This window comes from Aphidius gifuensis, linkage group LG2 (genome assembly GCF_014905175.1).
Source record: "Aphidius gifuensis isolate YNYX2018 linkage group LG2, ASM1490517v1, whole genome shotgun sequence".
Lineage (NCBI taxonomy): Eukaryota > Metazoa > Arthropoda > Insecta > Hymenoptera > Braconidae > Aphidius > Aphidius gifuensis.
This window is the reverse complement of record NC_057789.1, coordinates 2,221,768-2,282,715: the sequence shown is the minus strand read 5'-3', so window position 1 is coordinate 2,282,715 and position 60,948 is coordinate 2,221,768. Positions and strand designations below refer to the sequence as shown.

General features: G+C 23.6%; 1 protein-coding gene across 5 annotated transcripts; it reads right to left on the bottom strand.

The window, feature by feature from the left end:
- Positions 1-421: 421 nt before the first annotated feature.
- On the bottom strand, positions 422-29,166 carry LOC122848255 (gastrula zinc finger protein XlCGF48.2-like). Of its 5 annotated transcripts, none has more exons than XM_044146210.1 (4): positions 29,046-29,166; positions 19,269-20,408; positions 19,070-19,177; positions 422-4,795 (listed from the first exon to the last, which is right to left on the bottom strand). In XM_044146210.1, exons 2-4 carry the CDS (start codon positions 20,382-20,384, stop codon positions 3,719-3,721), a joined length of 2,301 nt encoding a protein of 766 aa, XP_044002145.1. In that variant the 5' UTR covers positions 20,385-20,408; positions 29,046-29,166; the 3' UTR covers positions 422-3,718. The 5 variants fall into 5 exon arrangements, with proteins under 5 accessions (XP_044002145.1, XP_044002149.1, XP_044002147.1 ...); XM_044146214.1 differs by having other exon boundaries at positions 19,085-19,177; XM_044146212.1 differs by having other exon boundaries at positions 28,464-29,128.
- Between the last annotated feature and the right edge of the window lie 31,782 nt (positions 29,167-60,948).

Here is a 60,948-nt window from a genome sequence, read left to right as displayed (position 1 = left end):
AATTTCATCAATTTAAAATCAAATTTCCCTCAAAAAAAAAAAAGGATACGATAAATAATATGGTACTATTAATAATTCCTTTATCGAGGTAATATTTATATTATTATTTTTTTTTGTACGTGTCTTGTGGTTTTTATTTTTTTAATGAAGCCAATTTTATTAATTAAACTATTTTATTTTATTTGTATTCAAAATAAATATATTAGTAATAATTCGCACGGTCCCTTTTATCGAGCAGTTAATCACGAGATTTTTAATTTTTATTTTTTCAAATTTATTAATACTAATTACACTTATAAATTGGCTATATCCTCGGGACGTCGATAAAACCAGTTAAAAACATACTTACTATACACAATATATAGATTATTTATTTTTGTATATCGTAATCATAACTAATATTAAATCGACAATTAATTAGTATTTTTTTTTTTTATATTCTTACACGTATATCACATCTGATCGTTCAGTCAAAATAGGAAGACCCTTGCCTCCGCCACACGCGACCTGCTTACATATTATAATTCTCCCTATTTTTTAAAATGGTTTCTTTCTGCTTGAGTGTATCTGTATTTTCTAAAATTTTCAATTCACATTTTATTTATTTTATTTTTTATTTTTTCAGTAGCTTCATATCCAAATTAATTGAAAAAACATTTTTTGAATTTTCAATTTAAAACTACTTGTTTGGTAGCAATGTCACTTTTTTTTTTTTCGTCAAAATTTAATTTTACAATTTATTTTATTCTAAATTCTAGACACTCAGTATTAGTAATTTTTTTTTTTCATTTTTTTATGTTATTTGGTTTTTTTTTTAGTATAGAAATTTTAAATCACCATCGAATATCGATATATGTATATAATAATAATAATAATAATACATTTAATATTTTTCTAAGAGTACAAATATAGGAACATTCATTAAATATATATTTATATTTTCTAATCTATGTAACTCTTATTATTAAAAAAATTTAAATAATATATATAAATATATTTTTATTATTTGGTGTTGTGTAGGTATCGTTTTGTTATTTTATTTATCATCGCGGTTTAAATGGCTGTAAAACTCCCAAGTGCCAAGTAAATAATATTTTTATTGTGACATTATTTTCTAGTTTAATTATTGTTAATTATTAATTTTTTTCTTTAATTAAATTTTAAAGATTATTGATTTTTTTTTAAAAAAAACATAATGGATTTTTTTTTTGGTCAGTAATTATTTGAAATTTGAATTTAAATATAAAATTAAATAACGCGGAAATATTAGACTATGTTTACTAATTTCTATGCAGAAAAACATGTAAATTTTTGTTAAATTAATTTTAATTTTTTTATGTGTGATAGAAATCCTGGGGTATTTAATTTCTGTCGACGTTTTTTCATATTATCGATCAGTTTTTTAAAAAATTTTTTTTTGTAATCACAAAAACAATTATTGAAATAATTAAAATTCTGTTGTAAATTTTTTTTCTTTTCCACAGCATTGCATATACCTGATACACAATTTTCATTTTTTTTTTTTCGGCACCAAGGAGTTTTTATTAATTTTATTTATTTAATTATCGCTGAGTTTATTAAAAATGTAATGAAAGAAAATTATGTTTTTTTTTTATTTAAATTCTTTTCAAGTCTAATGCACTTTTATCGTTGTGGTTTTTTTTTTAAATTTTTAAATTTAATCAATAGAAGGAAGCTGGAGAAATATACACAGAGAAAACGAGACGTACGAATAGAATTTTCATGTAAACACTGAAAAAGTTGAAAAGAAAAAAAGACTAAAATATTGATGAATTGCTTACATTTTTAAAAGGTAAAAATAATTCATCAATATTGATAATCTCTACTCTTTTTTCTATCAAAAATTATAATTAATTAGTCATCAAATAATAATGATTTTTAAATGTGTCTTAAATATTTTTACAATTAATTGTATAACATATTATTCGCCACAAAATCATTTGGATGGAAATATATATTTTTTTCTTTCAAAATTCATTTTTTTTCTTTCTATTACGGTATTATTATTTTCATACTCAGATTATTCTTTGGCATTGCTAAAACATTGGCAAACGACCCACTCAATTGGGACTTAAATAATTAATTAGCACCTTAAATCATTTTTTTTTAATTCACCAATAACTAGTATGCAAAAAAAAACATCAAAATAACCAATTACATTTATTTTATCAACAATTTAAAAATCCATTTATCAAATAAATATTTATTTTTCAAATTTCAATTCAATAATTGGCTATTTTGATATTTTTTTTTCAACTGTTATTTTATAATACGGTGATTAAAATTTATACACGGACAGAATTCAATGGACAAAATTAAAGCCACACTTATTTATGAGCTTTTACACTTATTATCATAATTATTAATATTAATATTAACTAATTTATATGCACACATATATAAATATTGTACATTTATTCCTCAACATTTTAACAAACCAAAAAGAAAAAAAAAATTATTAATTAATATTCATTATTTGCTTTCCATAGATTTTTTTTTTTTATTATTTATTTTTTTTTTTATTTTACGTAGTACGTGAGCGACAATGTGTGTGTGTATTTGTGTATTTTTTTTTTTTTTATAAATGAATGAGGAAAATAAAAATTTATTGCTATCCACGTTAAAGGATTTCGGGATTCAAAGGCACCGGCACACTCTACGGAAGGACGCATTGGATTGATTATTTATTAAACAAATAATCTTTTTTTTTTTTACTATTTTTATCTCTTCTTTCTTGGCATTATTTTTTATTAATTTATTTTTTTTTTTATGTGTCACACGTCCTTCCGTTTTATGCACACGTCGTTGCGTCCATATATTTGCAACTTATTTAACTTTTTAAATATCATTTTAAAACTCATTGAAATATTTATCTTACATGTAACTTTTGTAGAAAAGTTATTACTTTAAATAAACGTCACAATTATTACAGTGATTTTTTTTTTTATTTAACTTGTAGTTTAATTTCTCACTTTGTCGATAAAATTTAAGTGTTTTATTTTTCGTTTTTATTTTCGCGTGTAATTATATGTGAGATGATCCATCAAGATGACCAACTATGTCACCACCGGTAATATATTTAGCCACCGAAAAATCATTATTGAGCCTCCTATTATTTTTTCTGCATAAATTTTTGCACTTTGTTTTATCATTTTTAGATCATAGTACTTAATCGTTGTTCATATATTTTTTTTTAAAGAAGTTTGTTTGTTTTTTGGTATTTCTATCGAGAATTTCTTATCACAAGTTATTCATTTTCTGTACATCTATATATAGAGCATCGTATTCTAGGATTTTATTTAATTTTCCATAAATTTTCACTCACTTTTTCATTGCTCTGTTATTAATTATCATTTTTAATTTTTTTCTTGTGACCAAAGTCAGCTCAATTATTAAAAAAAAAATCATAAAAAATAAATCGTTTATCTTTAATTGACGTATAATAATATAATTTCCATATGAAAAAATTACATTTGGACTGTTTGAATAATTAATAACAAATCACATTATTTAGTTATATACTTATATCACAACGCAATAATTAAATAATTATTATTTCTAAGAAATATGGAAGCACACTGAATGCAAAAAAGTAATTATTCTTCAAAGAAAAACTAAATGGCAATTAAAAAAATATAAATATATTCAAATAAATGGAAAAAAAAAAAAACAAGTAAATTAAAATAAAAAATTGGATTTAACGTTGATGTATATGGGTAGTTAGATGTTTTGATAAATAATCAGCCCTTGCAAAACACTTACCGCACATTTCACAATGATATGGTCTTTCACCAGTATGAATACGTAAATGTCGTGTAAGATCACTCTTACCACCAAATGCACGACCACAAAATAAACAAACAAATGGTCTTTCACCAGTATGTTTACGTACATGAAGTTTTAAATTTTCTTTTGAACGTACACATTTACCACAAAATGGACATGCAAAACGACGTTCACGTTTTTCAGTATCATGATGAGCTTTAACAATACTCAATACACGTTCAGTTGTTATATTATTAATATCAGTATCAATATTATTTAATTGATCATTTGAATTAACATTATTTCTTCCAGTATGAAGATCAATAGCTTGTTCAGTAATATCTTGATTATTATCATGTTGTTCACTTGTTGTTTCTGAATTAACATCACCAGTTTCAGTTGAATCTTTAGCTATATCATCAACACCACCACCACCACTACCAATACCACTAACACCTGTTGCTGCTGGACTAGCAGCTTCACTACCAGTTTCTAATTGTGATGGTTCACCAGTACTTGATACTTGATCACTACGTTCAGCTCTTTCCGATAATATTGATATACCAGATGCTAAATTTTCTGGACCACGTTGTAGACGTTCAAGTGCATGATTTAATCTGTGTTTTTTAAATGATTTTAAATATCTAAATTGCATACCACAAACATCACATGTAAATAATTTATCTGCTGGAAGACGTGCACGATGATTTTGTTCACGATGTTTAACATATGCTGAACGATAACGATAACGTTGACCACATTGTTCACATGTAAATGGTTTTTCTTCTTTTGATTGTCCAGCGTGTTGTAATAGTGCATGTCTTTCTAATAACCATGCTGATGGAAATGTTGCTAGGCATACTGTGCAACGACGGGCTAATGATGCTAGTCCAGCTACACCGAGGCTACTACTTGATCCATGTTGGCCCAATAAAGGACTGCCTGTTGCACTTGCACGTTCAACAAGAGCTCCCCAACCTCCAGCATCAAGACCCAGTGCCAATGACATCTGAAAAATTTTAAAAGTTTAACTAGAGCATTCTCTTAATATTATTATTTACTTTTTTTTTTCTTTTGTTTTTAACAATTTTTATCTACAAGCAGATCTTTTTTTGTTTAAATATGCAAAACTTACCAATGATAATTAAATTTTCTTTTTTCAATCAAATATAGGAATTATAAGTAAATTATTATTAAAACTTTTGATAAGATGAATTTTTTTTTTGAGTTAATGTTAACACAAACAATTTTGTTATTTTTATTTCACAAATTTCAATTTTTTTTTTTGCAATTTTTACAACTATGATATGCATTTGTTCTTCTAAGAACCAAAATTAAAAATTAATAACAAATAATTCCACATGATAGTGTTGATTATTTAAAAAAAATAATTTTTTTTTTTTTTTGCTGCTGAAAGGTGGTACATGTTTGTGGCTAATTTAAGGACAAAGTTGTAAACATTTGTAGATTTTATTAATATTTTTAGTATTTTTTTTTAGAAACTTTTATTGTTTTGTAATTTTTTTTTAATGTTAGGGAAGTGTTTATAACTTTGTCCCAACTTTAAAAATTCAAGACGCGAAGGTGGGTGATGCAAATACTTTTAAAGCATTTTTTATTTATTATTTTATAACAATTTTTTTTTTCTTATAATTCCTGTTTATTCCTTTCTTTTTCATTTTTTATTTTACATATTATTATTTTTTTTTTTTTTGAGCTATAAGACAACATGTGTTAATTCCGGATTACCAATCTAACGATGTGAAAACGTGACAGATTTTTTTTTTTTTTGCTAGTGCATAATAATAAAACTACGAGTAAATAAATTTAATTTTTTTATAATTTTCTTTTGAATATACAGATTAAAATTTAAAATGAAAAAATAAGTTACTCAATATGTAAATCGAGTGAACTTCATCAGACGATTATTGACATTGTAAATTATTATAAATTATTTTTAAATTTTAAATAATTTTTTGTATATTATTTTCATGTAGCGTGTTTAATGCGGTATTTTTCAGCTCATTATTTCAGCTCACCTATCTAGGATCAAAAAGGTCGCATTGATTACAATCACACGACAATTTCAAATTCAATTCTTTTGTTATCCTCGTAAAAATATTGACCTTGTCTCGTTATTTAATTTTCATATTTTTTTTATTTTTTCATGTCATATCAGTTCACTCAAATTACATTCTTATTAAAATAATTTTTTAAATCTTTATTTATTATTTATGTTTTTTTCTATAATTTAATTAACAAGTTTATTTCTAAATTCTGTGATACACATCATTCCAATCAATAAACTCTATTGCTTTTTTTATTATTTGTTTCAAAACGATAAAAGCAAATAAATAAAATTTATTTATGAATAAAATAATAAATAAATAAATATATGATTGGCACAAAAGGAAATGGTTTATGTAGTCTTGAGGAGTGCAAAGTCATTGCATTATTTAATTCAACATTTATGAAAAAATATTTTGTTGTTAAAACACCGTGTTTATTTTTTATTTTGTTAAAAAATTTATTGCATCTTGATTTTTATTTTAATTATTATTATTATTTTTTTTTCATTCATGTACTTATGTTGTATAAGTACATATATTTATTACTTTTGTTTATTTATTTATTTTTATTATTATTAAATATTGTACAAATATTTTTTTTTTTTTATGTAAGTTGGTACAAATATTAATGTAGAAAAACATAATTTTTTTTTTTTTTTAAAAAAGCTTATTGATCGGTTTAAATTTAAAAAAATTAAAAAAAATTAAAAAAGAATTTTTTCTTCTTTTATAGATAATATTGTGGTTTAATTTTTTCGGCTTTTGAATTTCATAAAATTCAATTCGGATAATGGCAATTTAAATACAATAAAACAAAAATTTTTTAAAATTTTATTATTTATTATTATTATTGATTAATATTTATTTATTATTATTATTATTATGATTATTATTAACAATGTAATATACGTGTGTGTATATTTGTTCCATTTAATGCAGTTTGTTATTCAGAAAATTAAAAAAATAATTATTTATTTTTTTGTGATATTGTCTATCGATTGTTGACTAATGGAGTGAAAATAATTGATAATACAACTTGATAAAAATGATTTTAAATATTTTTTAAATATTTTTTAATGTTCAAGTAGTAACGGTCAGTATTTCGATTGTCTGACTAGTGGTATAGAAATGCCTGTTACTACTTGAACGAAGTCAGACAAGCACGAATTCGGCCGTTACTACTTAAACAGTCAGACAAGCAAAAAGTTTGGCCGTTACTACTTGATTTCGTATAGCTGTTTAAAAGACCATAAAATTTTCCAATTGTTGTTTACTAAAAAAAATAAGAAAATGTATTTTTTTATTTATATTTTTTCAATACTATTGACGCTTTCAATTGTGAAATAAAATAAGATTGTGTTAGAAATATCAAATGAGTTAAAAAAAAAAAAAAATACAGAGAATATTATTTTTATGGTATAGCACCAAGTATTTGCTGTGATAAAATTTAATTATTTTTTTTTTTAAATAAGAACTGGACATAACGAAACAGTTGAATTTTCCATAAATGTTTTTTTTTTTGTATTTATTTATATTTATTTTTAATTCATGATGGTAGTAGTTTAAGCTTGACGATTATATCCTCGATTTAAAATCTCAATGAATTTTTAAAACCATTTATACATTATATAAAAACATGAGATTATAATCTCAAAGTTAGTTTTATAAATGTCAAACAGTATACTCAATCTAGAAATTAAATTTTGTAAGGTTAAAAAATAATAATAGAAAAATTGAAAGAAAAAAAAAAAGGTAAAAGAGAAGAAAGAAATAAGGGTATATATTGCACAAGTTAACTAGGGTAGTAGTGTAGGGTAGCCACCCAAGACCAGCCATACACCAAAAGTGGGGGTATAAAAGGCGTTGACTCATATCCATAGGCGTAAAGTTCAATTGCGTAATAATAAAATAAATAAAATAAAAATAATAATAGTATAAAATGTCTGACCATTTTTTACATCATCATTTCTTTTTTCATACACTGTCAAGATAGTTCAAGTGAATAATAAAACAAGTGCATCTAAGCAATACTAAATTCCTCTAAAAATAAAATTTAAAAACCCATATAAAAATTGTAAATAACTTGTCAGAAATAATAATAATAAAAATCAAATGTCTGACCACACAGGATTATTGTCTGTTAATATTTTTGAAGTATAAATTTACTGGACTTGGCATATGAGTTTAAAAAAAAACGAAAAAAATAAAAAAAATTCTTTACATTGTGTTTATAAATACTGTAGCTAATAATAAAGTGAAAGAAAAATGAAAAAAAAAAGAGGAAAATTGAAGAGAAAGAGGTGTTGTTAAAAGATGAAATGAAAATAAAATAAAAAAAAAATTGTAGATTGATGAGGTTGGGTGGTACCGATGGGAATATTCCACTCAATCATGTATTTAATTTTTTTTTTTAATTTTTCTTATAATCTCACTCGAGTATAAGTTGATGTATATAAAATCGACATTGGCATAGGCGTAGGCTGTATGATAGTAACCGTAGGCGTTGCCACAATTTACTTCTCCCACTGTTAAATATAAAACCGTGACCAGCGCAGGTAGGCGTGCCATTATGGGGCGGTACCAGGTGAATGCCACCCCTGACCTCACGATGGACGCGTGTCACCAAATTCATATATCAGCTTGTCGTCAATTTTGACCCCACCAATTCCTCTTACCGTCTCTTATCATTTCCTCTTTGCCATAGCACTATTAAACTTGTCGTCCCTTTGCTTAAACTTTTCACTCAACAAACTACAATTCATTGGAAATTATATTTGAAAATTTCTCACTCACTCAACTACCTTCAAACTTGTTATATTTAATCATTTTCATGTACACTGAAAATTGATGAAATTTTCATATATATTCTACACAATTTCATAATCAAATATTGATCCGTTATTTTTAATTAAAATCAATAATTTTTATTCCATTAAAATTCAATCGATAGACTTGTTAATAAATTGAGGAAATTTATACGGTATATTATGTTTTTTTTTGTTTTGAAAATTAAATTCATTTATTTATTTAATGTTTTTTTTTTAAATATAATATGAACTCTGATAACGGTAGAAAAGCGTAATGATAAACGGCTGAAATTTATCAACTCCAGCATCGCATTGCGAGGCATTTGTGGCTAATATTACATTTCCAATTATATTTCTTGAATTATTTTATTATTTTTAATTATTTATTTTAAGGCGACACAAGTGCAATCCCAAATTGGATGATAATATTTGTGTGTCTCGTGCGTGTTTTAAAATGTCTTTATATTTTCAAATTTCTATTGCAATTATTATTTATTAACAACAATTATTAAATAAATATTTTTTTTTAAAAATTATTATTTTATCTTTAATCAGGTCCAGGGAAAATTCTATTATTTCAATAATTCTGTGACTATTTTTTTTCATTTTTTTTTTTCTATTTCATTCTGTAGATAAAACGTCAAGTATTTTTAAATATATTTATTCAAAATAAATAATAAAATATACTTAAATTCATGTAAAACTAAAAAATAAAATTTTCATAAATAAATCATAATTTAATATACCTAACTATTATTTTATACCCCTTTGATTGCACTATATTTTTGCCTATTTAATTATGAATTTTTTTATTCTTCATAAACCAAATTTGTTGAATTAATAATTTTTTTTTTTAATAATAATAATTACTAAGTGGATTTACGCGTGTCTGTGTGTGTCTGTTAATTTTTGAAATTTTTTTTTTTCATAGCTTCTTATAAATAATTGAATTATACATAAAATTTTCGTGAAATAATTTTATATTCACATTATTAATTATCTATATATAATAATAATAATAATTCTATATATGTAATAATGTAATTTATTTATTTAAATCATCAACTTTATCCCAATAAATTATAATACGTGTGTCTTTTTTTAATTTAATATGTACAGCGTATTTTTTATTCATTCGATTATTTATATTTAATTTATTTTCTATCACTCGTATGGTACATTCACTTGTTCTTATTTTTATATTTTTTTTTTTAAATTTAATATACTGGATTTTTAGTACTAAAACTAGTATAAATATTCTCTCGGCATATTCATTCTCATATACATATATAATTTTTTTTTTTTTTTTATTTTTTTATATATTTATTTTATTTGTTTATATATCTATTTATTTATTTATATATTTATATTATTATTAGTGTTATTTCAAACAGTGACATCAGTATCTTGGCTTTTTTTTTTTTTTTTTTATTCAATTATTTACCTCAACTGTAAGCCTGTTCATTTTTTTTTATTTTTTAAATTTTTTAGATTTTTTTTATTTTATTATTTTTTTATTAAAAAAAAAAAAATTTATTTTTCTTTCATAACTTTTATTTATTGCTATTGGATTCATTGCATGGTAGGTTCTCTCGTGTGAACTGATATAATTTACTTTAATATATTTTTTTAAATTTTATTCTCAATGCTTACGTTGGAGAAAATTATTTTTACGATATTAATTTTCTTGATTTTTTTTTTTTTCTACATTTTTTATAAACATTTATAAATATTTATTTTCATTTATTTATTTATATAATTTTCTTCGACGTCAGGTCATTGACATTTTTTTTTTTTTTTTTTTTCTAATTACTTTATTTTAAATATATATTCAGCAATTAATTAAATCACCTATTGTTCTGTCTTTCACATCGCTTTTTTCAGTACTTGAATTTATATTTTTTTCTGGGATACATTTAAGCAATTTAAAAATACAAAAAATAACAAAAAAAACAACAAATTTTTATTAATTAAATGTTAATTTTTCTACCGTCTTGGTTTATTTTTTATTTTTCACAACAAATTTTTGGTTTTTATTAATTTAAAAAATGAAAAATTTGAATTTTTTTTATTTAAAAATGTTTGTTGTTAATTAAAATTTGATATAATAATTGTAAATTTGTTTTGAAAAATAAAATCAAGAATTATTTAAATTAAATAATTTATTTATTTATATTTCCAGTAATAATCTTCAACATTCTTTTATCTCTCTGCTTTAATTAAATTTCTAAAGCCTACTTAAATTTAAAATCAGTCGAGTGCGCCAGCTAGATAAATGTATAATCAAATTCAATGAAAATGATTAACAATAATTACTAATCAGTAAAGTAAAAAAATAATAAAATACTGCTTTTTATTATTTAGTTGTTAAAAAAAATCAGCGGGTGATAATGAATCAGTTTTTATAAATAATTTTATCTTTGTGTATGTATATATATTTGTTAATGATGTTGCTGATGTCTCCTGATATACATTGCAATTAGTCCACTTTAAATGAGTAAAGTTAAAAGTTTAAAACCACACGCAAAATTACAGTAGATGAGGTAGCTCAATTAGCAGAACTCCAAAGCGAAAAAATAAAAATATATATGTAAATTGAAGCCAAGCATATTTGCCATAATAATTATCGTGATTTTCATGAAATAATTTTTTTTTTTTTCATTCATCAAACACAATAGAAATTCGAGAAATTTTTTTATAAAAAAAAAATTTCTTTTATTCTGTTGATTTTAAAATAATTAATTAAAAAATTTATTTAAAAAAAAAAAATCAATACTAAAGTTAAAAGTTCAGGGTAAAATAAGACACTTGAAAAATTATTTTTATATTTTTATTTTCGTGTTTGTTTTTTAGATAATTGATAAAAAAATTTCAACTATTTTTGTAATTTTTTTTTTCACGTGGTGAATTTTTTTGAGTGTTCATTTGAAAGAAGAGACTATTTATGAATTTGGATTGTTTTTTTAGATGTCTTGTTTTACCCCACTCACCCTTATATATATTTTTAAATTTTCAATGAATTAAAATTGCAATTTGTATTTTTTATTATTGAATATTCATATTGTGGACAAACATAATATATATAAATTTATAATAATTAATTAATAACTTTATATTAAAAAATAATAAATTCTAATTAATTAAAAAAAAAAACAATTCAAAGCACCAGGGTTCATTCATCACATCAGGGTCATTTATTTCTTAAATATTTTTTACTTCTCGTATGTTTTTCAACCCTTAAAAAATTTTGCAATTGCAAATTATTTTTTAAATATCATAATATATATACTGTGTCACTTAAATTACTATTTTTTTTTTATCAACTAAAATGTTAAATCTATTTTACAAATTAACAATTCACCAATCATTCCTTTTTATTTATAATTTTTTTTCATTGATAATAAAGAAAAGATAAAAATAAATTAAAATTGAGTTATTTAACAAGCGTAATATTTTGCTACACGAGGACAACAAAATAAATTTTAACTCAAGTAATTTAAATTGCAATATGGTATGTTCATTTTACCAAAATGGTCCCGGACTGAATTAAGTGTAATTATAAATTATTCAGTACTAAATTACCTACTCCATCCAAAAGGACATTTAAAAAAGAAAAAAAAATTAAACAAAAATTTATATATTATTTTTATAATTATCAATTGACCTACTGAAGAAAAAAAAAATTATAAATAATGTCCAAATATTTATCCTCATTTATGATAAAAAGAAAATACAAAAAAAAAATAATTTTAAACAATGAAACAATGAAAATTCAAATCGGTGATTTCTAAAAGATTTTTTGTTTTTTAATCTAAATTTTTAAGATATGATATTATTATTATTTACAATTAATAATTAACAAACTTATCAATGATTAATTAATTTTTATAATTTGAAAAAATCATGTGTTTAATGTGATATTAATCTATTAACTTTTATCTACAAAAAATCGATTGTACTCTACGTCATGAGGTGCATGTAAGGTGGATATATTTTTATAATTATTTTTATTTTTAAAAATGAATAATTTATATTAAATTTTTATTATTTATTTTTCAATGAATAATTAAATAAATATAAATTAATTATTTTAAAAAATTTTTAAATTTAAATAATTAATTATTATTGAAAATTAAATGAAAAAAAAAAATTATCCATTATGCATTTACAAATTAAATTAAATATTTAAGCGATATTCTTGGTATAGCACCGATCGCGTGTAATATTATTATTATCATGATTTTTTTTTTTTTTTTTACATAGTCGATTTATTAAATCGTCACGAATGTCAAAATAAATTAAATTGATTAATACTTCTGGCAATAATGTCCTTCCCAGGTTAATCAAAATTGTGTAACACATAAAAAAAAAAAATTGAATATATTTTTAAATATGATTTTGAATAATAAAAAAAATGTTTAATTAATTTGAAAAGTTGAAATTTTAAAATGCTCACAATATCGAAAAACCTGTGGATCACCTGACCTATATATCTTTGTTTACAGAGGTATTGTATTTTTTTTTTTTTATTTATTTTTATTTCCCATTTTACAAGCGATTTACTAATTATTATTGGTAGAATGTAGATATATAATTCGTACGTGTACAGGTGCTCGCGCAGGCAAAAAAAATTGCTAATTATTTTATTTATTTATTGCTATTTAATATATGGGGAGAGAAAATTTTTATGAATAATTTAACAAACATATTGCCGTGCGCGAGAAACGCAGAAAAAAAATTAAAAAAAAAATAATTTAAATGTCAATTTGGAATGTTGAAAGTGTTTAGTATTGATTTTTTTTTTTTGAGTTTAAATAAATAAATAATTTTGATGTTTAAAAATAAAAATGCGCGCACGGGGTGGTGAGAATCAGTTGAAATGAAAAATAAAAAATTACATAATTTTGTAATTAATGTAAAAAAAAAAAAAAAAAGGTGAATGATTATTTATAAAATCAATAAATTATTTTGAAAGATTGAACGACAGCCAAGTGATATCTGGGTCGAGCTTTAATTATTTATTTTTCTCAGCTAAAAAAGAAGCACTAAACTGTATTTTTAATTTTTTTTTTTTTTTTCGATGCAGATAATATTATCCTTCGTATACAGCTGTACAAATTTTGCAAAAGACTTTTTTATTTTATTTAATACAACACGTGTCATGAGATTAGAAAATTTAAAAAAAAAAAAGTTTATCAAGCTTGATGATATTTCTCAATCCAGATACGAAACGAATCCAGATACACTATCAAATTATCAAAATAAATAATTAATAATTTTTTTTTTCATTAATTTCATTGATTATTTATTAATTTTTATTCCCCAAATGAAAAAAAAAATACTTCCAATTGATAAACAAATTATTTTAAAAATTCGAAAAAATAAAATCGAAAAATTTCTATAGGATTTTCGAAAAAACAAAATGATACATGGCAATATTTAAATATGATTTATCAATAAATTATCAGAATAATTTATAATGTCAATAAGCTTTTTTAACAATATAAAAAAAGTAATTTTAATACACATTTGATGTTTATCAACAAACACTCAGTTATACAGTAAAAAAAATGTTGGTGTATTTTTAAAAAATTTTTTTATTTCACAGTGTTTGTCAGAGATCAAAAGAGTTACTTATTCAATGTATAGAAAATGATAAATTCATTAAAATACTGATTCATATATCACCCAAGCGCAAATACAAAGAAAGAAGAGAAAAAAAATTCAATTTTTTTTTTCCAATTGAAATATTACAATACAAAAAAAAATATATATCTTGTGAATTATATTCTAATTGATAATAATTTGACAATGATGTCTATTGCCAAATTACAAATATATAGAAAAAATAATAATTATTTAAATATAGATATGTAAATTGTTGAACAATAACTCAAGATAATAATTATCACCAATTATACCGTCAACAATGTAACGATTGATAAAATATTTATCTAACTATCTTAACACTTTCGATAAATATACATTAAACAATTTACGAAGAAAACTTTTTTAAATCAAATTCAATTAAATTTAATATTGCACTATTTCCAATGGCTGTCACGTTATTGAAATTTTCATTTTTTCATTCACATAAATGAGCTATTTAAAAACAAAAAAAAAAAAAGGCAAAAATAAATTATAAATTGCAAAATTTTGTGCGTAATAATTTAAACTAAAAAATTAATTTAAATAATTATTTAAATTATTTGCCAGCGCACTCTTAACAACTCAATTTAAATTAAATTTTTTTTATTATTATAATATATCAGCAGCCTCACAAGTTTATTTAATTTTTTTTTCATGCACATTTTTTGTGTCGATAAAATTCAAGCATACTTTTTTATTTTATTTTTTTCATTTTTCTATTTGCAGTTATCTATGCTCAATCATACAAAAAAACATTCATATATACCTATTATTATAAATATAAATATATACGTGTGAACAAGCTTTTTTTTTTCAAGTGAATTTTCACATATCATTGATACATAATAAAAAATAAAATAATATTAAATTACCCAGATAATTCATTGACTCTCTCTCATCTCTTCTTTTCACTTTTCTCTCTCCCACCTTCTCGTATCATTAAACTGTATAAAATATTTTCAATTGTATATCAACAACAGTCATCGTACATTTAGTACAATTTTAGTACATTATTACAATAGTTATCGTAATCAATATAATATTCACAGCATTTTATCAAAATCTTTCAAAAGCACCAACCGTGGCGGCTCAATTTCTATTTTTTTTTATTTACTATTTTTCTCTTTTCCATCTTTCTATTATCGATAACACTTTTGTTCTTTCTTTTGTACAAAATCCCCCCAAAAAAAAGAAAATAAAAACGTTCTTATCTATCATCTTGATCGGCTTGAATATTTTTTTTTTTAAATTTATCTTGAGAAGATTAAATTAAATATTTAACATTGAATCCTCGCATTTTTTGCTGTTTTTTTTTCTCTCAAAATTTACCGATATACATTCAGATAAAGCTAAACGTAATTTATAAATTTTTTTGTCTTATTAAAGCACTGATTAAATGAGGGAAATAATTTTAACGTGTTGTCCCTCTGCAACACGCTGGTGTTACCACTCATCCTAGCCGAAATAATCACAGGACTAACTAATACCTTTTTTTTTTAAATTTATTTCTTCATCTTCTTACTATTATTTATATCATGTTCACATCCTGGGCAATTGCCACAGTTGGTACAGATTTTATTAAAAACAAAAATACAATAATTAAATGAAAAAAAAATAAATAAAATACAAGAAGAATTTAATGGGCTAATTATGAAAGAATTGATGATATAAAAAAAGATGTACCACTGTGACATGTTGCTTTAGTATCATTTAAATTACTAATATTATTTTTATGATAATTAAAATTGGTATTGCCAAAATGTGTGGATGAGCAGTGTGTTGTTGAAGAATTACTTGTTGCTTTAATATTTGTTGTTGATATTATTTTTGATGATGTTATTGATGTATCATTTATGTTTCTAATATTATAATAATTATTAATATTAATAGTATATTTTTCATTATGATAAACTCAATGATGTGGTGGTGGTGGTGGTTGTGGTGTTTCTTCTTCAGTTGGATCAACTGGACTTGGTGATAAAAATTTTCTAACATATTTTGGATAATGAGTTTTTTCATGTGCTTTAAGTATTGTTGATCTTGAAAATGTTTTACCACATAGAGTACATCTAAATGGTCTTTCACCAGTATGTACACGACAATGATCTTTCATATGATGTCTTAATTTAAATGCTTTACCACAAAATTCACATTTAAATGGTCTATCACCAGTATGAGCTGGTAAATGTGATATTAATGAACCAACATCAGGAAATGATTTACCACAAAATTTACAAAGTACAACACCAGATGTTGGATCTGAATGTGATGATAATTCAATATCCATTGTTTCAACTTGACCACTTGTTGAATAATGTGATTCTGGTGGTAGATGAATTGTTGTTGTATCAATACCCAATTGTGCTTGAAGCTGCAGATGTGCTGCTTGTTCACGATACTTGAGTGACTCGAGGCTGTGCGATAGGATGTGACGTGTCAGCTTGCTTTGATGAAGAAAAGTTGCACCGCAGTACATGCACGCAAACACCCGCTCATCCACACCCATCAACTCCTGCAACCAAACAAACAAGAACATCAACTTCTTGTATTCCGTCTAACTCTAATTTTTTTTTAATTTTCTTTTTTAACACGCTTTATTAATTATCCTAATTTTTTTATTTATTTTTATTTATCAAATTGGCCGAGAAAATAAATAAAAAAATTTCTATTTATTTTAACATTTTTATTTTTAATTATATTACGTCATACCACGGTCACTGGATTTATTGTCTCAAGGTGTCCACATATATATAGAATTAAAATAAATTTTGAAAAAAAAAAAAAAATCATATAAAAAGTTTTGAAGGTTTTTAAGGACGTTGTTACGCGTAAATTTAATTAATAATTATTTTTTTAAATTTATTTTTACGGCCAAAATTATCTAATTTTTTTTTTTTTAAATTTAATTTGGGAATTTCTATGTAAACTACTGTGATTCACTACTAGGGAGTGATTTAAGATTTACAAAAATCACCGTGCATTGCTTTTTGTTCGCGTGTGCAAGGTCACATGTTTTTTATTTTTTTTTTAAACTGTTTTTTTGATTTTCTAATAAATTAACAATCTCTACTTAACTACCATTACTTTTTTAATAGATTTATATATTATTTTGTTTTTTGTAAATTAAAAAAAAAATGAATAATTATTAATTTATTAATTTATATTATTAAATAATAAATTATGATAATTATATTTTTTAAATATTGGATATATTTTTTTTAACGTGAAAAAAAAAAAAAACAACGGTAGCACAAGAAGTTGAAGCTCATTTTTGTTTGGCTTGCGCGCTTTTTCCCGGTATATATATTTTATTTCAAAACTATTTTATTATAAGGCTGTGTTATAGATAATCATATAATAATAGCATGTATATGTCAAAAGCAATAATAATCCTATTACCCACATTTTTAAATAATCATTATATTATGTACATGTATTCCAATTAAATCAATACACATACATATTTAAAATTAAAAAAATAATTAATAATAAATAATAATTAATTTCACGTTATATAAAAATGGAAAAAAAAAAATAAATTATCAATAAAAATATTTATGTATATAAATTTAATTATTAAAAATAGTTAAAATATATATGAATCAAAGAAAAAGACATTGCACTCAATAAAATAAAAAATTTTAACTTTAAAAAAATTAATTGAATTATTGCATTTTAATAATAATAATTTGATAATTAAAAATATAAATGATATATTAATTTAAAAAACAATTATATTAATTTTTAAATATGTAACATTTAAGATATATTTTTTACATGACATATGCATTAATACACAGTTAAATTGCATGTATAAAATATTATTAATAAATATATATACAGAGATGTTAAAAAAACAACTATGGCCAAAAACGAAGGTCAACTTCTTGACAGTGAGAGCTAGCAAAAACAGGCTTTGACGTGGGATACGAGAAAAAAATTTACAGGATAAGGATTATTTTATAAATTTCTAAATTTTTAATCTATTATATTATCGATTTTTTTATATGATCATTAAATTTTTCATAGCTGGAGTATTGCCAAATGAACGCTTGTATTTTTGCTTAGGGTTGAATAAAAAAGTTAATGAAAAAGAAAAAAAAAAAAAGTTTTGAATTTATGGTAATGTCAATATTTTAACTGTAGGAAATGGATAAGTGTCAGGAATTTTTTTGTCATAGCTATATGCATGTTTAGATATTTATTTAAATAAAGGAATAATTTGTACACATATATAATATATATATGCATGCACAAATATATACGACGACATCGCGATAAGCATTTCAAAAATAATAATGACACGTTTAATAAAATTTAGAAAAATTTATTTAATATTATTATGTAATTGTCATGCATATTTTATAACTTGAATAAATTGTGACCTCTTGGTAAGACGTAATATACTCTTATATTTTGTATATTTTTAAAAACAAAATTATTAATAATAAATATTTTTTGGTTTTTTAAATTTTAGCATATAGCAAAGCATATTTCCAAGACATGCATATATACTCACATGCAATTGATAAAATTTTTTAAATAAATATAAAAAGCTCACAACAAACAACAACAACAAAAACACATAGAAAATATTTTAAAATAAATAATTGCACATGAGTTATATATAATTGATTGGCATCATAAATTAATATAAATAAAAAAAAAAATAAATAAACACAGTGACACATTTATTAGATAAAAATAGACACACATAGAAATAATTATTATATAATTTAATAAGATAAAAAATCATACCGAATAAAGACTCACCGGATCTGGTGGGAGTCTGTAATCTGTTGATAATTCACTACTAGCACATCGTTCATCACTTGATCTATCCCAATCCATTTCTTTTTTGAGTGACTATTTTTAATTAAAAGTAAAAAAAAAAAAAATATATAATATTATTTCAATAATTACCAAAATATAAATTGCTTCAAACAAAAATACTTACAAGTGGTACTTGTTGTACCGGTGGTAAGCCAGATGGTCCAGCAAGTGGTTCAGTACTGTGTGGGGACGGAAGTCTACTTTGTGACAATGCACCTGGTGTTGTTGTTGGTGTTGGTGGTGTTGTCGTCGTCGTTGTTGTTGTTGATGTTGTTGTTGTACTTGTAGAATTATTATTATTATTGCTTAATGATGAAGATGACGATGATGATGATGAAGATGTAGTTGTTGTTGTTGTCGCTGCTGTTGTTGTTGCTGTTGTTATTGTTGTGTTATTTGTTAGAGACATATCACTTGGACCACTGTGCACTGATACTGGACTAATTGATGCACGTGTGTCATCTAAACTAGCAGCATCATCAGAATCTCTTCTTGGTCTATCAAGTGCAAGTGGCCTTTCAGGACTTGAATCAATTTCTCTTTTTGGTGTTAATGGACACTCAGTCATATCAACAGCTTCACTATTGTCATTAACATGTTGATTTATTAATGAATTATGTTTATTTTGTTGTATATGATCTTTGTGGGAATTTTGTAATTTTAATTCATCTTTTATATTATCTTTATCATTATATTCTTTATCAATACGATGTTCTTTGTCTCTTTCTCGCGTTGTATCATTTCTTGTTTCACGTGGTGCATCATTATTATGATGATGATGTTGTTGTTGTTGTTGTTGGTGGTGTTGTTGATGGTGTTGATGATGTTGATGATGATGATGATGTTGTTGTTCATCTCTTGTTGCAACTGCTGCATTAATATTTGTCATATCCGCAAGACCTTTAACTTTAAGACTTTCAGCTGTTTTTAATAATGCCGATAATTGGCAATATTCAACATTAACTTCACCCTTGTACATAAAATCAACAAGTGTACGTAGTTCACTAAATCTAACGTCTTTAAGTATAACAATTGGATGACGATTTGGATGATCAAGAAATAAAGTTTGAAAATAACTTGAACAAGCTGATAATACAACTTTATGTGCACGTATTGAGGGTCCCTCTGTACATGCCAGTGTAACATCAACCAATGATTCAGATTCAAGTAGTTGACTGAACACACCCAGCAAATTGCTCTGATGATTGTTCCACCTCAGGCAGTAATGCTCACTTCCCATGTCTGAACTGACCCGCAAACCCTGCTAAAATTAAATAAATAAAAAATAACAATTATACATTTTGCAAATTATTTTTCATCAATTTAAATTATTTATTATCATCACACTTCATCAGTCACACTGTGTTATTTATTAAATTAAAAATTTTAGCATTCATCTGTCATGAAAATTTAAAATCAATTTTATTTACTTTGTTCTGTCAAGATAATAAACTTGAGAATAAATTTTTATAAATAATCAATGTATATATATTTTTCATCAATTTATTTATTATCATTTATCACAATTTTAAATAAAAAATATAACTTGATGCATTATACAGTGAGATTGTAAAATCAGCATCAATATTTTTATCCTTGGCCCATTAAAGCTCATAGGTAGATATATAAATACACCCGGATACTTGTATGTGACATTGACTATCGACAAGCGTGTCGGCACGCGCTTATCTCAACCAGCAGCACCAACATACAACTACATCTTACATGTATTTTTCATATATATACATTTGTTAACATATCCCGCATACATGCTAAAAGATGCTCTGGTTTATTTTTTACATAATAAATTATTATTATTATTATTATTATACGCAATAAGTTTGTGTTTAAGAGACACCTTGTATCATGCATGATGAATTTTGAGTATGTTTGTTTAGTGGTTTATCTTTAACGCACTTAAAAATCTCTATATTTTATTTTATTATTTTTAAGTGTTTACAGTGTTACGACTTTGTGTCATTGTTATTATGGATACTCATCTCGACATAAATTATTTTTAATATATAGCACGTGAAAAATTATGACAGATATCAGCTGATAATTGAAATTTTTTTTTTTTTTTTTTTTTGCTTTAGCTTTTAATTAAATTTTAAGTTGATTTTGTTGGTTATTTATTTTAGATTATTTCTTACCGTGACTAATTTTATTGAATTTATTTTTAATTTTTTTTTTTTTTTTTAGTATTTTTATGTATGTTTATCGATGGCTTCGACCACTTGGTGACTGATAATTATTATGCGTGATGTGTTTATCTAAAGACACTGATAACAACCTCTGCGTGTGGGTTTTTTTTTATTTTTTTTTATTTTTCATTTGCGCACTAGTCGTTATTAGAAACAGAAAAAAATAAATAAAACAAAAGAGGTATTTTTATCAGTCGATTGTTTATTGAAATAATATTTTTTAAAAAGTTGTTATTTTCATTTTTAAAGATTAATGATTTGATAGTGTTTTAAAAAAATAAATATTATATTTTTATTGAATATTTTTTTTTGTTTTATGTTTAATACACGCTCTTTTAAAAGTTTAAATACGAATGAAATAATTTATAGAATATTTTATATATGTATTTTACGTTTGAAGAAGAAACCACGATATCGGTTGTTACATGCAATAAATGCAATACAAAGTACGTTTATATAAACGATTAGTTGAGAGTCCTTATCCTCATCGATCTTGCTGATATTGCAGCACGAAATAAATCGAAAATGCCAGAAAATAGTAGAGGCTATACTAAAACTATATATAAATTACTTTTCATACAATAAAAAAGTAAAAAAAAAAGAAATTTTAAAAAACGATATTAACTCTAAATAAAAAAATATAAATGTTATATTAAAAATTAAATAAAAAATATGTATTTATATTTTTATAAATATATTATAATTATTTCTTGGTACGACAATTTATATATATTGAAAAAAAAAATACATACACTTATTAATGTATATAAAAAATAATTATTTCAACGTAGCAACACGCACATATAGAAAAATGAAAAAAAAAAAAATATAGAATTTATTGTTTCAAGAATAATACCGTCAGAATTCCTCGGTTGTTAATAACAAGGTTTATTTGTTTTTTATTTTAAACATTTTTTTTTTTTTTTAGATAATTATATTAGCTATCGATGATGATGATGATGATGATTTGAAATGTATAAATGTTTTATTTATAACGACATTGGCATTTGAGTTATCAAGCAATTCACTTGGCAGATATTTATTTAAAAATAATAATCATGTTAATATATTTAATATCATTTTTATTGAGTTTATTTTTTAAGGTTAATTTAAATATAAATATGGAGAAATAAATATAGAGTGTGAGACAATAGAGTGTGATTCATCAGGGTAGTAAAAAATTTACAGACAATATTCGGAAACATAAATTTAACATAATGATATTTTATTATATTTTGAAATATTTTTTTAAAGTCATTTTAAAAATGTTATTTAACAATAAAATATTATTAATTTATAGTATAAATATATTTTTATAAATAAACAATAAAAATCAATATAAAAAAAAATTATTTATACATGATTTTAAAATTATTTCAAAAAATTTTATTTTAAGAAATTTCAAAATCGAAAATTATCATTTTATTATAATAATTTTATCTAATTAGAAATTTTTATTTGAAATTTTTTATTAACATTTATTATAATGTTGTTATTTTGTTGAAAATATATTAGCCAATGATTTTTTTTTCCATCAGTTTTATTCATTTTAAAAATATATACCGAGGCGTAATCATTTTTTCTTATTTTCATTTGTTATACATTTATGTCATTTCAGAGGTTTTACTGTGGGTCAATCCATTTATGAGTGAATTGAACACGCATATTGCCCCTATGCTATTGCAAAAAATGACAATTCTTATGTATTTTCATATTCACAAATGTATATACGTGTAACTTTCTTATCGGTAATTTTAAAAAGACTTTAAAATACTTTTTCGCTTTGTTGTAAGTTATTTTCTATTTCAGTTGTATTGCAATTGTAAGGGTGGATCAATTTTTCATGGAAATAAAATAGACAATACGCACTTTTTTTCAACTTATATACACACGTCATATCAATTTTATTTATAAATATAATTCTATCAATAAATACAACAAAAAAAAATCTATTTTTATGAATTTAAATTTGAAAAAACATTGCTATTATGAGGAAACAAGAAGAAGAGACATTTTTTCAGTTTAATTGACAGTTTTATAGTAAAATAAAAAGGGGAATTTAAATTTATTTCAATATAAATTTTGTGTTATATATATATTAGACTTGTAAAGGGCAATTTATTCGCACGCGCCTGCGGAAGTACGCACTACTACCGTCAACACGCGTTTGTGTCTATATACATGGTCATACTCACTGCTTTTGTTAATTTATTATAACAAAATAAAAAAAAATGGTACGTGTGTATTATTCGAGCACAACAACTGATTGCCTCTAATTTTAATTTGACATTTAAAAAATATTATTTACAATATTTTTTATAATAATTTTTTTGAAATAATTAATTTTATGTTTTAAAAAATTTATTATTTGAAATTATGATAAATTTTTTATTTAAATAATTGATTTTTATGTTTTAAAAATTATATTTTATTAAATGTTAAATACTAATTTTAAATATAAAATATAACTCATTAAAAAATATAAAAAAAAAAATTTTTTTAATAATTTTGTCGAAATAATTTTGATGTTTTGTTGAAATATTTTCGTAAAAATATTAAATATTAAATAAATATAAAATATGTATTTTTAAAAATCATAAAAAATCAATAATTAAATATAAATTATTTAATCGAAATAATAAATTTTCAATTAAATAAAAATGTTACGAAAAATTTGAAATTTAAAATGAATTTTGTCGAAATAGTTAATTTTATTTTTCTTAATTTAATAATTAATATAATTTTTAATATTTTTCACACATTAAATGAAAATAAATTGTAAATATATATATATGTATATATCGGAAGTAATATAGTTATTATTTAGAGTGGCGTGCGTTAATTGAATTAATTGATACCTTGACGGGTGACGAGCGGACGCACGAGGCACATTAGTGCTATCAAGAATTCGCGTGGGATTAAATTAAAGAAGAAGAAACATTTTGCGGTATGAAAAAAATTTAATAGCATGCCAACAATGTGTCTTGAATGAAAATACCATTAACTATAACTCATCTTTTCTTTTATATAAATTTTCATATTTAATTTTATTTTTAAATAATTTATTTCACAAAAAATAAATAATTTTTTTTATTAATTTTATTTTATTATTGTAGGGTCAAACAAAAATACCTAAAATTGATCAACTATATTAATTATTAAATAAATTAATTAAAAAATAATAAAAATTTAAATTTTTAAATTTTTTAACTTTGCAATTTAGTTTTGTAAATAAAAAAAAAATCGAAAATTATTTTTGATATTTTTCAAGATGAGAGTGATGTTTATGAAATGTTTATATTTTATTTTATATATACATTTGGTCTATAGACACTTAAACACACGTAACAGTAAAGTCGTTAAAATTTCTCAATTTAAAAAAAATTTTTTTATTTAGATGTACCATTACGTAAGACACACGAAAAGTATTAAAATATTAAAGTTAATGTAACTATGTATTTTATATATACAAAAAATTGCACTTGTAAATAAGCGCGCGCCAAAGGCCAAAGTGTTTTGTATAGGTGTAGGTCGTGTTTACAGAATCCCGCATGGCTCTTTTTTCCTACCACGACCTACCCAACACATTTATTTTTTTCCCCTTAATATATGTTTCTTTTTCGTGAACAATAATAATAATTTTCTTAACCATGATGGTCGTGAGCTAGTTAACAACTTCACAATCAATTTCCGGGTTTGAAAAATAATAATAAAATCAAGATAAATTATAAGACAGTTGCTGCAGTAGCTGGTCATTGATTTTATACAAAATTTAAGTAACGATCACCCTCTGTATTGAAATTGAAACAACTTTATACCACCCACATTAAATACGTTGCACAAAATTAATGGTTTTACATGGATATTTATGTTTATGTGTTTGTTAAAATAATAAAAGTCATTCAGGAGAATTAAATTGTAAAATCTCCAAAACATATACAAGACATTTATAACAAAACAAACTATGTTTCATCATAAATCAATTGATGTCATGAATGCCAACATATATATATACAAATCAAAGACGAAAATAGGAAGTTTATAATGTCAATATCCTCACAAGTCGATATAATGACAATAACGATGTTTCAATTTATCAACTTACCCCAATTATAATTATTTATTACATTTCGAAAAAAAAAAAAATTCTATTATTAGTTTAGGACACAATTGCTTTTAGCTATTTTTCGTTTTTTAATTTAATTATTTTTTGATTATAAATTAGCCAAAAACAATTTAGAAATAATTTTTTTTTTCGAGTTTTTGATGAGGAATAAATATTTACATGAAAATAATAAGATAATTATTTATTAGTAATTTAATACGAAAGCGAATCAGCTTTTCTTTTTAGAAGAAATTATATAGAATTTAGAAAAAATAATATTATTTTGTATTAGAAAAAAAAGAGTTGTATTTTTTTGCTATTTTTATAGGTTTTTGTTGATAATTTTTTTGATATTTTGATAATAAGTCACTAAATTTTGATTAATTATAAAAAAAATAAGCTAATTGTGTAGAATAATTATTGATTTTGTTGTTTATCAATCTAATAATGACAAAATGATGAATAAATTAATTTAAAATTCAATTTAACAAAAAAGTAAAATTATCAAGTTTTGATTTTTGAAAAGGGAATGCGTGAATGATTAGAGAAAATTGCCTGGGGAATATATAAACGAGCGTAAAATTGGAAAATAGATAGTATACAATTGGTGGAAAAACAGGGGAAAATTGGTGATGCATTTATATTTTTTTTTTTTTTATTCTCTGACAGTGTCATGGTATCACGCGCGATGTTTCAACGAATTACTCTAACAACAAACAAAATAATCAATTTAAAAATGCAAAAAAAATATACTCATCATTTTTGATTGATAAACATTTATTTATTGTTAATTGATTAATTTAAAAAGTGTTAAAATAACACGTGTAATTTTTTTTTTTCTGCGAAAGTTAATTAATTTAAAGTACCATCTAAAATTTCGATAAATAAAAAAATATTTAACGCAAAAAAAAAAAATTAGTAACGAAATATACAAACGAAAAATGAATCGATAAAATTGATAAATTTATTACTGCACTAATTTGCCAATTAACTGATTAAAAAAAAAAATCATAACAGTGTATTATTGAGGAAAAAAAAAATTGTAAAAATAAATTTAGTGACAGTTTTTAAACAAGACACAGAATAATTACAAAAAACACTTAATAAAATAACACAACGACAATTAGATTTGTCTCTTGAATTTAAAATACAACTTGTTTTTTATAAACATTTGAGTAAATTTTAAAATTTTAATATCAAACCGTGTTTCATATTTTCACAATAATTTCCATAAGAAAATAAAAATAAAATCAACAAGAAAAGATAAGATAAAAATTATAGAAAAATAAATACAACAGATAAAAAAAAATAAATAAACAAAATAAACTAACGTATGATTATAAAAATTTAATTATTTATTTCAAATTATTAAACAATGTGAAAAAAAAAAAATTGGAAAGGGATATGTGTAGAAATATAATAATAGTAAAATAGCAAAAAAAAAAAAATTGTTTTTTCATTTGTAGATGTGCGTGTATGCGTGCAAATAAAATCGAGATAAATATTGTATATGAAAGACAGCATGCAATTTATTTGGATGAGTTAGATAAAGATAGATTTAATACGCACGACCTTCGGCAAACGTCAAACGTTCTCTCTGTATAACTGAGTTACCGCGTCAGTACCGTAACAAAACCAAACGTTGTTTTATTTAAACACAAAAATTTATTCAAACGCATTTGTGCAATATACATTAAACAGAAAAATAAAAACAATTTAAAAATATATATTTGACCTTCGATAAATAATTAAAATGCGGCTTTTAAAAATTGTCATTTAATTTTTCGTAAATTTTAAATGGAAAAGCGAAAAAAAAATTATTTAAATGAAGGTAACTATTATTTATTGATTAAAGGTATAAATGAGACTTTGATTTTTTATTTTCCTTTGAACTAGGACTATTTGATATATTTGTAAATTGTATTTAACTATTTATTTATTTTTTCAACGAGTGTGCGACGGAATCGCCCACTTGATTCACGACACGTGAGATATTTTAAGCATGTGTGTGCTGTTTTCCATTTGAAACACACACGCTATATTACACGCACTTCTTGCCGTGTTTATTTCAAATTAATTAATGATCAAATTGAAATTACGTGAAAGATGAGTTCAATGACTCATTATATTTTAATTAAAAAATTATTTATTTTTATAGAAAAATAATAAATATAAACATTTTTTTACTGTCGAAGATAAATTTATATCGAGTTGAAGGAAAAAGAGTAAAAAAAAAAAACACAAATTTCTTGATTAACACAAAAAGAAATATACAAAAAAAAAGCACTTGTCACGTGTGAGTGTATGTAGACACTTGGCTGAGTTATAAAATTTAGAAAAAAAAATAAAGAAAATGATTAATTAAAAAATTTAAAACTTTTTTTTTTTGGCTCAATTTAAAATAAATAAAAATTTAAGTGTGTTACTTTTTATGATTGGTGTGTGATTTTTGGCACAAGTAATTTGAAAAAAAAAAAAAAAAAATTAGAAAAACAAAATGTTATTAATAAGATAAATATTAAAAGTTAATGTAATAAGAAAGTGAGAGGTGTTTATTGACATAATGCGGATACGGAAAATAAATTTAAAAAAAAAAAAATACGCATGTGTATCCATTTATCAGCCAACTAGGTTAGCCAATAAACACAATATGTATATAAAATTAAGCAAAAGAGTAAATGCGAATATTGCCGAGGACATTTTGCAAGATGACAAAAAAAAAAAAAAACTTTGCCAAAGGTTAGACGTGCAAGGTCTCGATCTTTTTGTTCATCTATATATATTTTTTCTCTTATAAACACAAAAAATATATTAAAAAAAGATCAAAGATTAGATAGAATGACAAATCTAGTGTCAAAAAAAATATACAACTATTTTTTTTAAAATTAATTTTACTTGTCTAGATGATAGTTGATGATCAGACGAATGCCAAAATTTGTTTGTCATTTAAATTAGTAAACATCATATAAAAATTTAAATATATGCAATTAATTATTGCCAATTTTATCACCTGCACATGGACGACACATTCACACTCGCACTCACGCAATAATTATTTATTAAATTACGTGTAACGATATATACGATTGATTTCTTAGTCATGCGTTATTTTTTAATTTTTTTTTTTTTCCTCAATTGTGTTTATTTATTTATTCAATTCCACATGCGAGGTAATAATTTTAATTTTTTATTTTTACAATCGACGATCAACGTGTTATAACGTGGGATGTATCATCGTTCATCAAACACACAATAAACATCATCAAAGAATAAAATAAATTTAAAAAAAAATCTTTAAAATTCCTCGAGAAATACTGACTGTCAATCGTTGAAACTTTTATAATAATTTTTTATCCTTCATAATTTTTTTTTCCAAGTCCTTGATTGATAATTATTTATTTATAAAATATATATTAAATTTTGTTTATTTAATAATTATATATTTTTTTCACAGCTTTTATTTGTCGCACAGTTTTTATTTTTTTCGTTTTAGCATGAAAAATTTTATAAATAAATTTATTTAAGATTATATTTTGATGATAATTCACGCACTAGACACATTTAAAATTAGACACTGCATATCAATATTTACCTTGCTACATGTAAAATGAATATAGAGCCTGCCTGATTCGAACGAAGGAAGGCTCAACCGGCCCACTGTGACGTCGCCGGCCTACTGTCAGCTCAGTAAGAGCTCGGCCCCGCAGTCAACTAACAAACTGTATGCGCGCTACTCCAATAATAATCAACAATATTATTTTTTTTTTTTTTCTTTTGCAAAAAATACTAAAAAAACACCTTCGTAGAATAAATATATATTTATTTTGCAACTTAATTATATTATTTAATGATAAATTTTTTAATTTATAAAAAAAAATTTATTTTTAAATTTTAACTCTTTTTTTCTTTTCTTTAGATCAAGTTTTTTATTTGACTAGTGTTGTAGTCAGATGTGATACAGAGCATACACATATATACTGTGCAAATACACACATGTATTTTTAACGCGGTAGTAAAGGATTTACAGGACTTTTTTAAATAGTTATCCATAAATTTTCAAAAAAAAAAAATGAAAATTTTTTTTTTTTTTTTTTTCATGATTGATATTGTTTATATTTAAAAAATTATTATTTTATTGTTTTTTTAATTATTTATATTTTGTTTATAAATTTATCCATCAAAATGTAAATAAATTGTTTAAATAAATTAAATTATTATAAAACTTTTAAAAAATACTAAAATTTTTTTTTTTTTTTCTAAATTTCTAAAATCAATAATAAAAATTATAAATAATAAAAAAATTATCATTAGGGTTTGCGCATCGAATGACGCAAACCGCGAATTACAAATTTGAAAAAAAAAAAATAATAATTACCAACAATTTACAATGCCCAAACAAAAAAAGTAACAAAAAAGGGAAAAAAAAAAAAAAACTTTTTGGCACATCAAGAAACAAAAAAATAAAATAATAATAACAACATCTTTTGTAAATATTAGTGAATAAGAAATTTTAAAAAATATTTAAATAAATGAGAAGAGAAAAAAAAAAAAAAAATAGTATAAGAACAGTAGAGTATGTCTAGACATAGTCGGCCTGATGGCGTAGAAGGCCACCTACACATTAAATGACACGCAGGCGCGTGCATTAGCACAACTACTTGAATATATATTTTTTTAAAAATATTTTTTTTTCTTTTATATTCGCATGTATATTTTACTTGTGATAAAATATACACCTATAGATTCTTAGGTAATGCGAATTGTTCACAGTCGTTTTATAAAAAAAATAAACAATTTTTTTTTCAAAGAAGAAAAATATTTTTCATACGGATGTAAAAATATCATCTCCCACTTGAAAATTAAGCAATATTTTTGTGCTTTAAATCGCCAACAACAAAGACGACAACGACGCACGCGTGTACGCACACCTTTAACTCATCATCATCGTACATATTACACTATATTTGCACAAGAGTTCGATCCGTTGCAGTCGTCTACGCACAAAGTGACGCAACGAAAAAAAAAACATAAATCAAGTAAGTAAGTAGATGCAAATGTTAAAAAAATATATCAAATATATATTGTTTATTATATTTAAAATATAACAGAGTATAAATTTTTTTTTATCAAGATTCAAGACCTTGTTTCATCGATCGATCAGCATTCAATAATAATTTTATTAATCAATAACTTGTCATTTTATGATTTTACAATACAACTATAAAAAACTAAAAACAACATATAAATTTTCATTTTTTTTTTCATAGACATATATGTAGTTAATAGTATCGCTGTAATGCGATATTATTTATATATATATTTTATTTTTGCATGCAACATCGACAAACAGTAGTGCGTGTTTACGAAATGGCCTCATGAAAATATTGCGTTTACTTGGCTTATTAGGTAACCCTGGTCATATACACATCAGCAATATTTGCATGGACGATACTAGCTTTATATTTTTTATTTTATTATTATTTTCTTATCAATTATTGTTATCATATTATTATTGTTAAGGTATATTCTCTGAACAAAATAAACAAATGTAAAAAAAATATAAAAGCAATTTTAGCGAAAAAAATTGTAATTGACATAGTTTTTTATTTCGAGTAATTATAGTACTTGTTTTTTTGTGTTAAATTTAATTAATAAATACCTCTGATGATTCCCGTAATTTTAAAAAATTTAAAAAGGTTTATTAATACCCAAAAATATCATTTATCATTTATCATTTATCATTTATCATTTTTTTAATTCAACAATATCCGCGTTGAATTAAAACATTACATGTAATTTTTTTTTTCAATATGCATTTATTAAATATCATTCGATTTCGCTTTCCCACGCACTACTAAACTCAACGAATCACCTGATGCCGATTTGCCTGATAAACTGCCTCGTTATCACACCTAAATAAATCAATTTAATTTAAAAAAAAAAATTTTCTATAAATATAATTCAATGTAAATAAATATAACTTAAGTATATTAAAATTATTTTCTTGATTTAATATTTGTATAATATATATCACTTAAATTTCATGTATCGGCATGTCGACAAAGTGATTCCTCTTTGTATTTATATACAGTTAATTAGGATGCGGTCAAAAAGCCACCACCACCATATACGTGCTGCGTGAATATACGCGTGTGACTACTTTTTATGGATACACGTATTTTCTACATTTGGAATTGAATATAAATTTTTTTATTTATCATTCATTTATAAATACAAATATATTTTATAATTTATTAAAGATTGTTCATTATAAACATGATAAAAATCAAATAAACATTTGTTTATTATTTAAAAGTAAAAAATAAAATTAAATAAAAAATTTACAATACAGTTAATAAATAAAATTTTTATATTATTTATATTTAATGATTACATACATAAGCGTTAATTAATAATTGGTATTAGTTGTTGGTGTATAATAATTTATGTTTACAAGTGCCATATACGGATATCTCATTCAATACTTGTATATTTCATGGTCGCTATTCTATTCAAGCTTCAATTTTTCTATCTAAACACACATTGATAATATCCATAAACGTTTTTATTTTAAATTTATACAATTTATATATTATTATTATCATCATACAAATAATATATATATATTTTTTTTATATTTTACGTATTTACGCTTGATCGAATAGACGTCATTGTTATCGGACCTTCGAGGACACGACAAAAAAAAAAGGAGTGCAACAAAAAATAAAATAAAAATGAAATGAATGTATAAAATATAAATGATATAATAATAATAATAATAAAAAGAATTTAAGAAAAATGTTAAAGAAAAGAGAAACGAAGTAAAATTGTGAACTGCACATACATATAAACCGAATCCAGACTCGTCACGCGCTCTAACGTTGCTTTCTCTTTGTTGGATGATAAGAGGGTTGGTATGGGGACAGGGATGGTCTCGACAACAAAGAGGAAATCAAAGCGAAGAACAGAAAAAAAAAATAGTTTAACGTTTGCAAGAAAGAGAAGCATAAGCAAGCAAAAGTGTGCAGTAGTGAATTTGTGAGGTCGCGGGGAGGAAATTGAGGAGGCTACCACGGATCAATCGTAGCTTTCCGTGTTCTCTTCATTTCTCCCTTCCTATTTTTTACCTCACCCTTAACAAGCAAAAAAAAAAAAAATTTCCCTCTTTTAAATCTTCTTCCTCTCTTATACATTTTACTTCTATTTTTTACTCTCTCGGTCTTTTTGGTCTGCATTTTACCTCTTGCACAATTTCCCCTACTTTGAAATACAACTACGACTCTCTTTACAACTTTGACGACGACGACGACGAGCCTTTTTCTCCTACTCAATTTTCTCCCTCTGTCCAACTATCTTTACCTCTTCCTCATTGCCCTCTCCTTGTCATCCCTCAAATGGCTTACCAGTTGAGAATTTTGTACCTATACCTTGTCTTTGCCTTGTGACAGAGAAAGAAGGAAGAAAATTTTGTTGCATCGGCGTATACGCGTCGTCACGCAGGCTCAGAATCGACGTCCAGATATAAAATCAGACAGACAAAGATACATGATATATTATATTTAACTCACTTGCACCTTTTTATTTATCAATATTTTTTCTCATTTAAATATATTTTTATTATCATACTGTGCGTTGACAATATTACTTTTTTCTTTTTTCTAATTTTCTACAAGGTAGAAATAAGTGAAAAAAAAAGCTCAATCATTTGATATTTTCTTTTTTCAATATCATTTTCTTAATTATAATTATATTCACTTGGAAAAAATAATAATTTAATTATTTTCTATAAATTATTGATTATTATTTTTTTATAATTTAAATTGCAAATTTTGGAGTACAATAAGAAATGTTGATTTGGAGCAATTTGAGGTAGAAAAAAAAAACTAGAAATAAGATTATTTTTAGTGAGATTTTTTTGTCATGATGGTTGGGGATGATATGGAATGAAGTATTGTTGAACTAGGGGTTCGTTTATGGGTAGCATCGTTGAGATCACACGATCTAACCTCAGTACCTAGCCTTTCCTAGACTTGCCTAGTGATACTGAAATATATAAATATATATAGACAATGTTTTAGGTGTGTGTGAGGAATAGGAGGATAGAAGTGTGCACTCTAACCACACTGTGCATGGACGTCTGCCTGGTATTGATCCTCAGCTCAGCTACTGGCTACCTTCACCCACTAATAATTCTTGTCAGCCTCCAAAAAGACTCGACACGTTTTCATGCGTCTCGCCCTTTGACAAAAATTATTATTATCATTTTTTTTTTTATCATTATTTTTATCTTGTAAAAAATATTATAAATATTTTTATTTTTCAAATTTTTATTATAGTGTTTTTATTAGTTTTATAAATTATATTGATTGAAAAATTATTTTAATTATAAAAGCTCGAATAATTTAATTGCATAATTTATTGCGAAGGAATTTTTTTTTATTTAAATTTTAATGTATCACTTGATGTATGGGCAAAATAAAAAATTTATAATTTTATTTAACAATTGGAGATAATTGAAGTATAACTTGAATATTTTTTTCCACTTATTAATTAAATTTAACATGAAAATTAAGTCTTTAAAAAAAGAATTATATTTAGTTATTTGTTTGTTAAATTTTAATAATTTTTTGCAAGTGGATATAATTAAAAACTTTTTATCACAATGATTATTTTTCAAATTAAAATATTTTTTGATGATTATGTATTTTTATTTTTGAGATAGAGTGGGGAAAAAATTTGCATATGTACTGGCTATTTTGAGCTTTATTTTTCTCTATCAATTTTCATATTCAAGTTGGTCTTAAAGTCAAAGGGAATTTGTATATATATGCAAACTGGTGATATATAAGTATAAAAATATAACACAATAAAAAGCATCATATTCATGAATGTATGCATGCTGTTACTTACGACATACCGAATACCATTCTGAGCATCCTCAGAGCACAAGCAACCCTTGCAAAATATTTACATTTGCCTTAAGCTATATATTCAAATATATAAGACACAAAAAAAAAATAATACATATATTTTTTGCACAATAAAATTGTCAAAAATAAATAAGAAAAAATGAAATTTTAAAACAAAAGATTAAATATTTAATTAGATGAATTATTTTCAAGCAATTATCAAACAGTGTAAGGTAAACAAACAGGTAGCCAATTTTTTTTCATTTTATTTTTTTATCACTACGAATAAACGAGCAAATAAATTTCAACTTTTTTGAAGAGTAAACATGAAAAGTTTTTATTTTTTGTATCCAAGTTATCACTAGTTTTTTTAAGAATAAACTTTGTCAGTTTTCATTCATTGGAATTTCAATGAGGGACATATAAAATTAGTAATGAAAAAGACAAAGAAAAGAGTAAAATAGGAAGTAGTTTTTTAGATGTATACAAGATTTATAGTTGTGAAAAAAAAATAAAAATGGCTAATTAAAATTGAGAAATTATAATTTATATTTTGCATTGAAAATTGCTAATTAATTTTTTTTTTTTCTTCACATATTATTTGATTTAATCTATTGTTCTTTTTTCAATTTAGTTTTTCTTTTTATATAAATTAAGACACTGATCTATAATTTTCATCATCAACTACAATAATAATAAGCTCAGCAATTTTTTTATAAATTTATTTTTGATTTTCTGATGACCAAACTTTTTTTAAAATTATTTAAAATATTGTCTGTTAAATTTTCAACTCGTGTTCATCTGGTCAAAGGGCTAATTTATTTCAAAGACCATAGAAAAACAGATTTATTTGAAAAAAAAAAATTCATGATTAATCAAAATTGAAAAAAAAAAATAACAAAGCTCATGAAAGCTCAAATGAAAATTTTATTGATATTTGAATTTATTTGGAAAAAAAAAAATTATAATTAAAAATAATAATTAAATTTATTTTATATATTTTTTATTTAATTTTAATTATACACAAAACTCTAGTAAAATGTATAATTTTTAATATTTTTTCATATATTTTTTACAGCTGACTTTAATGATGTCTATCAATGTCATAATTTTAATTTATTGATTTCTTAGTAAATTACTTGCACTTTATTAGCATTGTAGGATATTATTTATTTGTTTTATTTTTTTGTAATGTTTTCCTCGACTGATTCACCTGAGGCTAATAGCGGATGTTAGTTACTAGTTAAATTCCAAGGATCACGGTGTATTTACTTCAATCGGTCTCGGCTAAACTACTCTTCTGTATACTGCATATTTAAAATAAAATAAAAAAAGAAAAATTTATTTTTCAATTTACAAGCGCCACTCAAAACTAACTACACTAAAATCCAAATAAAAATTAGCAACAACAAATTTTAAATGTGAATATGTCTATGCGTAGCTGATCTGTCCGGTAAATTTTCTTTTTACATTTTTTTTTTAATAAAAATGCGAACCAGTCTCAAGAAACAATTTTTTTTTTTATTTTACGATCCATTAGTTTCGGTATCGCCTGAATTTTACCTTCTTTTCCTCATCAACCTTGCGCTATTTTTTTTTCAATTTTATTTTATTTATTTCTTCAAATTAATTTTATCCTTTTTTTTCTTTTATATGAATTTTTTTTGTTGCGGTTTTGTTTTTTTAAATATGAAGGGGAAAAAAAAAACTTTTTAAAATGATCAAATTAATAGTCTTTACAAAAGATTTTGTATATAAAATGGATAGTGACGACGAAAGACGATGACATGACGGTTTCAATGTTTTTACTGAGAAAAGTAATCTGACCTGCGAATCAGCAAATTTGTATCAGCGATTTTGAGGGTATGAAACAGCGTGTGTGTGTGCGTGTATAACAAAAAAAAAAAATTAAGTATCATGACTAAAAAAATATTTACAAATTGTTTAGTCGAATCATTGTGGAATTAAATATCCTGTGCGTGTGTATAAGTTTAGAAATCATTAGATCGATTCGAAATTAAAATTTCTGTTTTAAAAATAATTAATTTCGATTGAATAAATTGATTGATCTTCATAATGAATCAAAACGAAATTTAAAATTAATTTAATTTCTCATTGTACCCCTCAAATATTGTATGAAATATTTTTTCTAATATCCAGCTGCTTTGTAATTTTTTTTCGAAATATATTCGAAATATTTCGATCGAAAATATGTACGAAATCGAAAAAAAAAAAAAAACGACTTTTCAGTTTTGTAATTCATACAATAAATAAATACAAGTATATTTACAATAAAAATGAAAAAATATAAAATTCATGTGCACAAAAGGCGCCATCAGTTTTGATGAATACCATGTATTTTGTATTTTGTACGTGGCGCCTATTTGGCTCTATGTCAGAAAGATCATTTGATGCGTGAGACTCGAAGAGGATAATTTTCAAAAAAAATAAAATATATAAAATAAAAAAAATAATAAACGAGCTGAATCGAATGTTAGTTGGCGCCCATGGGCAACGTGTAGACATGTTGCGATACATATTATATATGCATATGTGAATGTGGATTGAATGTGTCGGTGGGAAAAATAGCAAAAGGTATGTATGAGTCAGGTAGACATAGACAAAGATACTATTCCCACAGCAAGATGAGGCATCTGTTTTTGTATCTATATAAAAAAATAATAAAATTAATAAATAAATATTATTTTATATATGAAAAAAAAAAAATTTTTTTTTATGTTGACCCTGCACGCAGGATCAAGTCGGTAGCTTTTTGTTACTATAAATAATTATCGTCTAGGCATGCAGACTCACTTTTTGACTAAATTACTTCCTTTAATATTAGTGTGGCAATATTTTTTTTTATAAATATATATTAAACACTATCCTTTTTTTCTTTTTCATGTAAATTTTTTTTTAATTTTAACTTGTAAAAATATACGACAAATTAAATAACTTATCCTGTACGATTATGTAGAGTAAAAAGTTGTTAAATATATAAAAATATTCAGTTATATATATACACGTATAATTTAACATAAAATTATCGTAAATACAACATTAATTTTTAGACAAAAAAAAGCATACATATATTGATGAGTTATAAAAAAAATATATAAATATTTAAAAAATAGTTAAAAAATAAAAAAAAAAGAAAATTGTGAGGGAGCAATCAATGTTTTATTTTTATTCCTACTTATTACTAAGCTATAAAAAAATAAACAACATAAGGACCTTCTACGGTTACCTATTAAAAACGCAAGCCCCTGTTGGGTAATTTACTTTTTTTTTTTTTTATTTTGAATATATACGCACGAAAGAAAGGCCATTACTATCGCGAAATAGCCCTGCAATTATGAAGAAACTCTTGGAACTACAACTTTGATGTTTGTGTCCACTCACGCGTTTAAAAAAAAATATTTTTATATTTGAAAAAGACAAAAAGATAAAAGCAATATAAACCTTTCGAAATAAAATTATATCTTTCTAAAAACTTGATTATTTTATTTGCCTTATATTTATACTTTTTTTTTTTAGGTTAATGTGATTTTTTTTTTTTTTTAAATTTATTATTGGATATTGAGGTTGACGGAAAATATAGTAGAGTTAAAAATATCATGTATTTTAATTCTGTTAATTTTCATGATTCTCTACACAATTGTCATGTTTAAATGACAAAATATATTCTGTTTGATATATTTGTTCTTTGAAATAACTGTCGTGCACTCATGAGTCGTTGGCAATTGTCGTTACGATCGATATATACTATTTTTTTTCTTTGCAAATAACGTGACCAATTTTTTCGAAATTATCAGGTATAATACCACGTCAAACAACGTGCTACACGCATATATATTTTTATAATAATATCATGGCCATTTTTATAAAACTTTGATGAAGAAAAAATGTTTAAAAAATTTCTATATTTTGTAATAATATTTAATTCGAAAAATTTTCTATTAAATTTCACTTACATTTGGCTGGCTCAATCAATTTTAATTATTATAAAAAATTCTGTTGTGTAAATTAAAATAAAATGACAAATAAATTTTTTAAAAATTCATTTATAAATTATATACAATAAGATAATTTAATTTATTGATAAAAGAATGAATAGAAAAAAAATTATTGAGACATTGGCGTCATTTCTATCGTCATGACTTTTCAACTTCAACAAGTCATTTCGCACGTCTTGGGGTCAGTCAGAACATGATGATCATTTTCCCCATCATGTATCTTAACGCCCGTGTACACTCAGCACTCCCCCATTATCATTATCATCATTATTATCATCATCATCATCAGTATATATGCGACTATTTACGTCAGCAGTTCCACTTCCACTTCCACTACAGGTTACATTAAGCTCGTGAAATATATAACACTTATATATAGGGCTAAATGCACTTGAAAATGTACACAAGCTTGAGTAAGGGTTGGTATATATTATGAAGAAAAAAAAAAGGCTGGTAATCAACCCCCGCAGTCATCATCATCATCATCAGCACTTGACTTTTTTTTATGTATACTCAAACAAATGTAAATGATCATTTATGGGACAATTTGTTGAAGGGTTGTACAAGGGTACTGATTAATAATATCATTAAAAAACATAATGATAATTGTGCAAATTTCAATGACGTATTTAACACTCTGAACACAATTGTACATGCAATTATTTAACTTGCTGGTTATTATTTTTACGGCATGTGTAATAATGTCATTATATTTACAAGAAATATATCTAAATATATATATTTTATTTTATTTTTTTTTATTATTTTTTTGATTGCAATCTTTTTGGCTCAGTCATTACGCAATATATGCGTGATTACTAATTGTCATGATGGTTATCGTTTGTGATTTCCTGCTTGACAATATATAACAAAAATTTATTTTATTTATTTTATTTATTTTACGAAAAAAAAAAATGATTTCTTTAATTTTTATTAAAATAAATTGATTTTTTTTTTTTAATTTAAATTTATTATTCAAGTAATTATTAATTATTAAAAAATTGTTTATATAGAAAATTTATTTTTTATTTTAATTTTTTATTTAGATGGAAATTGTTGACTTGAGCTTTACTAATTTTATGATTTTTTTAAATACGAAAATCAGCGTAATTTTGTGGAATTTAAATTGACGATTAAATGAATGTTTATTTGTCCCTAATGACATTTTTATATTTTATTTTTTTCTTGAATTAATGATAGATTGATCGTATGATTTTTGCATAACACAAAGTTTGTATCTGGTAATGGCAAGGCCACTTGGAGGCGCCGATAACATCGCGTCGACCAACGTGCGTGACAGCTCAGGTTCTGTTCACGCACGCACGCAGATCTCATTTTTTATTTTTTATTTTTACACATATTTATAAACTTATTTTTACCACAATTCTATTACTCATCATATTTATTTTTTATCTTAAATAAAGCCCATTTTCAAATTCCCTATCTGTCATTTTTAGCTGTGATTTTTTTCACTGTTCGCTCTTAATTTTGCAACAACAAATTTGATTTTTCAGTATTTAAAATTGAACAGGTGAGAAGAATAAAAGTAAATGAGTAAAACCACAAAAACAACAAAGTTTTTTATTTTTTAAATTGCAGTATCCATGTGTGTGTAAATGTATGGGTTGAGAGTTAAAGATACACGTGAGATTGGTAGGAGGGATATCTCACCCACTCGAATATAAAAAGGGCCCATCGACTCGTTGACTCTCAACAACTACCCTCATGATATTTACGAGTCTTCAATATACAGACACAAATTTGCACGTTCCATGAATAGAAGTTGCATCTTTTTCTTCCAATGCAAAAATAAAAGTAAAATCAAATAAAAAAAAAACCATCGAGACGTACGAATTTACACGATGGACTTTTGAATTTTACGAGCTTCAACAACCACTGACTTTTTTTTTTTTTGTTTTTTCTTCCTGTGCGTAATTTTTATTTTATTCTTCTTTAATTTTTTATTTTTTCTTTTCAACTTGTTCATTTCTTTCTTTGTGTCGTTCTTATGTCCCTGTGTGTCCCTCTTATATATAATTTTTTTTATCTTATACTCATTTTATTTCACACGGCGTCACGCAGCAGCCCCGACGTGTTCGACCTCGCACGAACGTCATTATACCCTCTGGGAAAAAGATCACGGCCATATACCGAAATTGTTTTAAAGCTGAATTAAACTCAAATTGCATCGAACTTTTTTTTATTATTAAAATTAATTGCCCCATTACTTTTTTTTTTTTTTTTCTTCTGGATATATCCAATAAGCACTCGATTTTTTTTCTCTTATTACAAGATATACACGACTTTATTTTAAAATATATATATTTCATTTGGAAGAAAATAAAAAAATAAATATGCGTATATAAAATCATGATAGCCTGAGGCAATATTTTGATACAGAGAATATATATATAGCAAATTTTATTTACGCATGACGTTGAAGTTTGTGTTTTGTAATTTAAAGAATAGATGCATTGTTGCGTGTCTATATGCCCACGCCACCCCCGTTTAAAACACAGCTAGATTATCATCATTTTTCATGGATGAAATTTTTTTTTCATTTACTATTTATTAAGGTACAGAAGTGTCTTATTCTTGAGTCGTTAGTTGGATTATTATTTTTATTATTAATATGTATTTGACCACATTGTTTTCACCTTACGTTGCTAGTAATTTTTTTGATGATGGTGGTGGTGTTGATGGAACCATATCAATTTAATAAACTTAAACTTTTTCTCAAATAAAATATGCATCTTTTAACTAGCCTCTTTCTACCTTGAATATCAATAATAATAGTTATAACAAACTTTTATTATTGTCATTATAAATATTATTATTTTTTTTTGTTTATTTCTCCAGAGAAAATAGAATTGATTTATTAAAAAATTGTAGCACGTGCAGAGGTAATTCCAGGCTTGTTTCACCCGCGTATTCAACTGCCGTTCCCTTGACATCACTGCTCGGCATTAAAACTGCAACTTTCAAAATAAAAAAAAAATAAAATATTAAAATAAAAAAATAGGTACAGGAAAAAATAAATTATTAAAAAAAAGTAGAAAAAAATTTTATATTTTAAATTCTTTTATACAAAAAAAAAAACAAATGCGATTGGGTATATTTTTTTGGAGCTTTTTTGTTGTTTTATTTTTTAATTAGAAATATAAAAAGTTTATTTTTTTTTTTTGAACAAGATATATATAAAGAAGACTGAAGAGTGGGTTGTATAGACTAAGGGATTTACGATTGTCACAAAATTACGAATCGCGTCACGGTTCTTTGGCACACGAATGCGCAATGCTGTAGTATTTCTTTGTCTCTTCATGTTTAACTTTATTTCTTTGGTTTATTCAAGTTTACTCTATGCTAGTATTGTGGTATATATACAGGAAAAACTATATAGCCCCCGCAAAAGTGCCCTCATTGCTTATTTTTATTTTTTTTTTCCAGTAATACGTTTTTTTTTTTTTTGTTTTTTTTTTATAAATCTACCGTATACATTTTATAGTTTGTCGTGTTTTTATTTCTCAACATTTTATAACTCACTAGATTAGTTCATTATCCGTATATATTCACCGTGTGTTTAAATTTTTTTTTTATTTTTTCTTCTGCTTCTGGCAGCGTGGAAAATAGATTTGTTGCAAGATCGGCAAACTGCGTTCTTGCGTACTGTATATGGCTTTTGTATGCTCATAAGTACAACCAGTGCTTGTACACATATTTCCTTATTTTTTTTTTAAACCATGCGACAAATTAAAAACAAAAAAAAAAATTAAATAAATGAATAGAGTAGAAATTGCGAGTGTCTTTCTCACTTGCTCTTCTATCGCGCGCTTCGGTGCGTTTAATGCCTCAGCCAATTTTTTATTTAAACTTTTTATTTTTATATATATTTTTTTTTGTGAAATTGCGTCAACTCACGGTGGTCTTCTTTATCCCCTTCGGGGGCACCTTCTGTTCGTGGATAATAACCTTTTCTTTTCTTCTGTGGGCAATTTTTTTTTTACACACAATTTTGCTCTAACCATTGAGCAAAAAAAAAAAAGTGAAATCAATTTTTTGTTTTACTGAAAAATAAAAAATTAAATAGATAAATGGCTTTTAATTGTGATAAATAATTTATTGTTTAATATATTTTTATTTTTTTTATTGAATAGTGTAATATTGTGGTTGAAATTAATTTAGTAAATTTAAATTTTATGACTTTTTTTTTTTAGTTTTTAATGAAACGATATAAATGAGTATTGTTCTGAATATTTAAGTAACTTTTCTATCGTTTTAACGAGAATTTAAATTTTACTAACTACTTATTCATCTAGACTTTTGAGATTTATCTGAGAATATCACTCGGTAAGCGTGTAGCTTGATTGCCCTCGACTTTCCAAGTAAAGTCGAAAAGTGTCATCATCAAAGTTTTTCTTCATCTTTCAGTGTATAAAAAAAAAAAAAAAGAAATAAAAATAAATGACAACTGAAGTAGTTACTTTATTATTCCAAAGCTAATTTATAATCATTATAAATAAAATTAAATTTTTTATATATATAAAACAATTTGCAAATTTTATATAAACAACAAATTAACTTTATAATTGTAATTAATTTATTCTCTTTTCTTATGTATATATTTTATTTACAAACAACAAATGAGTATAAACTTTATGCGAGTAAATTTCTTCAACAAAAAATAAAAAAAGTTTAATTCAATATTATGGATCAATTTGAGTGAATAATATTAAACGGCCTTTTAATAGAAGCCTTTGATAACTTTCAAACTCGGCCAGTTTGTAAATGCTCGATAATTGTTACATCCTAAAATAAATATGAAAAACCAGAACAAGAATGAATAAAGCAGTTGAAAAAATACAAGCAAAAAAGAGCTATCTTAAAAACTAAAATTCAATTTAAATATAAAAAAAAAAAGACATGAACATTAAATAATACAAGCCAAAAAAAAAAAAAAGAAGAAACTTATCTTCTCTTCAGACTAATTTTTTTTTTTATCTATAAATTTTTTATTGGAATATCGGTAAGGGGTGGATCGTTTTTAGGGTGGTAAATGAAATCTCAAAATTGGCAGCCACATGTAAGAGGACGCTGAAGAATGAGAGAATAAAAAAAAAGAGAGGATTGGGGTAGCGTGGTTATCTCCAGCAACGTTCGATGTATTTTCCAATATTCCCACGGAAAGCAGCGGTTTTGAGAAAAGACCGATAGTGAACGAGTGCATCAAATATTTATCCATATATATATACGATCATGTAGACTATATATATATATATTTTTTTTTTTCTTTCCAAAGTGCATATCATTATTGATTCAACAGCTTCGATGGATGAAAATGACTACGTAATCGAGATATGAATTTAAGCAACAATTTACATTTTTTTTTACCTTTTTTTATAAATTTTTATTTATAAAAAAAAAATTCTAGCAAATGATATAATCGATTTGGTTAAAAAATAAATTACTATAAGCTCATGTTTTATCATATTAATATTGGATAAAAATTTTCAGTCAATAAATTGATATGTATTATCTCGGTGCTTAAAAAATTGATAATTTTCAAATAAAATTAACTTGAAATAATAATTACTTTTAATCTTGGTATAAATTAATCAATGTAAATAATTTTTTTTTCAATAAAAATAATTATTTTTTTATAAATTTTCTGTGTTATCCGAGAGATATATATTTTTTCAAATGATAAGAAGAAAAAGTAACATCGTGAGAGTTATTTGTATATTTTATCCACCAAGATATCATACACAGACATGTGTTCATATCGCGATATCAGATATATATGCGGTAGAGCTGTCTTTGATTAATTTCCACGAAGCAACAGGCCAATGTTCGGCAAGTCAAATCGAGACACATGGTCTTGGCATAATTCACATTTTCATGTTAATCGCTATTCACCATCTTTAAAAAATTAAATATAAATAAACAATGTATAATAAAAAAAATATATAAATTAAATTACCTTTTAGAGAGACAATGGGAAAATTTAATTTACTTTAAATGTTAATATCTAGAGAGAAATGTATTTTAGTGGCTTGCTACATTTCAGAGTTAAAAGATTACATAATCAGTAACATCACTGAGTGAGAAAACAGGTTGGTGCATGCATATATACACATGGCAAGTGAATTCATATATATACTTTTTTATATAAACACGAAAAAAAAAAAATAAAATTAAAATTAACAAAAAAAAAAGCTCGGTTTTTCATGTTTATATATATATCTCATATTTGAGTGTAATGCATTAACTCATTCTCGTCAGCCAACATGTTTAGAGCCAGTACAAAGTAGATATATAAATGCCTAACGTAAATTTAAAAAAAAAAAAAAAAATTTGCTTTCATTCAATTTATACTCTTGTTGCTTTATCATTTATTATTATTTTTAAATTTCTATTTTTCTTTTTAATTATTTGAAAAAAGATTCCATTCATTTGAAATATTATTGTTTGTTGTTGTTGTCGTTTTTTTTAAATTTGTATCGATATTTTTTTCATTTTAATATCAAGCATGCTTGTGGTCAAGTGAGATAGGCTCTGCGTTAAGGTGCTTGCAGTCCACAGTTCAAATCCTTTTACTGCGTTGGTTTGATATTATTGCGATCTGAGTGCAGGATGAATTCCTATATTATATAATAAACATTATAATGAATAATTAGGAGAGAAATTAGAATTATATTTCTTGTCAAAATCCAAGGATCAGGCGTATGGAATAAATATCTCCTTGCAAAGAACGAGTAAAGATAGCCTCTTTCCTGGTTCTATGCTCGGAAATATTTGTCCAAGACGCCAAAATATCCTTTTGCAACTCACAGCAGTTTTGTTGTCAAGTATTCCTGAAATAGCAGACTAAAAAATAAAACAAACATATATGTAAATAATTTGGCAAAAGACAAAATCATGTAGCTTGTATTTTGTATGAAAAGATATTTAAAATAAAAGCTAATAATTATAAAAATAATCCAAGCACAGTGAAAAAAAAATAAATATTCCATTTAATAATTTATTTATTTTTTTGGCAAATATACTTTTATCATATGTCTTGAATAAATTGTAAATTCATTTATTTAGATAGTTTTTTCCGTTAAATGACAAGCAAGCTGGTGGTTAAATGGTACAGGGCCCCGATTTACGGTGCATGCAGTCTTGAGTTCAAGTCAAGGTAGAAGTAAATTTGGTTCCTTCTCAGGATTTACATTACATTCATCTACATTATATTGGTTGTCACTACAACATTTATATTATCAAGTTAAAATCAAACCATACTAGACGATGAATATTACTATAGGTCTTTACTTCATGTGAACTTCACGGACCAGGCGTGTGGAACAAATATCTCCTGGCAAAGAACGAGCAAAGGATAGCCTCTTTCCTGGTTCTATGCTCGGAAATATTTGTCCCAGACGCCAAAATATCCTTTTGCAATTCCTAATTTAATAATTTTAATAACTTAATTTTTTATTTCAATTTTATCGTCAAGTATTCCCCAAAATAGTAGTATAAAAAATAAAACAAACATATAGTCACTCACATATAATCATCAAATGTCAAAAAAATTATGATAAATAAATAAATATTACATTTAATAATTTATTTATTTTTTTAAAACTTACTTTTATCTTATATCTTGGATAAATTGTAAATTATTTTATTCAAAAATTAATTAATTAGTCATGGTATTATTGTGATGACTAAATGACTTTATTTAATTTTTTTAATATTCAACTGTTATTATTATTTTTAAATTTCTATTTTTCTGTTTAATTATATAAAAAAAAAAAGATTCAATTTATTTGAAATATTCAACTGGATAAATTGAGAATATTTTTTAATGTTAAATCAAATAGTTATTGCTTATTGTTGTTGTCGATTTTTTAACACATAATTTGATATTTTTTTTATTCAAATATCAAGCATGCTCGTGTTTGAGTGGGATAGAGCTCGGTTTTACTGTGCCACAAGTCTGGAGTTCAAATCTTGCGATCAGTCAGTGGTAAATTGGGGTTCATTCGGTTTACAGGGATGAACTTTTATATCATAATATAATTATATTAGTTGCATCTTACTCATTATCATCTTTTAAATTTAGGATTCACCTGTAAAATCCAAGGACAGAGGCGTGTAGAACAAATATCTCCTGGCAAAGAACGAGAAAAGATAGCCTCTTTCCTGGTTCTATGCTCGGAAATATTTGTCCCAGACGCCAAAATATCCTTTTGCAGTTTCCAATTTAATAATTTTAATAATTTAATTTTTTATCTCAATTTTGTCGTCAAGTATTCCCAAAAATAGTAGTATAAAAAATAAAATAAATACATAGCCACACATATAATCATAATGACACAATGACTGTCATTGAGTGTCAAAAAAATTATGATAAATAAATAAATATTCCATTTAATAATTTATTTATTTTTTTGAAATTTACTTTTATCATATACTTATCTTGGATAAATTGTAAATTATTTTATTTAAAAATGAATTAATTAGTCATCGTATTGTAATGACTAAATGACTTCATTCAATTTTTTTAATATTCAACTGTTATTATTATTTTTGAATTTCTATTTTTCTTTTTAATTATATAAAAAAAAAGATTCAATTTATTTGAAATATTCAACTGGATAAATTGATAATATTTTTTAATGTTAAATAAAATAGTTATTGTTTGTTGTTGTGGGTATTTTTTTTAAATTCTATTTTATTTTTTTGCAACAAATTTTTATATATATGTATGTACTTGTAATTGGAACGAAAAAAATAAAACACACGACGTAATAGTCGTGCGCTCATTTTGTTCCTCTTCATACATATAAAGTTCAAGTGGACGATTCTAATGACGTGGGAAATATATAGCGCATTTCACCTGGATAAGTATATGACATAAATATTTTCTAGTCGTAAGAATTCTGCACTTGAACAGTATATAAAAAATAAAGAAAAAAAAAAAAAAATAAATAAAATAATAACTCAGCTAGGTGTGCTGCGAAAATCAAGTCAATATATTCAACGCAATTTGTGTCTATAGAAAAATAAATAAATAAACAACTGGAAAAATAAAGAAGAAAAAAAAAAAAATAAAAAGCACGAAGGGTAAATTAAAAAAAAGAAAAAAAGCTAAAAGACAAAATGAAAATAAAAAAAAAAAATAAAATAAATTGAAGAAAATGAGGGCGTACATAATGTTGAGGGATGACAAGGTATAAAAATGTTGCTTTGTTATTTGAAAAGTCTGAAGAATGAATAAGGTGCGGCTTGAATAAAATGAGAGAGAATTTTTTTTTTTGAAGATGGGTGGCAACACTAGTTGGGGTAGGTCAGGCGTTGCGAAATTCGGTCACCATTTTCATATCGATTTGCCAGTTTACACATCACCCCTATATAAAAACATCCCTTAAAATTTCAATCTTACATTTCACGTGAATAACTTTTATATTTACTTTTTATTTATTTATTTTTATTGCTGTTTAAATTTTATTAAATTATTTATATTAATAGAAAATTTCTCAGACTTTTCTCTTAATTATTTCATGAAATTAAATAAATATTTATTAATTTATTAATTTAAAAAAAAATATATTCTCTTAAATTTATAAATACTTAATGTTTTAATTTTTAAAAAAATTTAAAATATATTTTTTTATCATTTTTTCCAAGACTTGAATTTAAAATTTGAATTTCCTTTTTTTCATTTTTAAATGGATTAATTATTACATAATTTTGTGCGCTTAATAATTTATCCCAAGATTGAAAATTAATCCTTCAAATATCTCGTCTATAATATTAAATATAAAAAAAAAAAAAGTATTTTTTTATTTTAAATTATATCGATATAAAATTATTTCTTTTTAAACTTTTAAATAAGCTAATAACTTAATTTTTTCTTTTAAAAACTTTTAAACTAGTATTAACATTTTACACAAAGTCTTTTACAATTTTTATTTATTTTTTTCTTTTACGTAACTTGAAGTGTATATATTTCTTTTTATTCTTTAGCTGTTTTTAATTATTCATACACGGTGCAAAGGAATTTCAATAGAGTGACAATCGGTATACAGCTGTTTGAATAAAGAAATTATTTGATTACATATATATAAATGTAAATTTTATTATTGATTTAGTTTATTCAAATTTAAATTGTCCATAGATTGAATTTAAAAATTAAATAAACATAATGTTTATTTGCTGACAATAAATAAAGTCAATTGATCTATTGATTAATTTTGATAATATAAAAATTAAATTATTTGTTTAACAATTTATTCGATTTATATATAGATCGTTGAAAATTGACGTGTGCAATATACCTAAATCGAAACTTAACTTTTTATACAATGTTTTATTCAAGACAACAGTGACGGCATGAATGTCGCATGACTATATACAGTGAATAACTATCAACCTCACAATTCGTCATGAAAAAAAAATAAATAAAAAACAATTTTTCTTATTCACTGATACATTAAAAATTTATTTACTATTTTAAACAAGCTTTTAAATTACTAACATGAATGATAAAAATTATTTCATAAAAATCATTTGACCTTTTTTTTGACCAAACAAATTAAATTTCATGTTGTTTTTTTTTTAACAAGTGTGTAAAACATAATAAAAAAGAGACGAAAAAAAAATAATAAGTAAACTTTATGATGGCACTTTTAAAGAATACTTTTTTATTGTTATTTTTTTTTTTTTTGTTTAGAAAACTTTATGAATTTTAGTGGTGTACATAGTTAACCCTTTTGTATTTTTTTTTTCATGTAAAATATTTAACAGCTATTTTCGTTCAATTATTATTAATTTTTGACGTATGGAAAAGTTGAGTATTCATTTGCCACTTTAGTGTTTATCAATTTGTAATGTTGTGCATTGTCTTGGGTTAATAAAAAAAAAATACATAGCACTTTTATTTTTTATGGATTTACAATGTAAACGAGCTTTGTCACTTGTAAAATAACAAACCAATGGAGTGGCTATATTTAAAAATATAAATAAAATAAAAATAGTAATTTATACAGGATTTACTGGGAAGTATTATTATCTTAACCGTCATTTTAGTTTAATCCAATTTAAATATCATAAATTTTAACAATTCAAGATATTATTGTGACTGTATACTTGGCTGATTTTATTATGGCATATATACAAATTGAGTATATAACGTAAATTTTATAAAGAAGGATATATTTACTAGAATTTATGATTGCTTGGATAAGGTCAAAACTGTAGAGCAACTTAACAAAACACGATTTTATATAGAATTACTGTACTGGTATTTTCATACTGGGTTGCAATTGAATTTCTTTTTTTTTCATGACCTTTGCCATATGCATGGAAAAATAAAAAATATATAGAAAACTATTTTATAAGGTAAAACAATTGTGAATATTTGATTATTAAAGAATTTTAAAATTAAACACTCAAAACACTTGAGTTAACGAATTTATTAAAAAAAAAAAAAAAAACACGAAATTGTATATATAAATGCGGTAATTATTATGGTATCATGATTAAATTTCAATAACAAATATTCTATACATAAATTTTCCAATGGAATTATTTCAGAAATAGAAGATCCTGGTTAATAATTTTCAAAAAAAAATATTATGTTAGTTGAAATATATTTAATAAAATAGTCAATGTGCAAAATTATAATCTAGAATTTAATTTTTTTTTTGTAGCTTGTCTTAATTATTTATAAACTTTGTGCAATAAAATTTCAATATTTTATTATTCGTTAAAGATTAAAAATAAGTTAACTTATGTCATTCAGAAAGAGCAATATTAAATAAAATATTCTTTATATCTAGACAATATGAAATAAATATTATTTGACTAATAAATTCAAAAAAAAATTGCTAAGCAAAAAGTCAGATTAAAAAATTAATTTAATGACATAAGTTAGATTATTTATTAGAAATAACGACTGATATAATTAGTTAGAAATAATGTATAATATATGAAAATAATGATAATGAAGCTATCTGGTATATAATCAATTATTTGCAAAAATTGAAAAAATTTAGTACTGACATAATTAAAATTATTCATCTAGAAAAATATAATTTCTTAAATTATCTATAACATTTATAAATACAAACAAATCATTCTATCAATAAATTCAAAAAAAAAAAATTAAAATTCAAAAAATAGTCTTTAAAATCAATAAAATTGACATAATTAATTATTATTTTAGAAAAACGATATATAATTTTAAATCATTTAATATATGAAAATAATACTTTAAAATTATCTGTATATTACTTGTTACAAAAATAATTCATTTTTATTTTTTGAAAAATATATAAATAACTGGCATATTATTTTCATATATTGAATTATTTCAGCTGTATCCTATGCTTTTTAATGACATAGCAATTCATTGATTATTGCTTTAACATTATAATAGTAGAATTTTTGAAATATTTTCATGATGTAAAATATTATCATAATTAACAAATAACATTTCTAATGAATAACTATTATAAAAATTCAATTATTTATTTTAACGTTTTGAGAAATAATATGATGTTGAATAATTTAGCCAATTAATTATTTACAAGTATAATTGATTTGACATAAATTATTGATGATTTTTTACAGGTAATGAAATTTTCGTAATAATTTCTTTTTACTATTTATTTATCAGAATATTTGTATATTGTTAATACAAAACAATTATAATTTTTAATGAAAATTATTTTGTATATATGATATGAATAAATAAAATATTTCATAAAAAAGAATAACATTTATCACAGCACATGAATTTTACTGAAAAACATTGCTTGTTAAAAATCAAACATAAAATATTGAAAAAAAAAAAATATCATCATTTATAGAATTAAAAAATACATATTTTCCTTCAAAATAAATTTTTGTTATATTATTATTAACGATTAAAAATAAAAACAAAATTTTTTTTTTGAAAAAATATTTTTCAAGATATTATAATTGTATAACACAGTAAAATAAATAGAAAATAACTAAAAATTTGACAGTATTTTATAATAATACAAAAATAAAGCATTATTAAAAAAATTATTTATTCATATTGTTTATTATTTTTTATTTATTGATTATGTACAAAAGTAAATTTGTTTAACTTAAACATAAAAGAGTAGAAATTTTAAAATTGATAACTTTCAAAAGAAATTTGTGTAGTAATATATACAAGAAGTTTTATCAAATTTTCAGTATTTTTATTAATTATTTGCAGGTTATTAGTAAAACAATTTAATATTGGAACTTCATAATGATGTTATGTAAACTGTATGTTCGCGCGTTCTTATATTGCAAAATACAAACGATAAGACAATTTATTGTTAAATTAATAACTCAGTAAATATTAATAAATACTGAAAATTTATGAATTTCTTGATATATTACTAAAATATTGCGCTGACAAAATAATTTTAAAATTTATGACTGACTTTTATCGTTGAATTAGAAAATTCAATTTTAGTGACATTTTAAAAAAATAAACAATATGAATAAATAATTTTTTATAATGTTGTTGGCATAGCTAGATTATTATAAACTACTGTATAAATTTTCAGTTGATTTATTTATTTTTAAGAATTTTCAAATTATATCTTAAAAATATTTTTTTAAAAAAAAAAAAATTTTGTATTATTTTTGCGGTTAATTAATAATCATAACAAAAAATTTATTAATAAAATATGTATACATAAATTTTATAAATGGAATTATTTTGAAATGAATTTCCTGGTTAATAATTTTCAAAAAAAAATATTATGCATTTGTATGAAAAAATATTTAAAATAAAAGCTAATAATTATGAAAATACTCCAAGCACAGTAAAAAATAGTCGAAATTATTATTATAAAAAAGAAGATTGTCTCAAAATTTATGATAATAAATGAATATTCTATTAAATAATTTATTTATTTTTTTGAAATTTACTTTTAGCATGTATCTTGCGTGAATTAATTATTCGATATTTTTTTCACATAAATGTCAAGCATGCTTGTGGTTAAGTGAGACAAGGCTTTGCATACTCTAAGGTTGTGCTCTGAAGTTCAAATCTCTTGCACTTCCGACTTTGGGCGCCTTTTGTAAGAATGCTGATTATTGAATCTGTATTTTCTACTGATGAGCGTTTAACACCTCTACAATTCCATAATAAATGATTAAACCATGGCGTGTGGAACAAATATCTCCTGGCAAAGAACGAGCAAAGATAGCCTCTTTCCTGGTTCTATGCTCGGAAATATTTGTCCCACACGCCAAAATATCCTTTTGCAATTCTTAATTTAATAATATTTTAATAATTTAATTTTTTTTTTTTAATATTAATAACATTTTTCTTCTCAAGTATTCGCCAAATAATAGTCTAAAAAATAAAATAAACATAGTAACACATTTAATCATAATTCACTTTTATCATATATCTTGGATAAAATGTAAATTAATTCATTTAAAAAGTAATTAATAAGTCATCGTATTGTAATGAATAAATGACTTTTAATTTTAATTTTTTTTAATATTCAACTTTCAAGTATTCATTTTATTTATTTATTCAATTCATTATTATTTATTATTAACGAGATAATTATTATAAATTTTGGATAAATTTGTGATCAATTAATTTTTTACTTGCCAGTGAATATTTTTCACCAGCTTTTTTATTTCTCGAGCTATTTTAAACAGTAAAATTTCAAGATATCAATAACTAGTCAATTAAAAAGATATTTAAAAAAATAAAAAAAATCAAATCTATATTCTCAATATGAAAATAAAAAATTGTATCTAAAATATGATTGGAGGTCATTGTACTGTATTCCTTGAGGAAGGGCGTTTGATTGGTAAAAATACGTTGACTGGAGTAAATTGCATGTTCAGCATGATAAACGAAATAAAAGTTTGGTTGTGAAAGATGGGCGTTTTAGCGAAATAAAAAAAAAAAAAATGAGAGAGGGATGTGTTGATAGTAAAGAAAGGGTATTTTAAAAGAGAAGGGTTTTTCCTGTAGAAGGGCAAGGGACACAATGTACCTGGTTATGCGGTGAATATATGGCGTGCACTGTATCCGAGCACGCTACCTCCCGGTGCGACTATCCAGCCTGCCAACAAACTTCATTTCTCCCTCTTTTTTTCATCCTGCTTCCAATCCTTTTTTTTCTATTTTAATTCTAAAAATGTTTTTTTACGTGCTCGTCTTTATTATTCGATCGATATACCTTCAGCTTTGGTTGGATTACATTTTAAATAACAGCTAAAGTATTTTTCAATTCTTTTAAAAATATCTATAAAATTATATGATATATATTTATTATCAGTTGACAATATAAAAATAAATTTACAAGAAATATTTTCCTCGTATTAATTTTTTTTTCATTTTTAAAATTTTCTTTTTTTTTCTCATTGTTTAAAAATTATTTTCATAGAGTATACATCAATATTTCAATTTAAAACTTCATTATCCAACAATTAATTATTGAAAGAAAAAAAAAAAAATATTTATTCATGAAATTTTAAATATTTATATACAATAAATCGTTTTTTTTTTTTTTTTTTATTTCTGTGATTTTTGTAGAGTCAATTTTATAAATGTACACATATGAAAATATACATATTTGTGTAATTTAAATTTTCGTGGTGTACCGTTTAAATCCCGGTGTATCAATAACACAGTAGTTTTATTTTTTTCAATATTTTTTTTTCATGAATTTCATTGATTTCCAATGGAGTTGCGCGGATGTGTGTGAAGCGATATTCAACATTGCTCGTTATATGTAGAGATTCTCTTGATACTTGTGTCCATGCAATACATCGTAATTGATTGGTCATGTGGCTTGATAACTACTCGATGGCATCACTTTCAGCATGAACCTTTTTTTTTTTTTTTTTTCATTTTCCATCATTCCCTTGTTCAATATTATTTTTATTTAAAAAAAAAAAACAAAAAATTCAAATACGTACGTCAATTTAAATTTTAAAATAAATTTAATTTATTTAATAATTGTTTTTAAAATTAATACAGAATTATAATTTTACAGTAATGAGCAAATTTATTACAAACTCAATTAATTATCAATTAAAAAATACAAAAAGATATTGAATAAAAAAATAAAACAAAAAATCAGCCAACAAAAATTTTTTCAAACTTAAAAATAAATAGTAAAATAATTTTAAAAATTAATAAACAAAAAGCAAAATTCTTCTTCTATTTATAAAGATACTTGAAATATAATTAATCTGTCGTAAATATTTATTAATTAGTTGAAAAAAAAAAAAAGAAAATAATTTTTTAAATGAATGCAATTGTTGATAGATTTACAACTCGTAAATTCTTGATGTTTTTAAAAATTTGTACGTTGTTATGTTGTGTTTATTTTTTTTAAACATTAAGAATACTTGAGTCGCAGTGCGTGCGCAATTAACTTACCAGAAAAATTACGAGATTGTATGTAGATACGCATCGCTCGTTACGTGGATATACAGGAAGAGTGTAATTCCTCGGACTTGAAACGAATCAAGCAGCCGAGACAGCCTGGTACCAGTCGTCTCAGCACCACACATGTATAGCCCACTTGAAATGAAAAAATAAAAAACAATGTAAAATAAATATATAATCATAGTTATAAATATTAATACTCGCCCACATATCAATAAATAATATTTTTCATTTTTTAAATATGATGCAGAGGTGAGAGAGGATTGTTAACGATACAGCCAGATAAATTTACCGTTTCTCGTGATATTAAAAAAAAAAAATAAAAACAACTTAACGAAATTTAAATTGAAGAATGAATCGAGATAAAAAAGAACGAAAAACAAAACGTAGAACAATATAAATAAGCTGTAAAATATTATGTCAGAAAGTGGAGTAACTAAACGAAAAAAAAAAAAAAAATTGATGGTTGTATAAATGACTGGATAGTTTGTTACATTTTAACTTGGTAGTTGTATTTTTTTATCCCATTTATCGGTAAGATCTGTCGACCAAGAAAAATTTTATTTTTATTTCTATAGCATTTACCGAAAAGACTCAGTACAACAACGAAATACGAATGAAGAATTAAGCATTATACCCGGTGTGTATGTATAAAAGTAAAAAAAAATATATCGAAGATCGTTACGGTAGTATGCACGTCGCGGTGTTAGCAAACCGACAATGGAATTTTCTCTGCGAAATGGCAATTCTCACCATTCACTAAGTTCAGGACAAAATTGTAGTCTTGCAAAGTCAAAGAACCCCTTTTGTAAATGTTCCATCGAATAATCATTTTGTGGCTTTTTTTCTATCCACTTTTTTGCTCTATTTTTTTCCATCTGTAATTTAATTTTTTTTTTTTTTTATATTTCTAGAAAATATCGGCAATCTTTTGTTCATAAAATTATAATTAAATATATCATTTATCCTATTTATAAATATAATTTATCGAAGTACAATTATACAAGTAGTTTTGAAAATAATTTCGAAAAAATTGTTTCGATTATTTTTCTAACGAGTCGCAATTATTTTTTGTTGTAAACATACGTGTATTTATCTATTTTTTTTTTACAAACAAATAATTTTTTATCGTCTTTGATTTCCGTGTTTTTCTTTGTTAGTATTTATTTATTTATATTTTATTTATTTGCAAATTAAAAAATACAAAAAAACAAACAATGGAAGAAACAAAAAAAAATGGAAAAACATTTACAAAGTGGGTTACAATTTTATTTGAAAAATATTCAGTTAAATTTTATGTAACAAGTAGATTAGTAGATATTTTTCTATTGAGAAATATAATTTTTGTATTTGAATATAAAAGTATTTATTTATTTTATTAAAGTTGCTACCTTTATCTTCTCACGTTCTTATATACCACTGTGTTTTATGAAGCTCAGCACATCAATCATCAAGACATACACGCATTGTTGTTACGATGAATGTAATTTAACATTTTATATTATTATTAATAATGTTAAATTACAACTGTGTATGTTTATTTATTAGAATAATTTTTTATCTAGTTGTTTGTGTTGTTAAAAAAAAAAAGATATAAAAGATAATAGAATATTTGTTTTTTTTTTTCATTCATTTTTTTAAGTTTGATGTAATTTTTTATTTAAAAAATATTGGTTTAATAAGACTGAGAGTAAGAGTGTTTTTGAAATTATGAAGAATAGTAATTATCTAGTGGTTCAGCGAGTCGGCAATCTTCGAAGGTCGAGATGCACCACTGCTTCCTCATTGTGCCCATTGCAAAGCGCACCCACATGCCTTTCATTAACTCCACGCTATGCATGTGCAGACACGCGTTCTTATTTTACATTAATTTTGCCACTATAATAATTAATTAAACCTTTTCCATGCTTTCTTTAAATTTACAAAAAATTAAATTAACAAAAAAAAATCAATAATAATATAATTTTAATTTTAATTACATAATTAAAAATAAATTTATTTAAAAAACTTTAAAATACATTATTATAAGAATAAATGTCAAATTAAATTTTTAACTAATTTTTATGTAAATAAAAATTAAATCAATATTTGAAATTATTTCTACAAATATTAATTTTTTATTAAAGTCATATAGGTATTGAAAAATTAATTAATTGGTCATTGTATTGTAATGACTATATGTTGATATTATTTTTTTATTTAATTGTTTTAACATTTAGTTTTTAAATATAAATTTTATTCACAATAATTATTAACTAAATGGAAAGGAAAAAAAGTATAAAGTATAAATAATAGTCAGTCAGTACAAAATATAAGGCAAGCTCGTGGTTGAGGGAGTCAAGGCACCCTGGTATGAACACGTTAGCTGATTATAAGTTCAAATCATTTTAAGGGAAGTCTTTTGATTGTCGCCTCTGTTAATATCTTAGCAGCTGGAATAGTGCCGATGTTCCAGTGATAATACTCAGATACATATTCTTGGGATTCTTGGTTTACAGATTCGGTTCCAGGCATGTGGAAAAAATATCTTCTAGTAAAGAACGAGCAAGGATAGCCTCCTTCCTGGTTCTATGCTCGAAAATATTTGTCCCAAGCGCCAAAATATCTTTTTGCAATTTCCAATTTAATAAATTTAATAAATCAATTTTTTATTTCAATATTAATAACAGTATTGTTGTTAAGTACTCCTCCAATAATAGTAATTAATAAAAACAATTTTAATTATAAGTACACAATTAAAAATGAGTTCATTAAAAAAATTTCAAAATACATTATTAAGAATAAATGTCAAATTGAAATTTTAAACTAATTTTCATTTAAAAAAAAGTTAAATCAATATTTGAAATTATTTCTACAAATATTAATTTTTTATTAAAGTTTTATATTAAAAAATTAATCAACTGGTCATCCTATTGTAATGACTAAATGTTGATATTATTTTTTATTCATTTGTTTTAAAATTTGTCTTTTATATATTAATATAAAATTATTTACAAAATGAAAAATATAAAATATAAATAGTAATTAGTCAGTTTAAATTATTGGGCAAGCTTGTGGTTAAGGGAGTTAAGGCTTCGTACTGCGGTGCTTCTATTCATGAGTTCAAAATCCGGCTTGATCGTTTTGATTGGGGGCCCCCCCATTCAATATCACATTATCTGAGGTTATCACGACTTCAATGTCAACTAAGAATATTTCATGTTTATAATCAAAGAACCAGGCGTATGGAACAAATATCTCCTTGCAAAGAACGAGTAAGGATAGCCTCTTTCCTGGTTCTATGCTCGGAAATATCTGTCCCAAACGCCAAAATATCCTTTTGCAATTTCAAATTTAATAATTTTATTAACCTGATTTTTCATTTAAATGTTAATAACATTTTTTTTCTCAAGTATTTCTTTAATAATAGTAATTAATGAAAATAATTTAATTATAATTACACAATATATTAAAAAAATTTTAAAACCCATTATTAAGAATAAATAACAAAATTAAAATTTTAAACTAATTTTTATTTAAAAAAAAAATTAAATCAATATTTAAAATCATTTCTACAAATATTAATTTTCCCATTCAAGCTAAAATAAATGCTGTTTTAATCCCCTAAAATTAAATTAAAAAAAAATATTAAATTATTTAGTTTTAACAAAATAAATAGAAAAATTTTTGTTAAATATTTGTAAATATTTAATTTTCATTTTATATAAATGTTTTTTTTTTCCTCAATTTTGTACGAGAAGTAATGTAGCAAAAATAAGACAAAGCATAAAAAACTTGAAAAAGAGAGAAAAAAAAAATGATAAAAAAAAAAAAACATTGACAGTTTAATCGTCGAATGGCTGTCTAACATATAAAATGCTTTATTTAATCTAAAAACCGCATCAATAGATGATCAAATCTCTTCTGACTCCAGTTGGATTAATGATTTGGTTATCCAATTTTTTTATTTCCTTTTTTTTTTCTGACATTTACTATCGTTCGTCTGTCCACACGTTACTGGCACAGCAGAGCAAGTAGACCAAACACACAGAGGAAAGCACAGTCAGGGATGCTTGTCAGCCACTCTGGCAGAGTCAATGTCCTCCCTTTTTCCCCCCTTATTAAAGTTGCGTCGACTGCAATCTGCATGAGTCTATACATAAAATACACTTGATACTGCAGTTGATGTCACTGATATGGAAAAAGGGAAAAATAATCGAGACAGTGACGAAAAGTGATGTCCAATGTTCCGAATTAAATCTGTCAATCTGATCAATCAGCAAATGAACATTTTTTTTTCAAAATATCTTTGTTTATTTAACTGATTTAAATCAATGATTTTTTTATATTTTCATGGAAAGAAAATATTTTTAAATTTAATTTTATACATACATTAAATTTGTATGCATAGTGAGAGTTTTATTTTTCTTTTTTATTTTTTATATTCATTTATTTATCTTTATTTTTTTTTTTCGTTGCAATTTGAAAAGATACTATTGTATTTTGGTATTCAATTGAAAAATAAATATAACTGTTGATATAGTATATGGAAATGTTATATAGAGTTTTCGATTTAATATCATGAATCGTCTAGAATTTTTTTTTTTTTTTTTTTTTTGTTATAAAATGAAATTTTATCTGCTGTCGATCTATCGATAAAAACAATTTTACACTCAATTGAAAATAGTATTTTATACTCATCATATACAATGCATTGAAAATATATTTTTTATTTTTTTAAATGTTTTTATTAAAAAATAAATTATGTAAAAAAAAAAAATTAATATAAATTAAAATTTATTGAATAAAATATTTAGAGAAAAAATTGATAATTTATTTAAAATTTTTTTTTTTTACTATTTACAGTTATTATTTTATTTTGAGATTAATTTGATATTGAATTTTTTTATCAATAAAAAAAGTGCAATAAAAAAACAAACTTAAAAAAAATAAATTTTATTGATTTTTTTTTTTTCTGGTATTTTTCTTTGTTGATAAGAATTATTAAAAATACACGACTTATAAAAAATATTATAAAAATAGAATAAATAAAAAAAATTAAATTAAAGCGTGAACAGGTTTATTTTTTTTATTTATTTTTTTTAACACCGATTAAATTGGCAAATGGGTAAAAATAATTCTTTCTACATGCTTGAGTCGACAGTAAATTGACGACCCCACTGGCAATTTGTATTTGCTGGCCCAGCTGTATGATTGAAGATAACACCACAAGCTAAGAACATTTTTTTTTTCTTCGTTACATAATGCCAGATATAAAGATTAGATTAACAATAATAAAAAAAAATACACTACTACTCTAATACTACTTGAAAATTTATTTTTAAAAATAATTTTTCATATTTAAATCAAAAATTATTTAATTATTTACATAATTTTCAATTAATCCCATTTATTAACTCTAAAAAAATATATTTTTTATATTTATCAATTTATATTTTAAATAAATAAATAACTAATTTTTATTACAAAAAATAAAAAACAAACTTTGCAGGTGAAAACAATGTAAGAAAAATATGAAAAAAAAATAACAATATTTTTATTTGATAAATAATTCATAGTAAATTAAATTTGTCAAGTAAAAAAATTAATATTTTCATTGAAATAATTTTGATATTATTTTCTTGTTATAAATAATAACACAATGAATATATTCTACAAGTAATAACTCGGTGATTTGCCTGGAGCCATCAGTGCAATTTCAACTTTTCCTGCAATGTTTACTTATGTGTCCACGTGGGCGTTCTTTCACATTACATATTACAGTTCTTATATATATATAAATGAAATAACTATGGGACGTCCCGCACAGTAGCTAAAAAAATATTTCAATTTTTTTTTGTTTTATTATTTTAATCTTGCTTATTCACTGTAATGCTCATGATCAACATCACTCAAATTTCAACTGTATGCGTAAATCTACGGGTTAGCTGGATGCCCTCGGCATATGTTGGTACAAGACATACGTTAGTGGATGCATTATGCCTGAATAGTGAGTACCTATGTTGACTGTGTATAGAGAATGAGGCCACACACAGTAATCCAAACAAAGTGGGTGTAACACATGTGTGGTTCTTCACTGAAATCATCCTCTATCTATCTCCAGGCACATTTCTCTCCTGGTCATTGCTCAACCCT

Coding starts and splice junctions, on each gene's coding strand:
- LOC122848255 (XM_044146210.1), bottom strand. CDS start 20,384: ATGGGAAGTGAGCATTACTGCCTGAGGTGGAACAATCATCAGAGCAAT. Junction 19,178..19,268: donor CGGTACAACAAGTACCACTT/GTAAGTATTTTT, acceptor AATTAAAAATAG/TCACTCAAAAAAGAAATGGA. Junction 4,796..19,069: donor ATCCGGTGAGTCTTTATTCG/GTATGATTTTTT, acceptor AAAATTTTTCAG/ATGTCATTGGCACTGGGTCT.